This window comes from Dipodomys spectabilis, unplaced genomic scaffold (assembly GCF_019054845.1).
Source record: "Dipodomys spectabilis isolate Male_0828 unplaced genomic scaffold, ASM1905484v1 ptg000125l, whole genome shotgun sequence".
NCBI lineage: Eukaryota > Metazoa > Chordata > Mammalia > Rodentia > Heteromyidae > Dipodomys > Dipodomys spectabilis.
In genome coordinates, this window is record NW_024870802.1 from 20,424,209 (window position 1) to 20,485,156 (window position 60,948).

Consider the following 60,948-nt stretch of genomic DNA (forward strand, 5'->3'; position numbering starts at 1 on the left):
AAAGCAAATCCTCCTACAGACAAAAAGTGTGTGGTTTTTGATTTGGGGAGGTGGGGGAACTAACATCAGCCTGCAATGGAAGTCCATCTTTCCTTCCTTCTACCTCTACCTCCTTTCCCAGGGGCTGCCTTCTCTTCCTGCATTCACAGAACCAGATCCAATGTTCCCTCCAACCTCACCTTCTACCCTAGAAGATCAGCAAGAATTAGCCAGAGATGCAGAAGGCAAGGACAAGGGGTGTCCTTAGGAGCAGCCCCAAGTGCATGCAGGGGAGGCATCGGTCCTTTAAGTGGTACAGGAGAACAGAGGGGGAGCAAGAAGATCTGCAGGGCCACCCTGCCTCAGTTGCTCCACTCGGGATCTTCAAGGCCATGAACTGAACCTTGGAGGAAACTGCTGCCTAACTTCTTGGAATCCAGTATGTATTTCTTTTAGGACAGAGGGTATGCAAAGGGAGCATGTTCTATAGACCACCAGGAAGCACAGTTGTCCACCCAGAAAACAGCTCTGCTCCTGACAATTTCTATTCCCCAAACAATCCCCCCCCAAAGTCAGAGATTATAGGAAGAAGGAGAAAAACTCTGCCAAGTGAGTTAGCTTGTCTTCCTGTCTGACCTCCACACTGAATTAGACTTTCCTCGAGGAAAAGTTTATTCCAAGTCTCATTCCCCAGCCCATCATGGTAACCATACTCAATATCTTGCCCAGAATAAATTTTCAATCGATTATTAATAATGTGTTTGGCCAGGCGCTGGTGGCTCACGCCTGTACTCCTAGCTACTTAGGAGGCTGAGATCTGAGGATTGCAGTTCAAAGCCAGCCCAGGCAAAAAAGTCCATGAGACTCTTATCTCCAATAAAACCACTAGGAAACCAGAAGTGGTGCTGTGGCTCAAGTGGTAGAGCGCTAGCCTTGAGCCAAAGAGCTGAGGGACAGCGCCCAGCCCAGAGTTCAAGCCCCATGACCAACCAAAAAAAAAAAAAGACATAATTTCTTCTTTGGTGGTACTGGGGTTGAACTCAGAGCCTCTTAGGCAAACATTCTACCCATTTACCTAGATCTTTTGCTTTTAGTTTGTTTTTTAGGTAGGGTCTTACTAATTGTACTCATTTAACTACCCTCAAACCAGGATCTGCATGTTTCTGCCTCCCAAGTCACTGAGATTACAAGCATGTACCACCACCATGCCCTATCACGAACATTTCAGCACATTTCTCCTCAACCTAACACTGCACTCACAATGGTAGGACAAAATGGATAGGTGAGAAGCATTGCTTTTAAAGAGGTAAACTGGCAAAAGTGACAACTCACACAGACTTGAAAAGCAAACTAGCAATCAAGTCCTCTGAATGAGAAAAGTTCAGAGAGGTGAAGCTACCTAGGGAAGAGTACACAGCTCATGAACCAAGATGCCAGATCTCGTCCTCTTTCAAAACAGTCAACCTGGGAGACAGTAGGAAAGGGATTCTGTGCTTTTCACCAAATGGCTCCAAGAAAGAGCGTCAGGATAAATCATTAACAAAGCTTGAACTAGGATCTGGGTCTTCAAATTTTGGCACAAACAATTGTGAGATCTGGAATTCATAAAAAATAAAGTCAAAGATGTCTGAGTACGAGGGAAGGTTCGCTTCTTCTTGGTACAAAGCCAGCTCTCAGGACTGAATGTGGTCGGCTGAGTACTTATTCTTTCCAGCTGACCCTTTTGCATGCTTTGTTTAAGCCAATAGAACAAGTGTCTTCAGAAATAGGGTGAACAGGGACATAGGACCCTTCAAGCCTGGTTTGGAGCTTTCAGGACGTTGACACTTTTAGAATCAATTCCCTTCATTATCTAGTGCTTTGTGTGTGTGTGGGGGGGGGGGGGGGGGGGTTTCTGTTTTGTTTTGCTTGTTTTTATTTGTGATTTTTCAAAGAGCAGCAAATACCAAACTCCTTTAAAGCCAGAACCATTAGTGATTAACTCCCAAGACTCCAGGCTTGCCTGGGACATGTGTTTTGTTTTGTTTTTTTCTTCCATGTATCTGCCCAGCTCACAAGCCCTCATCGTGAGGGAAGTAGATATGTAGAGAGAGGCAGAGATAAGAGACCATGTGCTTGGGTGGTTGGCAGGAAGACTGTGTTGTTTCCTGGTGATTGGATTTAACCTCTGATGCCAACCCATCAGGCCTGCTGCCCTGTATGCCCTTGAGCTTTGGAGATCCCATGTGTCCTTCTCACAAGCCCACTTTGTCCTGGACAAAGATACCCTTGCTCATTACTCATTTGGCACCTGAGTCATGTATTGGATTTTTGTGAGCTGTAGTATCAACCTTTGCTAGCCTCTCTAGGTTTATGAGTTTACTTACTTATTTAAGGTACTCGGCTTTGCTCCTATTTAATCACAATAGAATAGATTTGACCTAATCCACAATAGAATGTAACATTAAGCCAGAAAGAAACTTGTGAGTGTTTGAAGAGAGAGCCAATCTTGGGTTATAAATCTGAGTTCTATCTCTAGTCATAGTTGTGATGGGGGATTTCCAAATAGCTAAAAAAAAAAAGTCTCCCTTGTTTCTTTTATTTATATTAGTATCACTACATTCTATTATCTTAACTCTAAAAATCTTGGAACTCAGAAGACGCTGCAGACTGTAATTCAATACCCATTGTACAGATCTGTGTCTATGTTAGGTAGTTGTTGTTGTTGTACTATGATTTCAATGCATGACCTCATGCTTGTTGGGCAGGCGCTCACCCACTGGAACCTGCTTCTAACCCTTCCTTGTGCAGATGTGGAAAATGGGTCACGGAGAGGTTAAGTGTACCATTAAGCTGTTTGGTCCTGGGAGGGTTATTTCAAGCCAGTGTCTCTATCCCTCACCTTGGCATCAATGGGAAATAGATATTTCTAAACCTCTTTTGTCCATAGGAATTCCCCTAATAGCTTGGGGCATTAGCCCTATCGCTGATGAAAATCCTTGGGGACAAATAAGGCTCTCTTCATTTTCAACAACTTATTTCTGATGTAGTTGAGATGCTTCCTGTTCCTGATTGCTTTATAATATAGAAACAACATAGAATTCCAACATCAATGGACTCTCTAAGCCTGTGGGCACTCAAAGAAAGCACCACACAGGCTATAAGACATGCCTCTTGTCTGCTACCATCCTCCACCATCAGTTCAAAAGAGGCACCCAGGGCCACAGCACAACTTTTACCCAGCTTTATTTTCCTTCATGGGACTTACCCACCATATACTCTGTAGTATTCACTTATTTGTATGTTTCTTGTTTGGCTCCTCCCGTCATAGAATTCTGTCTCTTCCGGGAGAGCAAAGACTTGGTTCCATTTACAGCTCAGTCCCAAGATCAATACTTGGCACATAGTTAGCCTTCAATATCTGAATGAAAGACCTGCTAAATATCATTAAACCTGCTGCATGTAGAGAAGATGTGTAAGGTAGTACCAGATGGAATCATGGCTCTCCTCCTCTTCATTCAGTGATTTTCCCTGGTATCTTGTGGGAACTTGGCTGTTGTGGTGGAAGCAGGTGCTTCAGATTAAGTGGGAAGGTTTGGTCCCAGGTCTTTCCAGTCCTCATGGGTGCTAGCTCTCATTGTCAGGCTTCACACGTCTGTGGTTAGTCAACATCTGAGTCTTCTGCACAGGAAGTCAGCTAACTGTACCACTGCTCAGAAAACAAACTGGGTTCATTTCAGAGCAGCTCAATTCTGCCACCAGTGTGTAAGGAATGGGTGAGCTAGTTGAGCTGATCTTGTCAAATTCTGAGGCTCCTAGCATAAAATTCAGGAAACTGGCATTTAAAATGAAGTTCAGTGTAAATCAAGGCATTCAACATGCTTACTGAAGAGTTTTGGCTCAACAAATAATGTTTTCTGTAAACTACAATTAAAAATAGTTACCTGAAAACTTGTAGCTATGCACACGAATAAAGGTTTACATTTGATCCTCAGATGCTCAGTGTCTTAGGAGTAGTTTCCGTTCCTTTTCTTTGTTATTAAACAGTCATATTTTGTGATGGAGGTATGACTCCAGTGGTAGAGCCCCCAGCAAAGAAAGCAAAAGCTGAGTGAGCGTGGAGTTCAAATCCAGGTACCAGCAAATAAAACAAGCAAACAAAAGATATGTCTTGTTTTGGTTCCATATTAAAAAGACTTTTCATTTAATTCAAAGTCAAGAAAATAAGGTATCTGAAAAAATGGTTAGCTATTAGTGCCTAGCAAACCATCTTTAAACTTAGCCATTTAAGACAGGATTTACTGATCTCAAAATCCATGGTGGCTGGACTATCTCCTATGTGTCCTTTCCTGTGGGTATCACATATGTACTCATGTTAAGCTGTTGTCTATGTCTAAGAGAGGCAGCAAAGAAACTTTTCTGTAAAGGACTGGATAGTAAATACAGTTCTTCACTACCTGAGGAGTTGTTTGCATCAGAGGACCCCATGTGGACTCCATAACCCACAGTGCTCATTATATTCACATAGAATCTAAATACATCTTCCCCCATAGCTCAAGCCATCTGTACATTACTTGTAATAGCTGATACAACGTAAATGCTATATAAAGTCATTTTACTGTAGCATTGTGGGATTAATGACAAGAAAAAAAATCTGTACATGTTTTGCACTAACACAATTTTTTTTTCTACATTTTCCACTTGAGGGAGTTTATCTTCAGATATGAAAGGGACATAGAAGGCCAGCTATATTTTAACTTTTGTCATATGGTCTCATAGCAAAAATTCAAGTCTGCTGTTAGGGCTCAAAAGTCACCAATGTTAATACCTACACAAAAGGGTATGTATTGCCTTAGAGCTTTATTTGTGGATTCTAAAATGTGAATTACGCATGATTCTCATGGGTCTCCCATGAGAATTCAAGAGACCAAGGTCTGGAGGATTATGGTTTGAAGCCAGCCCAGTCAGCGAAGGTTACTGGATTCCATCTCCAAAATAACCAGCAAATAGCAAAGTGAGAGGGATGGCTCAAGTGGTAGGGTTCTAGCCTAGCAAGCATGAGGCTTTGAGTTCAAACCTTGGTGCTATATAAATCTAAGATGACAGGCATGAGCCTATTGGTCAGGAAGAAGTCTTGTGAACATTTTGACTAGTTATAGACATGAGATACAGTACCTTTCTCTTTTGCTTGAGTGCTGTTGTATTTAGGTTAGATTTTTGCTTTAGTTATAAGCTTACATTTCTTATTTTATGGGACAAAGTTAGTTATATAACTAGGTTATTGAGGAGCCTCAACTTGGATGATAGCTGCGAAATACATTGATTTCCCTCAATAGCTGCTTCCAAATCCCAAATATTCCATATTTATTCTTTACCAACATCTTAAGTAAACTCTATAACCTTCTCTGTACTGTTTTAGGTGTTAAAATTCAGCCTAGCACAATATTTAATTTCAGTCTTCTAAGTGGTTCAAAGCGCTGCACACCTTTTCTCTCAACTCTCTTGTTCGTTCATGTCTTGGGATGGGGAAAGTGGATGGAAGAAAGGGAAGAGTTGTCTTTAACGGGTGCAGGCCATCTCTTGTGGTGCTAATTAGCAAGTGCAGGCTGGCCTGTATCCATGCCTTCAATGTAGCATTTAGCAGAAGTTCTTCAGAGAACCCCTGCTGTCCAATTCCCTGGCCACGGATCTCTCCTACCAGCTCCAACCCCTATGACCCTCCTCTCATTCCTGCCTCAGCTCCCATAGGGACTGGGCACTGACATCTTGTTGGTGGGTAACTTTACTAGGTAGACTATGACAGGTATGATGGCCTGTTGAGTAAGATAGGAAACTCAAACTTATTTCCAGGCCAAGTGTTGGGCATGCAGCCCATCAGACTGAAAGAAAACAAACAAACAAAAACCCCAGACTCAAAATTTATTCATTGTAAGATCCAAACAACCAACTGTTTCATTATCATTTTTTAGTATTGTGGTATCCTGGGAAATAGCTGTTTCTACTATTTTAATTATAACTGCCTCCCCTTTAAGTTACTTCTATAAAACTCGGGCATTATGCTAGTTTTGGGAGGGTAAATTATATGTATGCAAGTTATATTGTCTGTTTTTTATTTTAATGTTTATTATCTTTAAGTAAATACACAAAGGACTTGCCATTTGAGAAAGCAGTTTAAGAACACCAGGCATCTTGATCAATGTCACCTCTTTTACCATTTTCACCCATCTCTCCCAACTCACCCTTCCCTCACTTTTCTTAATTTTGTAGGATATACATTGAATTTGTTATTACATTCTCCTTTACTTCTCTTCATTGTTTATGCCCTGTTCCTTGACCTCACCCCCTTGTTTATATTGTCCATTAATGAGGCTTGGACCTCCCTTTAAAAAAAAAAAAAAAGAATTACAAAAAGCAATGTAGAAAAATGGAGCTGTAGCCTAACTTTCAGCCGCTGCTGTTTGTTGTGGTTAAAGTAAGTGTGGTCTATTTTGAAGATCTTCTATACATTCAAAAAGGATGCAATAAAAGTGAATTCCCTAAATTGCCATGGAGAAATGCTTGATTCATCAAAGATTTTTAATAAAAATATTAATTTCCCTAAAGGTTGGTTGAAAGTTGTTTTTTTTTTTTTTTTTTTTTGGCCAGGCTTTTATTTCAAGGAGACCCTGGAAAAATACTTTTCAGGGAGGTAAAATTCTCAGGCAAATAAATTAGTCTTTATCTTTTACTCTACGGAATATCCTTTACTTTATGGAATAAGAAATTGCAGTGTTCTAGAAAGTTCTTGGCTATAGTCACAGCAGGAAATAATAGGAATTCTTGACATTTTAGAACTTTGATGTAGCAATCTCTTTGAACATTCTTTTAAAAGTTTAAAAGGAAAGATTTTTCTGTACTTCCTTGTTGTACCTGATCTTCCCTTATCCAGTGGTTTTCTTCTAATTACCTAAATGATGCTAAAGAAGATGGTTTCCTCTTCAGTTAGGGCTTAGGAAAGGGATCATAACAGGGTCATGAATGTAAATTTCTGTGGAGTGGAAAATTGACTGTATTGTGACAAGTGACAGCTGTCAGCAGAAAGCTCCTGCTGCCTTTTATAAGCAGAGTTTTGGCTGCATCACTGTCTCTTCCTGCCCTTAGGTGTCCAGTTTTAAGGTGCACCAGTGTTTCTGACAACTCCATGTTTCCCTAGAACAGTGCAGGAAGCGCTGCCTGCCTGCCCAGATCTCAGCCCCAACTGAAACCCATTACCATATTTGGGCCTCCTGAATGCTCATTCCATCAACAGAAAATGAATCTGAGCAGCAGCAGCAGGCAGCAGTCCACAGCCAGAGCAGAATACAGGAGAAAGGAAGAGTGAGGCAGAGACAGGAAGAAAGAGAAGGCAGGCAGCCAGTGAGACAGAGAAATATACTGAGTCACAGGGAGAGAAATGCAGAAAGAGAAAACACCTCCTTCCTCCCAGAGACAAACAGCTAGACTCACCAGGCAAGGAGGAAAAGAAAGGAGAATGCAAGGCAGAAGGGGGTCTCAGGGAGAAGGGGTAGGCAAAGCCATATAAGGTTAATACCTAATTATATATACAGGTTATACAGGGGTGTGTGTGTGTGTGTGTGTGTGTGTGTGTGTGTGTGTGTGTGTGTGTGTGTGTGTGTGTGTGTGTGTGTGTGTAATCTCCACTCTGTTTCCAAGAAGTTTGGAGGTATTAATTTGGAAACAAAATATAAGATACTAAAGAGCTCAACTACATCAAATAATAGCTCTTCTCAAGTACAAGAATCCTACTGACAAAAGTCTCTCTTTGTAGCCCAGCACTGGTGGTTCAAGCTTGTAATCTAAGCCGCTCAGGAGGCTGAGATCTGAGGATTGCAATTTAAAGCTAGCCTTGCCAGGAAAGTCCATGAGACTCTTATCTCCAATTAATCACCAAAAAGCTAGAGGTAGAGATGTGGCTCAAGTAGTAGAGCATCAGCCTTGAGCAAAAAAGAACCTAATGGACAGCACCCAGTCCATGAGTTCAAGTTCCAGTACCAGCACACACACACACACACACACACACACATACCACAAACCCTTGGTAAACTTATCAGAATTCCCAATTCATTGTGTATGATAGACACTTTTCACAATAAGCAGATTCTTTGATTATCATTAACTACTTTGGGGATTTCCCTTTAATATTGACTCAAAGTCTGTCCCCAGGTTCCTGTTCACTGCTTTCCACTGATTCTCTGGTCCCTTCCCTCCAACTAACTTAATCTCTTTCAAGAAAGATGGGATTTTCTTAAGAACTGAGTACTTGGGCGCTTGTTTTGGCTGGAAATTGCATCTCAGCTGTGCAAGCTTCACCTAGTGTGGTGGGTTTCAGTTGAAATGAAGCACATACTACTTTCCTTTGGTCTTTTTTTTTTTTTTTTTGGCAGGCAAGAGTTCAATGTGCTGGCATAGATTCCTTTCCTGGATTCATGCCCATTGTTCTGGAACAGCTTAGCTATCAATCCCTTCAAGTTTGATTGATTTGTCATTTTCTGACTCTGGACTGAGTTTGTTAAAGGAAACTTATGAACGCATTATCCTAACTGCCAAGAGCCTGGAGTGCCTGAGGATTTCCTGAAGAGACACTCCAAGAACCTTCTGTGGCTTTTTTGTTTTTCCTTAGGATGTGGTATGATTTTCACGGTCTATTTGTTGTAATGCTTCCCTGACGTAAAATACCCATAAAGCATAAATAACCCCTCCCTGAAATACTCTGAATCTTTCCAATCTGGAGGTCTGAGCTTAAGCTCTCAGCTTTAAATAAACTGCAGCCAAATTATCCAGTGGGAGAGACAGCAAGTTCCTGTTGTGCCAAAACAATACTTTTTACTCTATTTACTTCTTCTGACTACACAGATTTGGTAGACGGATATTTTGATGTTATGTTATTTATTTTACAAAAGTTAATTATCAGCATGACCTTGGGAGATTATGGGTTTCTGGTCTCTTTAAACCATTTGGTGCTTTTGGTTGAGAACTGTAATAAAGACAATAATAATAAACTGGACATTGGTGACTTACACCTGTAATTCTAGCTATGTAGGAGGTTGAGATCTGAGGATTGAGGTTTAAGGCCAGTCCAGGCAGAAAAATCTGAGAGATTCTTATCTCCAAGGAACCAGCAAAAAGCTGAAAGTGGGGTATATCACAAGTGGTAGAGTGCTAGCCTGAGGCAAAGAAGCTAAGAAATAGCACACAGACCCTGAGTTCAAGCTCCAGTACCAGGAGAAAACACACACACACACACACACACACACACACACACACGTACTATATTGTCCCTCTGCATACTTGGAAGCATTCATATGCAATATTTGTCCATCTCTATTTTCAACTACCCATTTTGGTGTAAGCATAACTCAATCAATGAGAAACAGAGAAGCCACATTTTGAGAGGTCAAATTGGGAGTCTTTATTGGAGAGCCAGTGACTGCAGGTGGACTTTGGTCACAAGACCTGCATTTGCGTTGAATACACTTAACACTGTTAGAAAACTGAGCCATGAGAGTAGGAGAGGAAAGAAAGAGCAGAAAAACAATACCAACAAGCCAGAACAACTGCAATGGAGAAGTAAAGTGGGATGTCACGGTGACTGGAGGAGAGCCAGGAGACATGAGGCGTGGCACTTGAGCTGGTTTGGGCCTAAATAGGGGCAGGGGCAGGGGGCAGGGTCACAGGTAGCTTGAGAGTTCATGACCCAAATCTAGCAGGTCCAGTAATCTGTTGTCCAAGTCCCTTCCCCTGCCTCTAGATATTCAGACATGCCTATCATCCAGTGGGACTTGACCTTTCTCCACCATGAAGACAAGATGGTGCCAGTTAAACCCAATTCCCTGTCATCTACCAGGTGGCCAAGATGGCGCTGATTAGATCCAGTATTCTTATTTCAGCTGGGGGCTTCATTTCTTTTATTTCTTTTGCTGCTGTTTTTGTTTGCTTGTTTGTGTTTGTTTTTTAATACTAAGGTTTGAACCCCGGGCCTTGTGCTTACTAGGCTCACTCTACTCACTCTACTACTTGAGCTATGCCTCTAGACCTTTTGCTTTACTTATTTTTAGAAAGAGTCTCTAGTTTTGGCCTGGGGATAGGCCTCACACCAAAATCCCTCATATTTGTGCTTCCCAAGTAACTAGAATTATATGAATGTACCACCATGCTTAACTTGTTAAAAAAGGATCTCAAACTAATTTTTTCCTGGGCTGGCTTTGAACACTGGACATTCCACCTCTGCCTCCCAAATATCTGGGATTATAGGTGTGAATTATCATACCCCATCTTGTTTACAATTCCATTGATGTTATACCTAGGTATATCACCCTATTTTAAATGAGGCATTTAACTCATCCATATTAACTTATTTGGATATATTCCTTTCACTTTGTCTTATATTTTTAACCATTTATGCCCTAATGTATTCATCAAATATGTTCTTTACGTTCTTGTAGAATCTTTGCAATGAGATGTGGTTGTAACCATGGTAATACTGATGAACAACAGAAGCATATCATTAAAAACCTTGCCTTAAAGATTGTCTTCAAATAAGTGATGTGAGAACGTGGTTAAACTTCCTGCTTATCAACAGGGTCATGCTAGTTTATCACCCCATTAAGCTACTATAAAGGTGCATTGGTCTTGGAGCCAGTCTTGATTTTGAAATGTCCCCTCCTTCCTCCTCTCCCCTCCCCTCGCCCTCCACATAGACTTTTTATGTGACATTTTGTTAATCTCTATCTATACCTACTCATTGCTTCATTTGCGAAAAAATACCAGAATGACTGAAGAGATTAGCTGAAGCAACATCGGAAAGCACTTTACCGAAATGCTAAGCTTAGTGCAGAAGTCTGAACAATGTCTGTATAAAAATAAAGCATCTCTGTTGGTTTGTGGTTGCTTCCTTTTCAGTGCTGGGGTCTGGCTGGTATGCAGGGAAAGGAAAAAGGCATGTAAGCTATGTTATCTGCTTGTCTTCCACTGGGGAGCCAAGTGTCAAGCCCTGGAGTGAAGTACATCCGGAGCCCTGGGTGGGCCTGGCCTTGGAATTCCACAGTGGAGACTCTGAGATAAAGAAATGCTGGTAGCAGGGGCTGCTCCCTGGCCTCGCCTTCTGCTCTGAGGAGGGAGATGAGAAGGGATTCTGGCTTCCGAGACACCAAATAAGGAAAGACATCTTCCTCTACCTCACTCAAGTGTGGTTATCAGCAGAGTGGCTCATCCTCTATCATCTCAGCACCCCTGGAAATATGATTTTGAAAGGACCTGTGCCAGGAACTGAGCTAAGTGGTTTCGTCAAACATTTTTGTTTGGTTTGATATATTTTCGAAACCCCTCCCCTTTTCTCCCCCCTTTCCTTTTCCTTTTTAATTTGTGCAATATATAATTTACCTAGAAAAATCAACAACTGTCCTCTGGAGCTTTAAACATCCCCAAGCTCCAGTGACCAGCTTCCTCCTCCTGCCTCACCCAGTGCCATCTGTGCAGGTTGATAGTTCTGATCCTTTCCTAACCCAAAGCTACTCCTCAGGGAGTCATTTGCTTTTGCCTCCAGAGGCTAGTTCCTTGCCAAACATTCCTTCCCAGTGAGCCAGGGAGAGGCCAATCTCATCCCTGGGTAAACAATCTCCAGGCTTCTCGGGCCAGAGAAGGGTGCCTGTCCCTCTTCTTGCTCTCCACTCAGCCCAGCGCTGACTCCAACCTTAGAGGCATCAGTCTGATCTCCAAATTCCTTTATGAAATCTGAGAGCCTTGTCTCCTAAGGAGAGCAAAGATCTTGGAAGGCTTACCATTTCCCTCCTCCCTAAAAGACCTGCTTATGTTGGCAGCAGAACACTTAGATTTTCCAAACAAGCCCTGCTCTTTCTTATGTGAATTCTGTTCAGAAAGCACTGCTAGGCTTCTTCAATGGGAGAGGTAAGATCACTTCCTTCCCAGGTCTACACGGACAAGGTGACATGCTTAGGGAGTGGGGTGGAGGATTAAACAGCTCCAAGCCTCTTTCTCAACTATCTCTACTAGTCACTCTTAGTGGGAGCATGACTCCATGTACCAAGAAGTAGGGTAGGGGTGGGTGGTACTGGGTTCTCAGCCCTGAGATGGAAACTCTGGAGAAGAAGGGGTTGTGGAGTATGCCTGGGGACAGATTGAAAAAATGCAAGAGAAGAGGGGAGGAGGGAGGAGGAAGGGAAGGAAGGAAGGAAGGAAGGGAGGGAGGGAGGGAGGGACTATACTCTTCCATTGGCTTTCCTGGTAAAGCTTGTTTTACTCATATTTTAACCATTTCTTAATATATTTATTTCCTTAACTCTGGATTTCAGAAATTAGATAATGTCTACAATTGGTAGACTATCTGAAAACTCTTCATTTTAAAATGAGATGTCAGCCAGGTATTAATGGCCCATGTCTGTAATCCTAGCTATTCAGGGCAGAAAAGCCCAAAAGACTCTTTTTGCCAATTAACCAGCAAAAAGCCAGAAATGGAGCTGTGACTCAAGTGGAAGAGCACTAGACTTGAATGAAAAAGGTAAAGTAGAGTGCAAGAGCTCAAGTTCCAACTCCAGTACCAGCACAAAATAAAATAAGCAAATAAATGGGAAAAAAAAAAAAAGCAAAAACCAACAAGATATCACTTTGGTGGCCTGACAGGAGACAGAATGAAGAAAGCCATCGGCTCTTGCCTCGTGATGAGAGATTCAGTAATCATTAACCTATTAGCCATTTGCTTCTTATTGTCAAGTGGGGCCAATAATCTCAGGATCCCTGAGGCTCAATAGGTGCTGGAACTTTCTCTTGAATGTCAAGAGTGAAGGAACCAGTGAGTTCTGTGGGAAGCTATTCCATCAGAAAATGAGAGATTTCTTCAGCGATGTCCAGTCCTGTGAGATACTGAGAAGGCTGAGGTATTCTGGCCCCATGTGTCCCTTTCCCATAACCTCTGCCCAGCTGCCAGCACCAAACACATGCCTGGAAGAGTGCTTTCTGTAGGATCCTTGTTCCGGAGGACCCTCAGGACACTATACCCCCATACGGGCCCTCTCTGATTTCCACTGACCCTCTGACCTCCAGTTAGGCTGCCTTTCTTTCTTTCTTTCGTTCTTCCTTTCTTCCTTCCTTCCTTCCTTCCTTCCTTCCTTCCTTCCTTCCTTCCTTCCTTCCTTCCTTCCTTTCTTCCTTTCTTTCTTTCTTCCTTCCTTCCTTTCTTTCTTTCTTCCTTCCTTTCTTTCTTCCTTTCTATCTTTCTTTCTTTCTGCCAGTCCTAGGAGTTGAAACCAGGGCCTAGGCACTGTCCCTGAGCTGCTTTTGCTCAAGGCTTGTACTCTACTACTTGAGCCATAGTTCCACTTCTGGCCTTTTCTGTTTATGTGGTACTGAGGAATCGAACCCAGGGCTTCATGCATGCTAGGCAAGCACTCTACCACTAAGCCACATTCCCAGCCTGTTGCCTTCTTTTTTAAAAAAAAAAAAAACCACATTAATAAGGGTCTGCTTTGTGCCAAGGCTGCTCTAAGGTCTACATACAGCAGTAACAGGAACAGGAGTATATCTCTTACTTCAAGGAACTTAAGTTTTAGAGTTTCTAGTTCACTGAAATGTCTTATTTAAAGTTTTGGAAAGTGCAGAGACTTGAAGAAAGAATATATTGAACAGTTGTAGACTCTTTGCACACACTTGTTAGTATTTCCCAAACCATTTGAAAGCATGATACATTAATTCCTAAGTTCTTCAGAACACATGTCCTGAAGACAGGGATAGATGGCAAATGCCAGAAAGCCACCCTCAAGCACAAGAAAAGGATGATTAGGCCAATAGTGTTGTCTAAAATACCATCCCTATTTCTTTAGATACTTTAAAAATGTATTGTATGCATTTTGTATTTTAAATTATAAGATACAACCAAGGTTCATATTCACTACTTCTGTTTTTTTAGTTCTGTTCAGGCTGGCCTTGAACTCCTGATCTTCTTGCTTAGGATTACAGGTGTTCACCGCTACAACTTGTCCTTAGTCTTTTCCATCTGAAAGAATCCCTTGCTGCTTTTGTGTTCTGCCTTTTTGAAAAACCCAAGCAAGAATTTTACATAAAGAGTGGTACATATTTCCTGTGGCCACATATCTGAAATGTACAGTGGCAGGCTGTCTGATAGGAATAGTCTAGGTAAGTATAAGTTGCATGAGTAGAGAATATAGATGAGTGTAATTTTCTCAGGTGTTCCATGCTCTGATGTGTATAATTAGGAGAATGAACAGTATTAAAGCCCTCTCACCTAAAAAAAATAAAAGCTACACACACACACACACACACACACACACACACACACACACACACACACACAAGTAGAGCTTAGTTACTTGTGAAACGTGTTTTGAATTTGGGTGTGATGGCATATACCATCTGAAGCTGAGGCACCAGGATCAAGAGTTCAAGGCTAGTCTGGGTTTTATAGTAAGTTCCAGTAAGTCTGGACTATATAGTAAAACCCTATACCACAACACTCAAAATATTACTATTAACATATGGTAATTTTTTTTAATGTTAGAAGAGAAAGAAACAAAGAGAAGAGAAAAGGATTATGAGCCAGTAGAGGAAGATTGTTCAATGGTAGAAACTTCCATTTCAGCCTTTTTTCCCCTTCAACTAGTAGAAGTCATTGTTAAAACACAAAACACAAAACAACAACAAAAAAATCCTCCAGAAATGTTTTTGATGATGCTGCTCTTCCTGAAAGCTAAGCATGGCACAGACCAACTACAGAGATTTATGTAAGCCATAAGAGCATTGTGATAAACTGCCATTCTTCATGCCAGCCAGGAAGCATAGAAAGGGAAGGTTCCGCCCTTAAAGGGGCTCCTGCCTGTCTGCGCTCGCCTGGTCCTTCCAGATGGCCTGGGAATGGTATTAATGTCTGTTCAGTATCTTACTGCCCTAAATATCCCTCTCTTTGCCAAAGAACTTATCCTTAAGAAGTCTTACAGCATTTTCTTTCTTATTTTTCATTAGAAGACTTCAAACTACACTGAGAAAATATTTTTTCCAACAGTCCTTTCTGAATTCTGAAATTGCATTTTGAAAATAACTCTCCTCTGCTCTAATAAATGGCCAAAACTGTTAAGTGGATTTTTTCTTTCTATGTTTTCAGTCACAGAAGCATTTCTCTCTCATCCCAAGTGGATGTCCTATGTAATTGGGTGTGAAGTAATTCCAAAGTTGCATCAAAATCTTTTCTGAGTGTTGCTATGACAATTGGATTTTTTTCTTTTCTTTTTATTTTTTTTAAAGCTCTTCAGTGCCAATTCTCTATCACCCCCTCATCCATTCAGTGAAATTTCATCTCCTGAAGTAAATGTGGCTTTCAGAAAGTTGAGGCAGATCATTATGCATTCACATTTTAACCAATTCTCCCCACAGACCCATTCTTTCTTAAAGTTGTAACAGCCACCCTCACCACAACAGCCCCAGAATATTGATTGTTAAGCCTTCTTAAGACTGGAAGAATTAATGCAGGGGCCGAAACAATAACCTGTTGTTGGGGAAGTAAGAATTTTAATAGAAAGCTGCTGACTGTCCTTTGTGATCACAGAAAGGTGAGAGCAAGAGTCTAATCTTTGGGTTAATTATCAAACTTAGGATGTTTTGTAGGAAAAGTATATTACAAGTTGTCATGGCTTAGATTTTATTTTTATTCCCAAATTAGTCTTGAAATATCTATTTATGTAAATGGAGGGTGTGTGGTGACATGCCTTAAAGATGGTGGCTCATGCCTGTGATCCTAGCTACTCAGAAGGCTGAGATCTGAGGAGCGAGGTTCAAAGCCAGCCAGAACAGCAAAGTCTATGAAACTCTTATCTCCAATAAACCACCAGAAAAGTGGAAGTGCAACTGTTGCTCAAAGTGATTGAGTGCTAGACTTGAGCAAAAACAAATGAGTTCAAGCCCACAACTGATCCAAAACAAAAACAAACTGCAGTAGGTGGGGGAAAGCTTTATAGACCATTTTCTACTACTTGCTGCAGGTGTGAATGTTTATTTCTACTATTGGATTCAGTAATCTTCGAAGGCTTGATAAAATTTAAGGCTGTAAAAATCCTTTTCTTTAAAGTTCTTATTCTAGAACTTTGGAACTAGGAATTCTAAGAGCTACACAAGTGGACACTGGCAAAGCAAGAGGCTAGATTCCTTGAGAATACCACATTCTTTCTTTTTTTTGGGGGGGGGGGTCTGGTTGTGCGGCCTGAACTCTGGGCCTGGGCGCTGTCCCTTAGCTCTTCAGCTCAAGGCTAGCGCTCTACCACTTGAGCCACAGCGCCACTTCTGGCTTTTTTCTTTTTGCTTATGTAGTGCTGAGGAATTGAACCCAGGGCCTCATGCATGCAAATCAAGCGCTCTACCACTGAGCCACCTTCCCAGCCCCAAGAATACCACATTCTTCAGGCCACACAGCCACAGACCTTCTTTCCTCTATGGCTTTCCTTAAACATTTCATTGAAACCCCATAAACTCCATGGGCATAAGGCTGTTTGCCTTTTGTGATCATTGGGATAGCTCAGCTCCAGAAAAATGGCTGATATATAGTAGACTATAATATCGAATGTGTTTTTTCAATACTGGGGATAGAACTTAGGGACTGCAACATGCTAGACAGGTGCTTTATCTGGGAGCACCATTCCTGACCTTGCATGGGTAAATGTTATATGTGTGTTTCTCATAGTCTTAGTAAAGATAGGGTCTCCAACGATCAAACTTATGATACCAGGATATGGATAGTTTTACTGTCTACTACTCTTTCTAGAGTAGGCACATGAGTGGTGCATTTACATAGATATTCACCTAAACCTTTATCCTGGAGTGGAAATTAGAATCCTTTGGAAAACTTTTTAAGTCCCCATACCCAGTCTGTAGTACAAAGTTTTAGATCTCATCTCCTGGACATAAATGTGTATTTATTTATATGTTTCTAATAATACTGGGATTTGAACTTATGCCTGCTAGGTAGGTACTCTACTACTCGAGCCTGCATTTTAGAGTTCTGAGACAATACATAAGAAACAAGTAGCATCCAGCTATCCATTGGGATGAACTTTTCTTTAGGGCTAGCCTCAAACTGTCATTCTCCAAATGGTTAGCCCTCCAGAGTAGTTAAAATTCCAAATGAAAACAACTGCCCACCCACTCCCTCACCCCTAGAGGAGTGAGGAGCATGAGCACTGTGTGTGTGTGTGTGTGTGTGTGTGTGTGTGTGTGTGTGTGTGTGTGTGTGTGTGTGTGTGTGTGTGTGTGTGTGTGTGTGTGTGTGTGTGTGTGTGTGTGTGTGTGTGTGTGTGTGTGTGTGTGTGTGTGTGTGTGTGTGTGTGTGTGCATGCAAGCACCAGTCTGGGCTTGAGCTCAGGGCCTGGGCATTGTCCCGGAGCATTTTTCCCCCTCAAGGCTAGCATTCTACCACTTGAGCCACAATCCAACTTTTTTTTTTTTAAGGCTAATTGATGAGTCTCATAGATGACAGACTTACCTGCTTCGGCTGGCTTGGAACTGTGATCCTCAGATTTTAGCCTCCTGAGTAGGTAAGATTACAGGCCTAGACCACTCACACAGGTGCCAAAGGCATTTGAAAAACAAAGCTTCAACGTGTCTTTTAAGTGGCACCCATCCTTTAAAACCACTGCCCTCAGATGTTGGTAATTCTGTTCTCAGGAGCCCCAGCTGGATTTAGTGAGCATTTGAAAGATGTTAGTGAACTGAGAGCTCCAGCATCACCCTTGTAGGTAGAAGATCTTTGTTATTACCACTAGACCTGACACACTTTTTAATAAAAGAGGAATGGGAAAGAAAGTAAAATTCCTGCTGAGTCTCATTTAAATATTCCATTAGCTCCTTTTGCCTATGCCTTTCGAGTCCTAGAGTGGAGCCCGGTGCTGTTAGCTAGCATGCAGTTGCATTAGCTCTGAGTATACTTTTTGTGTCAGACTTTGTATTGTCCAGAGCAGAGGACCATGCTTCTCTGAGTTTATAGATCACTTGTGTTGCTCTTTCCATCTGTTTACATGTATGATGGAATTTATAGTGAAACTCATTACTTACTGTGTGTGACAAGGCAACTGCTAGAAGGGGAGGGAAGGGATGAGACCTCCAGCTTTTACCTCCAGTGTCAGAAGGCCTCCAGCATTGAGAAAAGGAAATCTCTGAGGTGAGCAGTCCAATTGGCTCTTACCCAGGGCTCTGGGTAGAGATATTTTAGTGTGTCCTCTGTCCTTCAGAAATGAAGTCACAATGATGCTATCATTTTGTTCAATAGGTTCCCAGTACATCTCTGTTTCTTAAAGTCAGGTGATTCCATTCCCGGCTTTCAACCTCAAGCTCTGCTTGCTTCACTTTACTGACCTCCCTTTGGCATTTTTGAATGTGTAACTGAGCTATGCTTGGCTCAAAGGAGGCTTGGGCTCCTAGGCAAGCTATGTCAGCACTTCTCCGAGCCAAGGAAGGTAGACAACAGCTGGGCCTGGGTAGCTCTTAAGAAGAATGACAAATGAGTGATTAGAAGTACAACAGTGGAACAAGGTGTCTTCCAAGTCAGAATCTGGCTACAGTCCTTGGACTTTTCCTTTTAGTGTTGACTTAGGTGTTTTAAGGACAAGAAGTATCAATAACAGTAAAATCTTATGCATTATAAAACTACAGCAAATAAAAACAATTCCTGAGAGTCTGGACAAGATGGTTCATACCTGTAATCCTAGCGCCAAGAAGGCTGAGACAGGAGGATTATGAGTTGAAGGCCAGCTGAGACCCTCTCCCAACCATGCCCTCAAATGACCTGCATGTTCATAAAAGGGAAGTAGAAAATAAGAAATGCTCTACCCACACATGAAAACCATTTAGTTGTCTAAAACAATGAGAATTGTTTGTGCTGATAGAAGATACTGTCGAAGAGATTATTGTGAAGAAAAATCAAAGATCAGATCAACAGTCAGTGAGATCTCAACCTAGCAACAATCTCTCTGTGCTATTTTAATCTTTAACAACCATACACTTATTAGCTATATAGTTAAACTATACCAGGTTGGGTGATGGTGGTAGCTAATGCCTATAAACTGAGATCTGAAGATTGAGATTCAAAGCCAGCCCAGGCAGATGAGACTCATCACCAGTTAACCATCAAAACACCAGAAATGGAAGTGTGGCTTAAATGGTAGGTGCACCAGCCTTGAGAGAAAAAAAAGCTAAGCAAGAGACCATGTGAAGCCCTGAATTAAAGTCCCAGTACTAGCACACAAATAAAAACAGAAAAGAAAAATAGAATATTCCCACCCTGTATGAAGAAAGACAAAAATTGTCCTTGTCACTAAGGTCTGGCACATGAACCTCAGGTGGTATCTAGGTACCTTTTTCATTCCTAGATGCCAGCAATAAGTGCTTCAGGATCTCCTTCACCTCTAGTTTTCTCTTTCCATAAGCAGGATTATAATTCTGCTTACTTCTCATTTCCCCCATTGAAATACATAAATCTGGAGAGGAGGGGGAAATGCATGTGCAGTAATACTAGCAGAGCTTAAGGATCATTCTCTACTCATTCTGGCCAAAGGTGTATAACAATGCGCTGTTAAATGATTTGAGATCCAATTAGGAGCTGTGTTGTTTTAATTCATCCTATGCCTAGTTTGAGGCTCTGATGAAATGAAATCAACAATTGTAAAAATGTATCTTCCAGGAGAATTTTTTTTAATCTCAGGGATGCTCCTTAAAATAAATCACAGAGAGCTTTTCTCTTATTGAGAAATTTTAATCTCAATGTTGATGGATAAGAATGGCTTGAAAATACAATTTTGCCTTATACAATGTCTAAAATATATTTTCAAAAAGCTCGTCTTTGGGGTTGGAGCTCAGTGCTAATACACTTGTCTAGCATGTGCTAGGCCTTGGGTTCATCTAACCACACATACAAAACCCTCAAAAAATGGATTCTCTCTTAATAATGATGAACTGGGTCAGCACTAGGAAAGATTGACCCAGCAGTGATTTTGCTAGCCTGGAATATATCCCAGCTCATTCCATCACTTGTTCCAGTGGAATTATTTGCAAACTTTCCTGGAAACTGTACGGAAGCAGCCAGGTATGACTGCAGGAGCAGAGAGCTGGGGAGCTGGGGAGCTGGGTTAGTCTTCCCAACCATTTTGTATTCTTTGAGTTGACTTGAGCACCAAAGAGACTTTTAATCAGTTTTGTTTGGGCACTGGGTCTTGGTAGGAACTGCTATAAGAAATCTGATCTGGGCTCATTGATTTCTGTTTCTGATGAGCAGAGTAATGGTATATCTATCTGGGAGATTTCCTTTAATCATCTCTCTTGTATGATAGGACATTAGAACAGAAAACCCACAGCACAAGTCATTCAGAAGATCCTCCTTCAGTACTCTTTCTGTTTGGAAGGCAATTTCTCACTCTGCAAGTTCAAGAAGTACCACACATCAGCTGATCATTTTGAGGGGCAAGACAAGAAAGGCAGTTACATTTGTTGAATGGTAAAGTTTGAGGAGAGATACACACAAAAGAGTAAAAAAAAAATGTAATTTATACAATCTTCCACTAATATGCCCTTTTTTTCATTCTTCTTTTATTTGAAAAATAAGATTTTAAATGGCTTTGGCAAGTAACCTCAGTTTCTCCCTGAACTGTAGGGAAAGCCTCAATATTTTTCACAACTTAACACCTCAGAGAAGAAAAACCAGAAAGGTCTTTTACACCTTTCTCCAAAACAAAGCTTATTGCCTCTCTGGCCCTTTGTTTTAGATCTTGTGTAGTATCATTTGGGTACTTTGGAAAAAAAATAGGTTCTAGGAGGACTCACCATAAATTCCTGAAGTGAGGCCGGGAAACCATCCTTCCTTCCTTCCTTCCTTCCTTCCTTCCTTCCTTCCTTCCTTCCTTCCTTCCTTCCTTCCTTCCTTCTTTCTTCCTTCCTTCCTCACTCCCTCCCTCTCCTTCACCTACCCTCCTTCCTTCCTTTTTCCCTCTCCTCTTCCTCTTCCTTTTCCTCATCACTGAGATAGAATCCAGGGCTTCACACATGTTAGGCAAGGATGTTACCAAAGACTAAAAACTGCATTTTTGACAAGCTTGCCCTAGAGACTGTTTCCCACAACATTCCTGAGTGCTCTCAATGACTGAATCAAGGTCACGTTTTTGGCTAATCACCATCTCATATAATCTATCTCTGGACTACTGTGATCCATTTTGAAAGAAAAATGCTCCAGTTCCTATTCTGTTTTAGAACACAGCATGTCATATGCTAATTCTGGCCAGTGACACCATAAAATAAAAGTGCATTACAGAATGCTTTCAATTTCTTAAAATGATGGTAAGGTGGCATGTCATGGGGCCATTTTAGCCCCAGACATCACTCCAGAGAATTCCAAACAGATATAGACAAGTGCCACTGAGACCCTGATCCTTTCCTCTAGGGCTGTTTACCCATGAGGATAGGATAGCTCATCCCCCAAGTGAAGTGCTGATAATTCCAGTTATCAGAAAGATATTAGTAGGAGGATGATACACAGGACATCACAGTTTCTTGATAGGTTAGTCATATGAAAGCTGACAAAGAAGGAAAAGGAGCAGTGATGTGTGGTGCAATATCAACGGACAGCTGTCCCCGCTTCCCGATAAATAGGATGACTTGCATTGCTGAGCGGTGTGGTCACTGCCAAAGGAATGGCCCTCTCACATTTCTTTCTGATTCACATATTCAGTGTGGCCAGCTTGTCACCTCCCTCCCTCTTGAGCTTCCCAGACACCAAGTCTGGAATGAAAATTCACCTGCCTCTGAGTTGGCCATCAGTGTGGTGGGGGGGGGGGGGAGGTTTAACTTGGGTTCCCAGGTTGGAAGATTATCTCACCCAGCACAAGCTATATAAGCTGAGTGGTGTTGGAGGCGCTGGACAGGGCCATTTCCAGGGCTTCATTCCACAGGAGCAAAACATACAGACACACTCACCGCCACCAGCATGATGATGCTGAAGGTAGAGGAGCTGGTATGTAAGACACATTCTTTCAAAACAGTGAAAACTGCTGCCTCTTGGGTTTTATTTGAGAGTGGAAATGCTCTTTTCTTTCAGGCATAGTGAAAGGGAAAGTCTGAAAATGTCATATGAGGAAAAAGGTTGCTTTGTGTAATGAGAAAAAAAAAATGAAGTTGCCAATAATGAACTATCTGCATAGGTCCTATTTATTATCTCCTTCATTTGTTTTATGACTAGACTGTGGAATTACATATAGTTATCAAAATGCCTTAGGATACTGCAAGGATAATGCATGGAAATTGTATAATTCAAAGGCAAGAGTTACCAAAATTACCTAAAAGAATGAAAAGGAAATTTAAGTGTGGGGGCATGCGAATTTCTTAGGAGAAATGTGATAATGTATATTAAAAGCAAATTAAAATATTTCAATCTGACCTAGGACTTTATTTAAGGACAAGCACCTGGAGCTATTCTGGGCTATCTATAGCTACTTGTTGCAGCTGAGATCTGAGACAGAATCTCTGTCTCATGGCCGTTAGCAAGGAGCAAGGACGCAAGGCCTCACATAGAATCCTGTGGGGAGCCCCACCGCTCCTGACCCCACCACCCTTTCCTTGTAGGTCACTGGGAAGAAAAACAGCAATGGGGAGGCAGGGGAATTCCTCCCTGAGGACTTCAGAGATGGAGAATATGAAGCTGCTGTCACTTTGGAGAAACAGGAGGATCTAAAGACACTCCCCACCCACCATGTGAGCCTGGGGGAGCAACAGTGGAAAAATGAGAAGCAGCGAGAGGCAGAGGTAAGAACCTTCCATAAGACCACTCCCACATGGGAGTTTGGGGCTGGGTGGGGTGGGTATAGCTAGAGAGAAGGAGAGAAAATAAAACCATTCTATCCAAAGATGTTTGTTTACCAAAGTCAATGTATGTGAGACAGCTTTGGGAAGTAATTCTCTCCCCTCCCTCTTTCTTCCCCCTCTCTCCCTCCCTCTCTACCTTTTTCCTCTCTCTCTTTTTTCTCTTTTCTCTTTTCTCCTCCCTCCCCCTCCCTCTCCCTCCCTCTCCCTCCCTCTCCCTCCCTCTCCCTCCCTCTCCTTCTCCCTCCTTCTCCTTCCCTCTCCCTCCCTCTCTCTCCCTTTCTCTCCCTCTCCCTCCCCTTCCTCTCCCTTCCTCTCCCTCCCTCTCCCTCCCTTTCCCTCTTCCTCCCTCCCTCCCTCCCTCCCTCCCTCTCTCTCTCTCTCTCTCTCTCTCTCTCTCTCTCATCCTTCCTGTTCCTGGGGTTTGAAGCTTGAACTCAGGGTCCGGGTGCTATCCATGAGCTTTTTTTTATTCCCCCTCTCAAGGTTAGCACTCTACCTCTTTAATTGGAGATAAATTTCCAATTGGCTTTCTTGCCAGGCTGGCTTCAAACCATGATCTTTACATCTCAGCCTTCTGAGTAGTTAGGATTACAGTCGTGAGCCACTGGTGTCTGGCTGGGAAATAATACTTAAGTAAGATCATCACCTCTGCATTCCACATCTATGATCTAATGTGCTAGGACCATGCTTTGATTGAAAGACAGGCTTGGAAAGACAGTTGTGTTCAGTGAATTTCCGGCGCCATAAATCATCTACTTAACCTCAAACAAAGGAGATCATTTTCTGAATAAATTGGTTTGTGGTCCATGGATCAATGTCACACCGTGTCTGCTATCTATTGACGCCACATGTTTGTTAAATTTTCTTTAGCTACTCATACAGATTAAAAAGTGCATTAGTTAGCTGGTGGTGGGGAACGGTCTCTGGATAAATCTTTTCCAGACATACACCCTCCCCCAACAAATAGACACCTGAAAGAGTGACAATGACATTTTAGAATTTGTTTATTGTTAGATTATTTGGGGTTAGAAAACAATTTCATCTTTGACCATGATTTTAAAAAAATTCTACAGAAATCTGGGGCTTGTTTGTAGTATTAATTCCAAAATTAATTCATTTAGAAGCTAGATTGAATTTCCAACAAACCAAAGGCTGACTCCGTAAGTAACGAAATCAAGAATAAGACAATCAAATAACTGGACATAACATATAGACTGAAATCAAATATTTACTTCATTTCTTTTGCCCAAACCATGCATCTAATTACCTGAGACCCTGCAGGTATTGTTTAGACACTACCAGAGAGTATGTCAGTAGGATTCTTTTTGTTTTTAAACTATGGATTTCTTTCTTAGCTGAAAAAGAAAAAACTAGAACAGAGATCCAAGCTTGAAAATTTAGAAGACCTTGAACTCATCATTCAACTGAAGAAAAGGAAAAAATACAGGAAAGCTAAAGTTCCAGTTGTGAAGGAACCAGAACCCGAAATCATTGTAAGAACTACGGGGTTTTGTGGGTGGCTGTGTTATGCTAAAGGGGGTGAGCATGGAGGTAAGGGGGTTGACTGGATATCTGGAAGCATCTTCCATACTCTTCGTTTGTGTGTTTACTTTAGACAGAACCTGTGGATGAACCTAGGTTTCTGAAGGCTGCCCTGGAGAATAAAGTGCCAGTAGTAGAAAAATTCTTGTCAGATAAGAACAACCCAGATGTTTGTGATGAGGTAAGGCTGATACTAAGCACTACAAAAATATAGCTTAATGCTTTTGTATTTCTTATCATTTTTTGTGTACTCACATAATTCTAGCTGGTTTAGATGAGAGCAGTTTATCTTTAACTTCTTTAGAATTTGGGGGTAGATTTTTAATAAGGCAGGGTCAGAAAGTAGTTTGAACATTATTAGCATCATCTTTGAACAAATATACATGGGCACTAGGCAGAGAATCTAGAAAATGGGATTCAGGTTCTGGCTCTACCACTACTTGTCTACTGTATTTGATTTTGAGCAGCTCATTTACTTTCTTCTTACCGCAATTTCTTTATATATAAGCATAGGCCACTGGAGTAAAATAAATGCTTAAAGTCGTACCAGCTCTATTAGTCTATTAATTCTTTCATATAGAATCAATTTACCAGAAATCATTAGCTCTTTCCCTATGAACTAAAATGGAGATCCTATAAAAATGGATACTTTCGTTTTCTTAAAAATGAATGAAGTTGGTTTTTTCCCATAGTTAATCTAGAAATAATTCTTAATGGGGGGAAAAACCTGTTTGAAATGCTCTACAAACAAGAGTTCACATGTCTCAATGTCGGTCTTTGACCACTTAGAAATTTATTATGGCAAGATACTCAACTTCCGGCTGCAAGATAATTGTTCTAAGTCTGAAATTCTAGTAAACTGTGTCTTTCTAATTCATAAAGAAGCACTGAAGTGTCTATCTGTTTGGGCATCAGAGCCCTTAGCTTCATGCCTCTTAAAGGATTATGTGTATTTATATACGCATTGCTATCTTTTTTAAACATCTCTGACAGTATAAACGGACTGCTCTTCATAGAGCATGCTTGGAAGGACATTTGGCAATTGTGGAAAAGTTAATACAAGCTGGAGCCCAGATCGAATTCCGTGATATGGTAAGTATATTTCTTTGCTTGGAAATGAGCCAAAGTAAGTAGATGGAAGAAAACTTACCAAAAATAAAAAAAAATAAAAAAGCTAGCCCAATTGGATTGAAAATTGATCTGAGAGAGCTAGGCAAAAACTCATTTCTTCATACAAAGGAAAGTTGGGAGATGGGACCAGGTCATGTGGAAGGTATTTTCATACATACTGAGAAGGTGAAGTGTTTCAGAAAAGGGGAGGAAGTGAAAGCTGCCGAACAGCATTCAACAACCTCACCAGGAACTTGGGTCATTATCACGTCAGTGGCATTACTGAGAAGTAATGCAGCTGACCCTTTCCTTTCAACACCCCTGTTCTTCCATTATGTATGGCAGCCTGCTCGTGGCCCCTTGCAATGTGTAAGGATTCTCTACATGCACCCTTTGTATGATAGATGCCAATTGCTGTCAGTGAGATTTGGAGCTAGACTGCATACTAAATGAGTTGCATTGAAGGGGAAGTAGTTGCTTTTCAGACCTTAATAATTCACCTACTGCAATTTCTACAAAGACCTGTGTGGACACAGCGTATTTGATGGAATGAAGAGTGAGATGGGAAACTGCTCCCTTTAATATCTTCATGGCAAGATGGAAAAGGAAAAGGAAAAGGGCTGGGAAGGTGGCTCAGTGGTAGAGTGCTTGCCTTGCACACATGTGGCCCTGGGTTCGATTCCTCAGCACCACATAAGCAGAAAAAGTCAGAAGTGGCGCTGTGGCTCAAGTAGTAGAGCACTAGCCTTGAACTGAAGAGCTGAGGGATAGTGCCCAGGCCCAGAGTCCAGGCCCCATAACTGACCAAAAAAAGGAAAAGGAAGAAAGAATCCAAAGGGATTGGTTCAAACTGGATCCAAAGACCAAACATATTTTAAAAAATTAAAGACACTAAAAAAAACAAAAATGATAATGAAATGTGAATGTGAAATCTGAATGGTCAGAGGTGCCAAATAGGGCAGAGAGAAGTCCATCTTCCTCAGGCCCACAATGTACCGGGACTACAGGGAAGAGACAAAGCCAAGGGGCAGGCAAAGAGCAACAGAGACATCCCTCCCCGCCCAGGGTGCTTCCGACCTAGACTAAAATATTTTGGAATGTTACTATAGTTATGAATGACACACATGCGCACTCATGAGTGCACACGCACACACGCATTTAGCAAGAACCTTCAACCACAAGTTACAAGTGGCCGGGTAGTTGAGAGCCACCGGGGCTAGTCGCAGTCACCATAGCAAACCTGTGCTCTCCTGAGCCTTGCAGCCCAAGTATGAATCTTCAGATCTGCTTCTCCTTTACCCAGTCCTGTCCTTTTACCTTCCTGGATAGCTTGAATCTACAGCCATCCACTGGGCATGCCGTGGAGGAAACCTGGATGTCTTAAAGTTGTTGCTGAACAAAGGTGCCAGAATTAGTGCCAGAGATAAGGTATGTCTCCTCCCTGGCTCCCCTCCCTACTCTCTGCCACCGCCCCCCTCCCCGCCCCGTGCATACTTCCTAACCCCCTGTGCACTGAGATAGTCTGGAAGCAGGTGACGGGCAGACACACCTGCCTGGTGTATGGGGCAGTGTCTGTCCTCACTCCCCAGGAATCAGCCCTGTTTCCCATCTCCCAGCTGCTCAGCACTGCGCTGCACGTGGCGGTGAGGACTGGCCACTACGAGTGCGCGGAGCACCTCATCGCCTGTGAGGCAGACCTCAACGCCAAGGACCGGGTGAGTAGCCTGCACAACGCCACCTCCAATGGCTTCAGCACAGCTTTGGAATCACCTGGCCAAGCTGGAATGCCCTGGAGGGGTGGGGGGCATGTCCTGGCTTCAGACCATCCGCCAAGCCTTTGATGGGGCTTTTTCTAGGAAGGAGACACGCCCCTGCATGACGCCGTGAGACTGAATCGTTACAAGATGATCAGGCTGTTGATCATGTATGGCGCTGACCTCAACATCAAGAACTGTGTAAGTAGCCAGAACAAGGACGTCCTTGGCAGGCTTGCTTCATTTCCAGAATTTCTTAAACATAGTCCATCACAGTAGTATTTGGGGGTGGAGCCTGGTGGACATCTTCTTGTTCAAATGTTCCTGGTCATTTGCATAAGGGGCACACTTGGAGGAGGATTTGGGTCACGTGGTCAAGAGATGAGGGAAGTGAGTCATATGATTAGAAATGCAGGAGGGGAGAGTTACTACTGAATACCATGTCTCTTTGAAAAATTCAGTCCTGAAAAATAAAAGGTCAGAATATGCTTCTTGGGGAAGTCCAGTCTGCCTTGTTCATTCCTAGCTGAGAACCTAGGGTAGGTAGGGATTTGGCCCTCCACCATTTCTGAAGAGGGCTAAAATATCACAGTGGTTAGTAATGGTGAACTTAAATTAATCTATATCGATTTGAATAACTCAGGCTAGTCCTTCTCTCCTTAGAACAATGTACAATGCTACCATTCTGTCTCAGCGGTGATTTAGCTGGTATTTATCAGATGACTTCTACCCATTCTCCACTGTGGTTTAAAACATGCACATCTCCAAATAGTTTCTTTTCTTTTCTTTTTTTGTCGGTCATGGAGCTTGAACTCTGGGCCTGGGTGCTGTCCCTCACCTCTTCAGCTCAAGGCCAGCACTCTACCACTTGAGCCACAGTGCCACTTCTGGCACTCCTACTGGAGCTGGCTTTGAACCACAATCCTCAGATCTCAGCCTCCTGAGTAGCTACTCAGAATTACAGGCGTGAGCCACCAGCACCTGGCTCAAAATAGTTTCTTGTATTTAGGTCCTAAAAAAATTGTACATAAGTGCCTATTAATTTCATCTGAAAGAAGGGAATGTAAGCAACTTTCCCTCGTGGTTTTCATTCTTAGACACTATTATTTACCATGAGTTTAAAAAATACTAGCAGGAAGAATAAGTATAAATTAGTAAAGAGTTGTTCAGTGCCTTCAGGAGCAGCTCAGGAGTATTTAACCTAGGGTGCTGCAGCAGCACCATTGATTTATAACTCTTATTAATTCAAAACCTTTCTTTCCTCCCAAATCAATATGATTGAGAGGTATGTAGCCACCTCCCAGAGCCCATGCTACAGCATATGGAGATGTCTATAGGCATTGGACTGTTCTTGCCACTTACAGTCTAGAGGGATTTTTACCAATACCTGGGATTATTCCATGGTGAGGGGAGGGGAAGCCAATGTAAAGCACTAAAAGCACTCCATGAAGCCCAGTGAGGGTTGTTTGGATCAATTGCAGATTACTCATAGTGGAAACCCTATCACAACTACACTATACCTCAGTAGGATACACAGAGAGAAAGTATGAACAGGAACATGTTGAGTTTCCTCTTCTCTTTTGACTAGGCTGGGAAGACCCCAATGGATCTGGTGCTGCACTGGCAGAATGGAACCAAAGCAATATTCGACAGTCTCAAGGACAGCGCCTACAAAACCTCTCGCATAGTGACTTTCTAAGAGACCCACACTCTCACACTGGGAGCTCTTCATTGGCATTTTGAAAGCATGGCCCAAAAGCCACTAGCTAGAAAAATCCAGCTTTTATTCATCAACTTGTTATGAAGATGTCCCAGAAAGTGCACTGATAGGCATTTAAATTTCCTTTAGTGAAACTCATAGTCTGTGTTTATTTATTCCTCCTTATTTGTTCAATGGCCTTGAGATGCATAATTGCACAAACATCCATTAGGTGAGCAAAACTTCATTTGTATTTAACACTTTCAAGCCTTCTCATAGATAAAACTGTAGAGTGAGCAACGTGCCAAGTGCCTACTTATGTGTCCTCACTCACATACAATGTTTCAAGGTATTTCCGAAAGACAAGGATGGTTATTGCCTCCGTCTGTTCTTCTGAGTTTTTAATGGTGATATTTGAATGAAGCAATGGAAGGCAGGTAGAGACAGGGAAGGAGAATGACAAGAAGACAAAAGCAGTTCTGTGGATGGGACAGTAAAGCCATTCCACCTCTGAAGGGGACATGGAAGCTAGCCATTTGACCCTGAGGCCTGGTGGGATTTTTTTTTTTTAACTGAGTCACACTATACACCAAGGTGAAGAGAATGTCACGAGGGTGCAGTGGAGGGAGTGGTCAATGGGGCCATTGAGTTTAATGAAAAAAGATGACAGGAAATGTAAAGTATAAATGTATAAATGTACATTGTGTTATATGTATATTTTGTATTCATAATAAAAGCAAACTTAAAACCTCTTTCTAAGTTCCTTTGTCAGTACGATGGAAATGTCCCATGTAAGAAAGTCCACTTAGGAAGGTTTTTTAAAAAATATTTTTTTATTGTGAAAATTCTATTCAGAGGGGTTACAGTTACATGAGCAAGATAATGAGTACATTTCTTATCAAGCATTGTTGCCTCTTCTTTGTTTTTCCCCTACCATCTCTTCCCTCCCACCTCCACAACTACACACCCCTCCCCCCCCTAAATTGTAAAGTTCGTTTTTTAGCATAACTTCTTATACATCTCATGTTACAATGGGTCAGCCTATATCCCTATTTAAACAATTTGTTTTTTCCTTTCCCCTCCCCCAAATTATACCAACATCAAATACATTGAAAACAGGGGTTATACCATGGGGGAGGGACATACAAAGTAACAAAAAAAATCACATGGCACCTTATAAATACATTAGAAACAATAGCAAGAAAGAAAAAAAACCACTTGTGTCCTTATCTTGGGGTTCACTTTGCTTAACATCATCTTATCTGAACTGTCCTGTATAAACAGCATAATCAGTATATAATCAGATCACCTGGTGATCTTGTTAAATGTGGGTTTGGATTCAACTGGTCTCAGGTGGGGACCTGGGAGTCTTTCTAGGCCTCTGCACTAGAAGCAGCAAAGCCTAAGGCAGTAACTATTCAGAGTTCTTTCCCTTCAATGGTGTGGCAAAAGCGTCCCCTTTTGGCCACAGTGGTTTCTGCAAGTTAAAAAAGTTTACATTCCATTATTGTTTGAGTCTACTCAGGTGTTTATCAATCAGTCACTATGCTGTGAACCTGGGCTGGTAGGTCAAAGGCCTTCCAGGAGACGTCAATAATTTCTGAATGCCAATAGGAGCTGTTTTGTTGTCAGATTATAAGCCAGGTGCTAAGACCGCTGGTGAGAAAAATTGCTCCTCTCAGCCTTCCTGGAATAGATGAATATTAAAATATGTTCAATATGACCAGCAAGTGTTTTGGATTCCCCGCCCCCCACACAAAACCTAGTAAATTCAAGTGTTTATGTTTATTGGATATTTTGGGGAGGGGGGGTTAACTTGCTCCAATTTTCTTCTAAGTCAGGTACTCTTGAAATGAGGATTCTTGTGCAAGTGATTTACTTAATGAGGAGGGAACAGGACAGGGCAGAAATGAAGCAAAGTTGGCTTCAAGAGAAAGCAATCTTTAGCCTAATCCCCTCGAGGTACTTGGGATCAAAATTTGTGCCCTAGAGGTCAGAGGCTGGGCTATGAAGGTTCAGCACCACTCACTGGTATGGGCCAGATTCACAGAGCAAAATTCTGGACACGGTGACTCCTTTCAGCTCAGGAAAGGCTCTGGGGAAAGGTGAAGCTGCATTGGAAGCATCCAGAGGATAGGCTTGCCAACTGGGAAGGAGATCTGGGCAGACACTAAAAAGTATCTGTCATGCGTGAGTCTCATACACTTTCCTGTCTCAGCTGGCTTCGAACCATGATCCTCAGATCTCAACCTCCTGAGTAGCTAGTTTCAGGCCACCAGTGCTTAGATAGTTTTAGGTTGTACTGGAGTTTGAATGCAGAGCCTTGCACTTGCTAGGCCCCAGCCATTTTACTCTGGCTATTATGAGATAGGGTCTTTTTGTCTGGGCCAGTGTAGCAGCCCCAGTGGATAGAAGGGTGTTCTGGAAAGTCTGAAAACTGTCATACCAGCTTCCAAAGGGGGCTGTCCATGATCTTCTCAGTGGCATGATGCTCTGTAATTCCCTCTGTAATGTGGAAGTTGTGACAGGCCACCTTGGCCAGGAAGGCTAAGCAGCTGGGAGGCGGGGGCAGATGTACTGATACTATTACATGAGTTGTGGTAGTTTTCATAGTTCTTGCCCATCACAAACATAAGCACAGCAGAAGGGAACAGAAAACCTCTTCTGGATGGTAAGACACCAGAGGACTCTACAGCATCACCCCATTTAGTGTTCGTAGGATTTCTTTTGAAGGAGGGCTTCTTATTGTTGACAGCTTCCTGTTCTAGCCTCAACAGTGCCACTGAACTTGTGATAGGTGGAGACCAGCAGACTATGAAGCTGAGGTCAATGAAGGGTCACTGATGGCAACAATATCCACTTTCCCAGAGGGTAACGCAGAGTGCTGGCCACCCACCTGACCCACAGCTGTAACCCTGATGTCACCAGCAGGATGTGGCCGGCACTGCATGAAAGCTGCAATCTGCTGAAGGCGAGAGGCAGAGCTGACGGTCATTCTTTTTAATAACTGGCCTTTCTTGTTGCAACTCCAGGCTGATGCTCTCACTTGACTTTGTTACTCAAGACTGGTGCTCTACCACTTGGGCCACAAATCTACCCCCTATGACCTTTTCCTAAGTCTTTCCAAAGCATCAACTCAGATAAAGGTGAAAGATTTCTATGATCGGAAGAGAAACCAGAATATCAAAGCATCAACTTAGCTGGGAGTTCTCTGACCCTAAAGCATCAACTTAGCTGGGAGTTCTCTGACCCTCTTAACTTAGTCTTTAAATTAGCTTGCCAAATTTATAGTATTAAAATGCATTTGGTACAGACTTGTAAATACTCACTCATGAATTCCAATGGAGTCAATGTTTTTAGAACCAAACTTCTTAATACATATATGAACACATACACATACCCTTATACAAGTGTGTGTGTACAATTTCCCTCTATTTGCATTTCTGACAAGTTTTATTTTGCTTTTGTTCTTATGTACCCTACGTTGGCCTTGAACTCACAATCCTCCCATCTTAGCTTCCCAAGTGCTACTGTGTGCAACTAGGCCTTGTACTTGCTAACAGTTTTGCTATTCATAAAATCAGGAGTGAAGCTATATCTTAGAAATCATCTTTTGATATCTATTAAAATATTCTGATTTTTCTCATTTATTACATATATTATTATATATTTCTCATTTAAGTACATTAGAAAGAATTAAAATATTGAACTATTGTATATTCATGGAAAAAAAATCTCATCCATTTTAATGGTTATTCTTTGCTCATAGTTTATTTAGGCACCTTCATTCATAAGTGAGGTTATAATAAAATTTTCCTAGACCTATCTATCTTATTTTTGTCTTGGGGATTGAACTTATGGCCTCATACATTGTAGACAAATGCTCCTCCACTGAGCTACACTGTGAGTCTCCTCAAACTCCCCCTGCCACATACTTTTTAAAAATGCAAACCCTACAATTCTTCTTTTGAGGTAAGAGCTTTCTAAGTTTTCCTGCTATCCTAAAACTAGTGCTATTCCTGCCTCAGCCCCTGAACACCAGAGCTGCTAAGATTATAGTATGCACCACCATTCCACCATGTCTTGTAGGACTTGCTGTGCTAGGTTTTGTTTGCTGTTTTGATGGCTTGAGTCTAACATTTTGGTTTCTAGCTTTAAATGAAAACAATCTATCTTGCAAAAGTTTTATTTCCATTGAGGATGAAGTGTGAAGGGGAAGAAGGCAGGGTTACAGACTGAGTCATCCCCTTCAGCCCTCACATTTAGCTTTCTTGCAGACTGGAAAAGAATCATCCTCCCCTTCTGAGGATCGAGGCTTCTTCACTGTAGAAATAATTCCAAAAGCAGTTTTTCTAGTTTCTGTAAAACAAAAGAAGCACAAGAATCACAATGTTCCAAGGTAAGACATAAAGAGGTTGATTAATGAGTGACATCACATTTTGTTGGCTTGGAGCACTAGTTAATGATAAAACCCCTGTGAACTTCTGCAGATGCTGACACCATTATCTTTTCCCCCAACACAGACAGCCTGCAGTCTATCATCAACTTCAAATTCATCCCTAAGGACCACCTCCTGGGTAGAACTGCAGGGCAGCTTTATGTCTAATGGTCTGTCCAGGCATAATATACAGTCAGCACTGGGTCTAAGGATTGCTTTATGAATGGTAATTACAGCAGTCAACAATACTGTTCCCAGTGTCTGAATTCACTTCATTTTATAGCATGTACCACATCTTCTTCTGCACTGTCAATAGGCCTCTCAACAATCTACTGTATTGCCTATACCTAACAATAGCCTGGTTATAAATCAACATTCAAAAAATGCTTGTTGAGTGACTGAATGACATTTTATATACTGGTGACAAGGAGCAAAACAATGGCGATTATTTTGTATGCTCAGATCAGGATGGGACAATATTCAACTGAAACTTAGTTAACTTCTGAAAACCCAGAAATGAACCCACAGACCTCTAGCCACCTAATCTTCGATAAGGGTGCTAGAAAATAGACCGGAAGATAGCCTCTTCAGTAAATGGTGCTGGCAAAATTGGTTAATCATCTGTAGATCCTTATATATCACACGCACCAGAATCAACTCCAAATGGATCAAAGACCTTGGAGTCAAAGCAGACACCCTGAAAACATTACAGGAAGGTATAGGAGAAACTCTAGGGATCCTTGACACAGGCTGAAATTTTCTTTCTTTTTTGGGGGGCGGGGGGGTCCGGTCATGGGGTCTGAACTCTGGGCCTGGGCACTGTCCCTCAGCTCTTCAGTTCAAGGCTAGTGCTCTACCACTTGAGCCACAGCGCCACTTCCGGCTTTTTTCTTTTTGCTTATGTGGTGCTGAGGAATCGAACCCAGGGCCTTGAGCATGCAAGGCAAGCGCTCTACCACTGAGCCACCTTCCCAGCCCTGAAATTTTCTTAATAGACACCCACATACAACAATGAAAGAAAGGTTGGATAAATGGGATTACATGAAGCTGCAGAGCTTCTGCATGACAAAGGACATAGCTACCAAGATCAATAGAAAGCCCACGGATTGGGAGAAGATCTTCACTAGCCATACAAGGGATAGGGGTCTCATATCTAAAATATACTTGGACTCAAAAAAATTAAATCCCCCAAACAACAAACCCTCAAAGAAACAACTGCCTGGTAATAAGTGGGCTAATGACTTACAGAGAAACTTCTCTGAAGAGGAAAGAAGGATGGCCAATAGACACATGAAGAAATGCTCAACCTCTCTAGTCATAAAAGAAATGCAAATCAAAACAACATGAGATTCCACCTCACCCCAGTTAGAATGGCTATAAATCAAGAACTCTAATAACAACAGATGCTGGAGGGGATGTGGCCAAAAGGGAACCCTACTGCATTGTTGGTGGGAATGTAAACTTGTTCAACCACTTTGGAAAGCATTATGGAGGTTCCTCAAAAGACTAAACATAGAGCTCCCCTATGACCCAGCAATCCCACTTTTGGGCATTTACCCAAATGATCACAAACAAGACCATATTAAAGCTACCAGCACAACTATGTTTATTGCAGCATTATTTACCATAGCTAAGATATAGAACCAACCCAGATGCCCCTCAGTAGATGAATGGATCAAGAAAATGTGGTATATATACTCAATGGAATTCTATGCCTCCATCAGAAAGAATGACATCACCCCATTTATTAGGAAATGGAAAGACTTGGAAAAAAATTATATTAAGTGAAGTAAGGCAGGCCCAAAGAAACATAGGCCCCATGGTTTCCCTCAATTTGCAATAACTAGTATATGTCTGGGACAAGCAGAAAATGTCAAAAGCTATGTACATATGATGTTAAGCAAAATGAACTCCAAAATAGGGACACAAATGGTTTTTTCTTTCTTGTTATTGTTTCTAATGTACTTATAATGTACCATATGATTTTTTTTGTTGCTTTGTATGTTCCTCCCCCACGGTATAACCCCTGTATTTGATGTTGGTGCCCTGCATCTTGTATATACACTTCTCTAATTTTAGGCAGTGGGGGGCAGGGGGAGGGAGTGGAGTGTAACTGTGGAGGTGAGAGGGAAGGGATGGTAGGGGAAAAACAAAGGAGGAAGTAACGATGCTTATAGGAAATGTACTCATTACCTTGCTCATGTAACTGTAACCCCTCTGTACTGTGTTTTTACAATAAAAACATATTAAAAATGCACCTGCTGTTTTTGCTTCCCTAACAAATGGGTTAATATATTATTTCTAACATCTCAGTTCTCTAAAACAGTGGTTTTCATCATGGAAAGCATACCCCGCAAGAGAGGAGGGGGGGTCAGGGAGATAAGCCTGTGCAGTTTGAAAGAACTCATTCATTGGTTGTCTTATGATACACACTATATTCATTTGATAAACTACAGAAAGGAAAACCTGAAGTAAGGGTGAGACAGCGCTGATGGGTCTTAAAACAGGTTGAGAAACGATGGCTGTAAAGGCACTGTGCAAAGCAGATATGGCTCAGTTCAGTTTTTACAGGAAGATCTTGCTCACCTCCATGGAGAAGCGCCACTCGGCAATTTGTGGATACGGCAGCCTTGGCATCATTCTCAGAGAGTCCAAACAGCAAACCTCTGGTGGCACCATTAAAGATCTCAACTGGAATCAGAGAATGAGACTAACAAAAACAACTGAAAACGCTAGCTCACTTAGTTGCTTTGAGAGAAAGCCTAATTAATTCTATAGCAGTCTGTGTAGATTGGAAACCAGCGTTGGAACTAGTAGCTGAGTAAAGAGAGATTCGCTGAACTCTGATTTTATCATAGACGCTCACTCTCCTTCTCTACCTCTCACTTAATCTAAAAGGTAAGAAGATAACATTTTCTACAACCTGAAGTAATCTGATTTGGAAGCTGCTAATCAGTAAACTTACAATTAGAGATTGATACAAATTTAAGAACACTTCAAATTCCCTAAAAGAAAGTTTCAGCTTCCTACAAAGGAAAGGATACAAGTTTGCCACATCGTAAGGCCCTCTTATTTCCAAAGGCTAAAAGAAATGAAAAAAAAAAAGTATGAGAGAAGTTATTTATAACACTCAAACAGCTTTATGTGGCCATACCTGAGAATTCAAATAAAGCCAACTACACAAACTTAGTTCCTCATAACTTTAATGGGTGATGGAGGTTGTTGAAAATATGAACAAACCTTGAAAAGTATTTTGTAGAGTCAGGTTACTTTGAAGGACTAGGTAGGAGGATTATAGCTAGTCTCAGGTAAAAACTTGAGACCCTATCCAGAAAAATAACAAAAGCAAAAAAGAGCTAGAGGTATTAATCGACTGGCAGAACATTTGTCTAGCAAGTATAAGGCCCAATTCAAACTTCTGGACCATCCCAGGGAAAAAAATTACAGATAAAGTTTGAAGCTTTGAATGAAGATACATCTCATTATTTAGCAATTACTATATGAAAATGCAGTTAAAATAGAAAACAGGTAATTCTTAACATTACTATTTTAGTTTTTATCCTATAAACATGGGGTTTTTTTTTTAGAACTGTAAATTATTCTATGCTATGCTTACCCTTTCTGCTGCACTGGATATAATTACATTCTATAAAACAAAAAGTGATCAATATTAATCTTGAGTAAAGATAGTAAAAATTGAAGAATCTTATACAAATAACTAGTAATCCCATTGTAACATTAAAGGCACAGATAACTTCTATTAAAGATAATATAAATGAAAAGCTTCATGACCAACTAATGGTTGCTTATCAAAAGAAATAGAATAGGCTCTCCAAATACATCTTAGTAAAGATGAATTAACTTGTAAAAATCGAGTTGGAAAAGTCATAAAATCTTAATTTCACCAATAAGCAGTTGCTATCTTGATGGTTCTTTTCAAGTGGGTAAAGAGCATATATATATATATATATATATTTTTTTTTTTTTTTTTGGGGGGGGGGTCCAGTCATGGGCCTGAACTCTGGGCCTAGGTGCTGTCTCTTAGTTCTTCACCTCAAGGCTAGCGCTTTACCACTTGAGCCACAGTGCCAGTTCTGGCTTTTTTTTTTCTGCTTATGTGGTGCTGAGGAATGGAACCCAGGGCCTCAGGCATGCAAGGCAAGCGCTCTACCACTGAGCCACCTTCCCAGCCCCAAAGAGCACATTTTTTATCAAAAGATAAATGCTTTCATCCTTCCCCTTCCTTAAAGTTATTCTTCCCTTGAGATTTTTTTTTTAAAACTTAACTTTGTAGAGATCATTGGACTAGGGAAGAGGAATTTATTGTGCTGCTTTGAGAATTTTTTTAGCTTTAAGGAAAAAGTATCAACTTGCCAATTCTAGTGATTGAAGAAGAGAAAAACCTCCAGAAACTCTGGGAGTATACCTTTCCTTTGCAGATCTGCATCAAATTGAGGGCATTGGCTATGGTGTACCTCCTCATGGTGGAGTCTCTGATAGCTGGGCTATAGACAAGTTCAAAGCTCAAGCCTCGGTCAATTGCCTTCAGAGGAAATAAAGGAAATAAATTGCCAAGGATAAATACACAATATCCTATTTAAGTCCCCCTCACCTTCCTTCCTACCCTCTATCTACCCTACACATCTCCCACAAGCCTTGCTTTAAGCAAAGGCATATTTATACACAAAAGGCACCACCACAAGAAGAAAACAGACAAGGCTGTTCTTGACACATAAAGTTTATGCTAGCTGTGAGGAAGCTAACTTGATCAAATTGGGAATTACAAAGAAGATAAGGATAGGGAAGTACCAGGGGGGCAAATAGGCTATGTGTAGGGAAGGGAAAACAGATGAGCTTGTTACCCAGAGGGTTAACTGTAATTCTGATAGGAGTGGGTAAGTAGAGAATAACACCACAAAGAACCCAGGAAACAGGTGCAGCACCACAGATGGGAAAACTTTGCCAAATACCCTGCTTTGCCATTGTCCCAGAGCAGTGGCTGACTGTAGTTACTGCTGTTTTTTGGTATATCAGCCAACCAATGGTCTTCAGTAATGACTTCAACAGAGACTTCTTCAAGTCTGAGTTTAGCCAGAGGCCTCATTTACACTTCATTTAGTTAGAGCTTCAGGCACACATCTCCCCTCAAATCATCATTTTGGCTCTTAGGATACCTCCACTCCCCACACCCTGGTTCCTGGACATGCCCTCTCATTTCCTGGAAAACTCTATTGTTACATAAATATTTGTAGCATAATCCCTACATTCTGTCCACAGTAGGGCTGAAGACTGGGAACACATGTCTGCTTGGTCTGGTGGCCTGTCCTCAGTCTCCCTTAAATGTGTGCTACTGCCTTATGATCACTTGCACTTCAATAAAATCTAGTTTTTGACTAAATAAATCTGCTCTGTGAAAGTGTGTCTGCCTCTGAATTCCTTCTTCAGTGAATGCAAGGACTTGCCAATTTGACCCAAGAATGAAGAAAGAGACAAAGAAAGGTTTGAAAAAAGGCCCAAGGAGTGGATGGGAAGGACTCTCAGGCAAGTCATTTATTTACCTTTCTCCATTAGACAGGAAATACAGGGCATGAATGATACAGAATTGTATGATCAGATCCCGAAATATTCCTAATTAACTAAAGCTAAATTTTTAACTATTTACTATTTGAAGGGACGGGGGGAGGGAGGGAGAGGGGCTTTCTGGGGGCGGGAGTGGGGAGCAAAGACATAATTATCAGCTTAATTTTTTTAAACACAAATTTGATCCTGCTACATCAATCAGGTTCACTTTAAAATTGCCAGGAAAACTCTTGAGAAACTGAAAGATAATGTGCTATGGAAGGTTGTGAATATTTCTTTCATAACACCTTATTTTACATTTTTAGATGGATAGAATACACTCATTACCTGGGCTCCTGCTTCTAAGGCCATTTGAATGTAAATTGCTATTAGCTCATCAGATGATTGCTCATAATAGCCTCTTCATAAAGAATGACAGTCTGCCTGATTGCCTTTTGTTTGAAAGTCTGACCAAAGGTTCAGAAATAGGCAGATGATCAGGTTTTTTTACTAATGAGAAATAATAGTCATAAAGATGCTAACCAAGGGCAGGTGTGTGACATTTCAATACTGGCAATACAATTCTAAGTACTCCAATCATAAGCAAAGCTGCAGAGAAAGAAGAGAGGACAAAAAAACCCAACAAAACAAGGAGCTGATTAGGAGGAGAATGTGCTGATTCCCTGTTAATTTAAATAATTCAAAAGGATAACAATCTTTCAGTGTATCATTTTTTAAAACAGGCAATTTCATGGCTCACAGCCAAAGTAACATAAGAAAACAGAATAAAGTCTTACTTGCTTCTCTGCTTTTACCTGTCCCATCCAAAATCACTTTCAGTAATTTCTTGTGTGTTCTCCAGAATTACTCCATAAAAATATAAGTATTTTTGACTATGCATTTTTTTTCCCTGTTCTTTACCTAACAGGGAGGCTGCTACAATCTTGACCCGCCTAGTATGAGAGCTTTTCCACATTAGCAAAGAATTTCCTCATTCTCTCCTCTAGCTGAATGCTACTGGATACAGACAGGGCATATATAGTACTTAAGATGCATCTACTAGCTAGACTTGGGTTGTTTCAAGATATCTGTGGAGGGCTGGGGCATGGCTCAAGTGTGTTCAAACCTTAGTACTACCAAAAAGAAAAAGAAAGAGGGGTTGCCAGTTAGTAAGAGATGAACTGTGTCCCTATCCATAAAAGATATAGTGCATTATTAACCCTTAAGATTCTTGTTAACTTTTTTAGAAACAGAGTCATTACTCAAGTAGTTAATACTGAAAGTGGGAAGGGTCCTAATCTAATCTTAGTGTGCTTTAAGAAAATGGCCATGTGAAGGCAGAGACACACAAAGAACTGAATAAACTGTGGACACAGGGGCAGAGGTTGGAGTTAGTATGGCTGCAAGCTGGGCATTGCTAAAGGTTGCTGGCAAATCATGAGAAGGAAGGAAGGAAGGGACAAGGAAAGACTCCTACAGATTGGAGGGAGATACACCCTGCTAACAACTTACCTTCAGAACCAAGAGGCAACCAATTGTGTTGTTTTAACCACTTGGCTTATCGTACTTTGTTATGAAATCGAATTTAGCAGGCTGAGAGAGGAAGGATTGCAACTGGAGGCCAGCCTGGGTAAAACGTTTTCTAGCCTCTATCTCCCCCAAAAAGCAACAGAAAGTACTGAGATGTATCTCAAGTGGTAGAACACCTGCCGAAGCAAGTGTAAGGTCACAAATTCAAACACCAGTAACACACGCACACACACACACACACACACACACACACACACACACACAATAACTCAGTAAAATTGAAGCCATTGCTGCAGGACAATAAGATTGAAAAGAATTCACCAGTGGGGAATGTTTGTAGACTTGGAATCAAACCTTGAGTATAAATCTAGCCAACTCTTCAAGAGACATTTAATTAAAAGATGAGAAGGTGAATTCAACTTTGGATGATTTAGGATTACTATACAAGTTCCTTAAGACTGCACAGAGCTTTTGTAGAAGATTTTAGAGGGAACTGTAAAACTGAAGTTATGGTGGCCTTATCATGCAGCTGAAGATGACAAAAGTGCTAGTGCTGTCAAGTATACAAATGCAATGTTTTGGTGTAAACAGTGTTTTCTCTAGCTCTTGAGCCCTCCAAAATCCCAATTTCTAAGGTGCTAATTGTCACAAGCCTTCTGGCTTGTCAATAAAAGACTAATGAATTACCTATCTTAACACTCCTGCTTTTCACAGTAACAAAAGAATAGAGCACAAAATCCAACCAATTAAGATTGGTGCAAGGGCTAGAGGTTCCGTGTTAGAGCACGTCTTGTGACTTCAAACTTCAATGCTGAAAAAAATAAATCTGTGCTGTTTCCTCAAGTGCTCAATCAAGTGATTCCTATAACACTAATTGATAACTTCTCATGGCTGAAATTCTCCTTCGAGACTAGCTGATACCTACCTGTACTACACATGTTATGTTTTCAAAGGGAGAATACTTCTGTTTTGTTTTTTTTTTGGGGGGGGCGGGGAGTCTGGTCATGGGGCATGCACTCTGGGCCTGGGCGCTGTCCCTCAGCTTTTCAGCTCAAGGCTAGCATTCTACCACTTGAGCCACAGCGCCACTTCTGGCTTTTTTCTTTTTGCTTATGTGATGCTGGGGAATCAAACCCAGGGCCTCATGCATGCAAGGCAAGCACTCTACCACTGAGCCAACTTCCCAGCCCAATACTTCTGTATTTTAAATGCACATGAACATCTGGATGTAGATGAACAGTTTCCTTATCAAAATTAGACTTGGTTACTTTTATAGTTTGAATTCTGATGTCTCTTTTTTTTTTAGCGGGGGGGTGGGGGGAGTGATGGAAGAAGGTTGATGGAAGAGGTGGGCCCTTGTGAGGTAAGAAGGCTGAGTCTAAGTAACGTCTTGCAACCATCCTGGTTGCCTCTTGCTGGGTGGAGGGAATTCTCTACCCAGTGCTGACAAGCCAGGAGGTGAGAGAAGCCATACATTGAATGCAGAGGCCTAGCTCTAAATGAGCTAGGAGGGCTCTGTTTCTGAGAAATTCAGATGCCATAGCTTTGGTAAAGCTTTGCATATAGAGAATGTTTTGATTCTGCATTGATTAACTCCCTAAATGGCTTTAATTGCCAGCCTCTGAGTAGCCTCTGAGCATACCCTATAAGGAAGGTTGAGGCTTATCTTCCCATAAGGGAAAAAGTTCTGCTGGTACCCGAGTATGTCTGGTTAAGGTCTGGCATTCTGTCTTTATGGTGGGGGAAAGTGACATCATCCCCCCCTTCCCCACCTCAGGTGGAGGCGTACCTGAGTTCCTAGTGACAGGGGTAGGTACTTGGCTGATAGGTTACTGAACCTGTCAGTCCAGTGCCTGGGACTGGGAGTTTTCCTGTGACATTGCCCCCTGAGCTGACCTATTTAGGCCTGGACCAGCTCAGGTGCAAGTACGCCATGCCACATGTCTCCATGTTCCTGTCCTGTCTCTGGTCTCCTGGCTGTTCTCTGGTCATCATGGTATTCCAATTCAGCTCTCCATTGGCGCTGAACTGGTTTGTTAGTACTGTTTTTGTTCTTCTCTGGCCTGTTTAACTAACTGTGCTGTGTATTTGTGGGCTGCAGGCCTTTATAACAATTGGTTGCCTGCAGACCACTAGTGCTCCAATAAAGACTCTAAGATTCGAGCTCTCAAAATGTGGCTTCTCCTATTTTCTCATCTTACAACACTTGAAAGGGACCTTGGTGCATGCACAGACATACAAACACACACACACACACACACGCTCCTTCTTCTCTCCATCCTTTCTTTCTCCTTTCTTCCTGGCAGTTTCCAGTACCATACACTTCTCCCATGCTGCACCATCTTGCCATTCACACATATAGAATGACTATTATGATCCAAACTACAAGTTGGACACCTGCATGTTTCTCGCTTTCTCTCTTAAATGAAAAATAAGTGAACAAGTGAATAGGGTTAATTCTGCTTCCAGACCAAACCACATAAGCAGTCTACTTCTATACCAGATGATGGCTAAAAATAAATCTTGTGCAGCCTTCCCTTATACTCCGTCATCCAGTTTTTATTTAACATATTGTAAAAAGTTCACACTAGATTTTCTTTCTCAAAACTAGACTCTGTTAAATATTGCTTCTCCCTCTCACTTTTCAAAATTTTTACTTTTCAGAATTTTTTAAATTGAAAAATGTGGGAATTCTGCGCAAAATGCCCATCACACAGCAGCAGCTTTCTTGTACTTCCAGATGGAAATAGGTTGCGGGGGCGGGGGGGGGTGCCTTTGACGGGGGTGAGCTGTCCTGGTGCCTCTGCCTTGAGTGCCGTGTCCTCCTTCTGCTGCCCCAGTGCCCTGCCTGCCTCCCTTACTGTGTGTGCTTTCTGCCTAACCATGACAACCACACAATAACCAATGATAAACACCCCGGCCAGGTGCTCCAGGCTATACCCTGACATGCAGAATTAGACATATCCTGCTTCAAAGAAGAATAATTACAGGAAAGACTCATCACAGGCAAGATACTGAGGCAATCAAAAAAAGGTCTGGTTAACATTAAGGCACGTTTGTAAGAAACCCAATGAAGAGCTCTCACCATATAGTCACTGGGAATCTTACCATTGTGGTGGGACACAAGGGATTAATTATATGCTGTGCATTGCTGTCCTTTCCACACTTTTGGCCTTAGTATCACGCACTGTCTCCTTTCAACCAAGGACACAGAAAATGGACTTCCCAGTTCATTAAAGGTGAAAAGATGAAAAAGTTGTTAAGGTTTGGTAACAACTTTTAGAAGATGTTTATACAAGACTGGGTTGGCAGCCTGGAGCTGGCAAAAAGGTGAAGCCAACTTCCAAAGGCAGAGATTGCTATATGTGAAGAGACACAGTATGTGACAGGCACCTGTGCATGCTTGTGCTTTTATAATACACACCAGGGGCATATCAGATGTCTTCTCTGACAGGAACCAATCAGAACTGTTCTAATTGTCCTGTGAAGGAAGGGTTGAATGACTTCTTGCTAGTCCACATCTGACATGCTACTGAATAACACAGGTCTCCAAGTCTAAAATGTGATGATTCTGGGTTATCTTTAATGCTCAGTTAGAAGTACTGGCACCAACATGGCAAACCAAAGATGGTGCTATATGCTCAGCAGTAATTTCAGGATTATCAGAAAAGAGCTGTTTTAATTTTCCCTTCAAGTACATGACTAGACATGTTTTAGTACTTTTCAGGTACAAGTATAGTAATATAGTTTCCAGAAGTAGGACATAAGTCAAGTTAAAAATTTGTTATACCAAATGGATCCATTTTCTCCTTTGGTCTCCCTCAATACTGAGGATTCCTTGGCAAAAAAAAATCAGACAAATATTGAGGAAAAGAAAAAGGGAATTATCCACTTCAGAAAAATTGATGGTCTAATTCTGACTAAAATAGATATATAAATCCGAACTATATCTGTCAAATTTCTTTCTTGGACAGTAGTTTTTGAGAATACACCCAGGTTTTGGTAGCTATGATTCTACATCAGCATTTCCAGTTTCCCAAACAAGTAGTTAACAACTGCTGACTTCATAGCTACTAAACAGTCACTGATGTGAAACAGCGTCACCTTTATAATGGAAATGGATTGTGGCTTACAAGGCAGTGTGACCCATGGAAGATGAAAGGTATGGGGAAACATGAGAAATTATGTAGAAGGGGAATGAGAAAAATTCTATAGCAAGAGGGAGGAAGTAAAAGTTAAGCACACGAGTTATTAGAAAAGTAACCCTGGGAGTTTGTTTTGTCCTTTTCCGTACGTTTTCATTGCTCTATACCTTTAATGTTCAATTTTCAGACTGCAAGTGCCCATCATTATTAGCTACCATCTTAGGAAATATCCTTCATAGAGCCATGTATATTGATGCACGCCTATAACCCCTGCACTAGGGGTGCAGAGTCAGGACACTGATGCAGAGCCAGCGTGGGCTATCTAAGGAGGTAGTGAGACTCTATGTCAGACAAACAAACGAAAATACTTCATAAGCTTCAACTTCTAAGGCCTTCCAAAAACACCTTGACAATAAGTGTATTATGTATTACTGTTTATTTTGGAGATCGTGTCTCACTGTGTAACTCCTGGGCTCAAGTGATCCTTCTGCCCCAACCTGCTGAGCGTCTGGGACAACATGACCAGCTTGGATTCTTAAGAAAAACAATATCTTCTTTTCTAAAACTCCCTCCTATTACGTCTCCTTTTTTCCCCCTGTAGAAACATGGTTTCTTCACTTCCAATTTGCTAATGTAAATTCCTACAAAGTTATAAAATTCAAGAGATAACACTTACCACATTAATAGGGGGTCTTTTGAAGTAAAATGGTAGTTTCTCTGTTAAAGTTATGCAGACTAAATCCACGTCTAAATGTGTGCAAGCAACCTGTGAGGAAGAAAAAAATAGGTAAGGGCTAAACCGTAACCTGGCGCAAGTAAGAGTAAGGATAGGGTCACACCAGATAGAAAAACCTCCGTGGGCATGCCTCACTTCATAGGCTCTGTGATGGTCTGTGTTGAAATATATCTGATCTATTATGAAGCTAATTACTTAATCATTCCTTAGTTTGGATGGTTTAACTGAGACTCAGCTGAAATAGAGGGGCATAGCCATGAACCTTCTCAAAAGATAAGACCTGAACTCCTTTGACTCACATGGTTTTCTACAAAGATCTGGGCTGCTAGGGAGGCTCAACACTTAGAAGGCTGCCTCAGAGTATCCCAGAAACAAGACACTGTTCCCAAAATACAGGGAAGCAATTTGCAAAATGGAATTCATGTATGGTCCAGCTGTCCTACAGTCAATTTACTGGACATCTTTACCATGAATTGTCCTAGGTCTGAAGGTTTAGTAAGTCTATTAAGTGGCAAAAAACACATTAATTTGGTATTATGTGTCCTAAGGCTATGTTTCCCTACCAGTATACTGTCATCAGTAAATACCTGATTTTATAATAATAATGAAGAAGAAAAGCATGGCATTACTGATATTGGGGTGAAAACACCATGGACATGAGGAAAGAAGAATCAGACAGAATGAAAGGAAGAAGGGCTAGATAAATGGTAATTCTGAGAAGAAAACAGGAATGGTAGTAGTAGCTGCCACTGGAGGAAACGAGAGGGAGTTTTAAGTGGATGGAAGGTGTACCTTTTTTTTCTCTTGGTTGGTCGTAGGGCTTGAACTCAGGGCCTTGGTACTGTCCCTCAGCCTCTTTGTGCTCAAGACTAACACTCTCCCACTTGAGCCACAGGAAGGCATACTTTTTATGCACGCCCTTTTACTAATTGTGTTTATTATCATAGACAAAATTTTTAAAAAAATAAAAGTGGTTTATTTTAAAAAATTCTGTGAAAGGCTCTCCCCCAGATGGAGGTAAATTAGGACACATCTTAGTTATATATTTCTCCATTATGTTTCTACTGAAGATGTAGACAATTAAACAAGGATCTGTGTTGGTTTAAATTTGTGAACTATAATAAACTTTTAGCTATAAAGCACCACTCCAGTTGGCTCTCTCAGACACCTGGAATTTAAAATGCTCTAAACAAAAATATTTGATTTTACTTTCTGTGAATCCAAATGTTTAACTGGCACATTTAAAAAACCATAAAAGCTAGGCATAGTCATGCCTGTAATCCAGAATTTCTGAAGACAAGGCAGGGAAATGTTGAGGGAAAGGACTGGTAGGCCAGGACATAAATGTAATGGCAGCTATTCAGGGGGCTAAGGCAAGAAGATACCAAGTTCGAGGCCAGCTGGACCAACTTATGAGTTTCTGTCTCTGTAAAAAAGTCTGGGGACTGGTAAGTGGATATTTAACATGTGCTGGGTTAAAGCCCCCATACTCCAAAGAAATAAAGTTTTTATTTACATATATAAATAAAGATTTTATTTACATATACAAATAAAAAATATATACAAAGATTTTATTTACATCATATATTTTCCAGTGTTTTGTTTCCATAATCACCACTAAAGTGCCGGGGGAAAAACATGTGCATAACCCAATGTTTTTATTGAATCACAAAACTAAGTTGTCATTGTTTCACATATTTGGGAATGCCCATGGTCCTCCTTGTACGGTACACCAATGGTTTCAACACTGAATCACTTTTTGTAATGGAACTTGAGGAAACATACATAGCTTCAACTTCTATACAGAATGTGCGTTGACTTACTACTTGCATTTTACTTTCACTTATCCCTTTAACCAAAATAAAATTCCTGAGAATCATTACACTTTTGTATTTTATAAAGCAATCCATAAAAAAAAAAGAGATAGGTACCCATGGATAATCTGCAGTGTTTCCCTATAGCTATGTTCACATAATCATATAAAATGTCTATCAAAATGAACTCCAAGAATGGAAACGAGAGGTTTTATGTTAGTTTGCTTCTTTTTTTTTTAAGTCATTTCTCACTGTTTTTTATTTCTGTTCCTTCTGACCTATATGAAAGTTTATCTGGTTGGGGGAGGGTAAGAGAAAGCACAGAAATGGTGGGACAAGGTGAACAAATGCAGCAGTGACACTCACGAGACACTATGCTGAAAATGAACTTGGAACAAGTGACACTATTCAAAAAGAAATGTACTCATTTCCTGACTTATGTAACAGTAATCCTTACTTACCTCACCTTTACAATAACAAAAACAAAGTTTTAAAAAGATTGGATAGGGTATCTAGTTATCAGTAGCCTCTAGCCAACAGCTCCATCTACTGGATAAACTCAGGGAAAAAAAATCTTTCTACAATTTTCGAACAGATTTTGCTTTAACAGATTTTGAGATACACTTCTGCCAAAGGGATCTTTTTTTTTTTTTTTTCTTTCTTTTTTTTTTTTTTAAATTTTATTTTATTTTATTTGAGAACATACTGTACAGAGGGGTTACAATTACATGGTCAGGATAATGCATACATTTCTTACCAAGCATTGCAGCCTCCTCCTTTGTTTACCCTTCACCTCCCTTCCCAGCCTCCCCCCTCCCCCCCACCCAATCATACCCTCCCCCCCCCCTCCCCCCCCCCCCCCCCCGACATTGTAAAGCTGGTTTTGACATGACATTTTGTACTTCTCATTGTTGCAACAGGTCCACCTGAATCCAAAGGGATCTTTTTTTTAAAACTTAGATAAGTACAACTTTCTGAAATTTCTATAAGTAGCTATACTTAATTTTTTCACAGTAACATATTCCTTAAAAGAAATAATATATGTACATATATGTATATATATTGTTTATATCTATCTGTATTTTTTCCTTTACTATAACAAGTGATACATGCATGTTAAACTCTGCTCTTCTCAAAAGTGGGCAATTTAAAAATAAAAGCTAACTTTGAAAGTATAAAAGGAAGGCAATACATAATGTTTTTTAGAACAGGAAAGGGAATCCTATTAGTACAATATAACTATAAAAATTTCTAAAAGAATTTCTGGAGCAGGGATAGAGAAACAAGAGGAAACTTGGTGACCTCTTTCTACCTGGTCTACTGATGTCTAACGGGATGAATAAAAACAAAATAAAACCACATGCCAGTTAAATATATCCCCATGAAATCCCAGGACTCCAGGTGTAGTCTTGTAAGTATCTTGACAATGTAAAAAAGGTCATGTACAAAGATACAATATCAGATTTAACATAAAATATAACTTTACTTACATGAAAAAGCTTTTCTGTCTTTGGAAAAACCGCGACAATATCATATAGCCGGACCCTGGAAGAAGTTGCTCTCTAGTAATACAAAACACATGTCACTACACAGTAGTAAGAAATATAAACATGGAATTCTGTCTAGAGATCTAGTTACACTTAACATTTCAACCATGACTTCTTATATGTTATTGACATTTCTGTTTTGCTTTGTGTGTTGGCAGAAAGCTCCAGGAGTTTAGATACCAACACCTACACCTAATCCATCAACCATCCTTCCTTTCTACAGTATATATGTTTTAACAGTGTACCAAAGAGTGAAAGCCCTTGATTTTTCTTGTATGTTCCCTTGATCCAGGATTTTCCATTGTAGTCCTCCTGGCCTTGAACTTGGAAGCTCTCACGTGCTTTAGTCTCCTGAATACTGAGATTACAGATATGCACCCACAATGCCTGGATGCCCTTCATCTTATATCTTACAAACTAGTGGGAGGGCTTACCAGATACTTACTGAGCACTTGCTCATGAAGGGATGTCTGACTTCAATGGAATTCACTTTTTTTTTTGTGGTCATGGGGCTTAACCTCTGGGCTTAGATGCTGTCCCTCAGCTCTTCAGCTCAAGGCTACTGCTTTACCACTTGAGCCACAGCACCACTTCTGATTTTCTGAGTGGTTTATTGGAGATAAGAGTCTCACAGCCTTTCCTGCTGGCTTTGAGCAGCAATCCTCAGATCTCAGCCTCCTGAGTAGCTAGGATTACAGGTGTGAGCCACTGGCACCTGACTCACATTTTCTTTTTTTTTGTAAGACCAAAAATATAGAGGACTTAGTGCTATGTGTTCTGTGCAATGAGTACGTGTGATGCAATTAAGCTCACAGTGAGAGTAGTGTTAAATGCAAATTAAGATGTCAGGTGTACAAGAAAATACCTGAAAGTCCTAGAACAGGAGAAAAACACACTGGTTAAAGAGAAAGACTTACTGTTTAAAAAAGAAAATCTCAAACGATATCCTGAGTTTGTATGTGAAAACTAGAAAGAAAAGACATGTCCCAGTGTCCAATCTCTGAATACAAGGATAATGCTATGATACCTTCATTGATACTATACATTTTTACTTCTTATTTTATGAAAAGATGTAGTGTAATAATAATTGGAGGCAGGTTTAAGGGAAGTAGCAGGTGCCTTGATTAAGCAAGAGGGCATGCTGGGTAAACATGACATAGGGCTTGTTTCACGTCTTTTCAGCTCATTTATATTTATCTGACTCTAGATAACCAGAATGTTGGCTTATAACTGTATAAAACATTAGTTGGTCTTTTCACGAGTTCTTTACCCATGCCAATTATTTTGAAGTGAGACAGTTCTTTGAGTTTACTTCTGTTCTATGACAGAGGCGTCCATTCCAGATTAGTATGGGTCAGAGACCTCACTTTCTCTCTCACCACTTGGTCTTTCCTATGAGAAGACACACTCAAAAGCTCTCCCAGTTCTCTGTACACAGAATTTTTTTTTTTTAAATTTTATTTTATTTGAGAACATACTGTACAGAGGGGTTACAATTACATGGGCAGGATAATGCATACATTTCTTACCAAGCATTGCAGCCTCCTCCTTTGTTTACCCTTCACCTCCCTTCCCAGCCTCCCCCCTCCCCCCCACCCAATCATACCCCCCCCCCCCCGACATTGTAAAGCTGGTTTTGACATGACATTTTTGTACACAGAAGTTTTTATCCACTGACTATCTTATGGTTTTTGTTCTCTAATAGGGTCAGATTTCTCAAGCAAAGCCTTCAGTGACCATATCTGTTATTATCTATAATATGATTTTTGCCCAGGCAGCTAGTGATTTTCTCTTCTCCTGCTTGAGACCTTGGGTATAGGGATGCCACTGACCTTTCCTTCTTCCTTCCCATTTTCTTTCTTGTCTTTCTAGAGCTGTGCTTCCTCAGCCTCCAATCTGTTCATTTTCTACTCCATCATTATATGGAGAACTTCCTCAGGACTGTCTCCTTTTTTGAAATAGCACCACAACCCTCATCTATGCTCATAGTTTTAATTACTTTTCACAGATGACCAAAACAACACCTTTAACTTTCACTCTTCTGAAGGGCCGAATCTTTATTTCCATCTGCCCATTTGATAGGTTCCATTGACTTCTCACCATAACCTGTGATGTCTCCAACATGACACAAAAGCCAGTTTCTCATTTCACATCCTATTTCAACAAATGGTAGTCTACCCGGCTTCTCAGACAATCCAGGGAGTCATTATTCTACATCCAGTCAATCACCAAATCCATTCAATCCTCCTTTGAGATATCTCTCAAATCCTCTCCTGCTAATACATTCTCTATAAGGCAAATCTCACAATTTTATTCTCTTGGTTGGAAGCTTCAAGGTCTTCCCCTTCCATCTTGAACTAAGCCTTCTTCTCTAAACTCATTCCAGATAGCCAGCTCACTAGGCTTTGCTTGAACTATCTTGTTTCATTTCTGAGTTCTTATTATGTTCTTGACTTTGGGGTCTTTGTGTTATTCATTTTGTTTGAAGGGAACTCTCTTTCCTATTTGTCAGCTATTTGACAATTACCATCTCTTCTGGTCCCAGCTTGAACATCAACTTACTAAGGTTATATACCCCTGGAACACGCAATCTGCTACTCCCTCCCTCTCCCTTGCACCTTTTAAACATTCCTCACATTTGTAATTAGTAGTTGTTTAGTTCTACAAGCTTTGTGGTTCAAGGATCATATCTACTTTATACACAGCAATTTGCCAAGCACCTATGTATGGTTTAAAAAATTCAGTGAATAACAGTTGAGAAGAAATGCTTTAATTGTGGTATGAGCAGAAGACATAGTTATACAGAGCAAGTGGACTGTGAGGGTGAGAAGAAATAAAAGAATGGGGTGAGGTGAAGTACAACAATGTTTAACACTAGTCAATTCAACTTAACAAGGCCAAAAGTAAAGAGGAAAAATAGTTAACTTACCAAAACATTGCAGTGAGATGGATCTGTAACTATAATTGTCAATCTAGTTAAAATTTTAATTGGTCTTGATTTCCCCTGTAAACAAAAAAAAGCTTAAATAAAAAAGCATAAATTCCTGTTTAAGTGGAAAGCACTCATTAAAAGGCACTGGCAGGGGAAAATGGGGAAGAACACTGGAAGGGGTGACCACAGTGATCAAGATGCATTGTACTCATGACCTGACTTATGGAATTGTAACCTCTTTGTAGCCTAGCTTCTATTCTCAAGGAGTTTTCAATACAACCAGAGGAAACATAAAATAGGTCTATTAAACTACATATAATAAGATCAGTTAAAAGTTGTAGGGCAAGTGGGTGTTGAGCTCAAGCCTGTAATACTAAATAATTGGGAGATAGAGATCATGATTTAAGCCCAGCAAAGAATAAACAAGTTTCCTGAGATGCCTATGCCCAGCTCAATCAATAGCTGGGTGCTGGGTGTAGTGGCATGCACCTATCATTCCCAGTGACACAAGGAAGCACAAGCAGGACTGAAGAACAAGCTAATCCAGCCTAAAAGAAAACCAGTGAAGAAAAAGGTTAGGGGCATGGCTCCAGTGATATAGTGACTGCCGGAGAAGTTGAAGTCCTTGAGTTCAATCCCCATAGGGAAGGCTGGGAAGGGGGAAGGAGTTGTAGGGATTTCAGGAGGATACTGAGTGGATAAAGAATATTTCATGAAGAGCTGAGCCTTGATAGAAAGGCAAAACTGGTAAGCAGAGGGTGGTATATTCAGGTGATGCTACTGTACTCATGCAGACTACCTTCAAAGTGAATGCTTCTTCGATATCAAAACGCCTACCTGTACAATTGGCAAAGTGGTGAAGAGCTCAGAAACAGCTACTGGTTTTTCAATTTCCTATAACAAATAAGAAGAAAAGTCACCCCAAATTGTATGTGTTTAAGGCATGAGTCTAAGAAGGACTTAAGGAAAAAAAAATAAAGTTAATTTCTGGCATTCTGGCATTCAAAATAGACTAAGATTTTCCTTTTATTTCTACTTTAAAGAAAGGAAACTAATAATACCAGTGGATAAAAGGATTAAAAGCAATTTTTTAGACAGAAAATATAAGGCAGAGTTCTTGGTAGGCCTATTGAGAAATACGTGTGTGTATTTACTAGCCAAGAGGAAAATTAATGTGTCTATAAGAAAAAAAAATTAATGAGCACAAAATACTGTGGTTACAGTTCAGTTAGTAACAATGCTTAATATTTGTAAACATGACTGAACAAAATTTAACACCAATTCAACTTGGAGAATCCTAATATCATGCCAGAATGAACCACAAAAATATTAATCATTTGCATAAGTACATACTAGCTGACTTGCTAACATAAAATAATCATGTAAGAGTGCACAAAGAGTGAATTTAAGAAATACACTCATTGTAGCTTCCATATTCCCAATATAAACACAGTAATTATAAATACTTCATACATATTAACTTCAAATTTTTTTTACCTGTTTCTTTTCCTTAAAGTCAACAATATGATTGATGGCAACAACTGAATATCCAACTGCAAAAAAAAAAAAAAAAAAAAAGAGAATATTCTTGTGAAACAGTCTCCATTTTGCACATACTAATCATTCGAATTCTAGATATAAAGACTAGAGGATAAGGCTGGGGATTTAACTCATGTCCAATGAATGTTTGCCTAGTATACACCAGGCCCTGAGTTTGATCCCCAGTATTGGAAAGAAAAAACTAGGAAGCAGTTTGGCAGAGAAGTTATGGGTGAGAACTCTGATTGCTTCCAAATCTAAATATAACTAAGTTACGTAAACGTTAGATTTTAGGTTCTCCATCTGTATCATTCCTATGTTACACTTTATTATACCCATTTAAGATGCCATTTTGGCCAGTAAAAATTTAGTACAGAAATTATTCCTAAAGTCTTCATCTGTTGTCTTAGGAGAAACTCCCCAAGTAGTTTTTGGTGTACTTTTCACTTATATAGCATATATGTGAAGCTTATCATTATTGTTTTTCTTTTGCCTAATTTTTAATGTCACATCATAAACAGAGCATTGGATCTTGGTCTTCCTTGTTTTTTAAAATCAGTCTCCTGGGCTGGGAAGGTGGCTCAGTGATAGAGCGCTTGCCTTGCATGCATGAGGCCCTGGATTCGATTCCTCAGCACCACATAAACCAGAAAAAGGTAGAAGTGGCACTGTGGCTCAAGTGGTAGAACGCTAGCCTTGAGCTGAAGAGCTAAGGGACAGCGCCTAGGCCCAGAGTTCAGGCCCCATGACTGGACCCCTCCTTTCCCCACAAAAAATCAGTCTCCTTTCCTCGTGTGTGTGTGTGTGTGTGTGTGTGTGTGTGTGTGTGTGTGTGTGTGTGTGCGCGCACGCGCGCGCGCGTGCACGCGCTTGAATTTAGGGCTTCCTATCCTTGCTCTTGCTTTTCGCTCAAAGCTGGTACTCTACCACTTGAGCCATACCTTCAATCAGTTGTTGTTATTGTTTTTGTTTTGCTGGTTAATTGGACATAAGAGTCTCTGAGACTTTCCTGACTGGCCTGGCTTTAAACTTCTATCCTCAGGTTGGATTGCAAGTGTGAGCCACTGGCTCCCAACTAGTCTCTTACCTTTTGCCTAATAAGTTGAAGTGATTTCCTGTCACCTGTCATGAATTTCATTTTAAAGAACTACAGACTGGCTAAGAATGTACATGCTTTTACACATTTCTTTCAAGCCTATTTAAATTATGGCAATTCTCTAAAAAAATACAACTTGTAAAATTTATTTTTTAAAGGTATTTCATTTATTTCACAAGTATTAATTGAGTAACTATCATGAGAGGTGCTTGCTGAGTGACTTTACAGAGTATTGCAAAGAAGTAGAATGACTAACACATAGACCCTTTCTAAGGATGCTTATGTATTCATTGAGAGGACAGCTGAGAAGGTAATACTTGCAACAAGCAGCGTCCAAGTACATTCATTTTGTAGGAACTGCTAGGAATACTAGCACTTTACAGTTCTGGTCATTGAATCTATCTTTTTCAATTGATAAAAGAAGTATACTGCAAAGAACAATGCTAATTAGTGGCTATTACAGATAGCCCTTCTGCTGACACAGTTGGCTTTGCATAGGTGCACAGGGACAGAAAATATGAGGAGGGCTGAGGGTCCGACTGTGCCTGTATTGATCTTATACAACCTTTTCCCCCTTGTCCATATTACCTAAACACTACATTATAACAATTATTTATTTATGTAGCATTTTCATCCTATTCTATATCATAAGGAATCTAGAGATGGTTTACAGGAGGTGTGCAGATTATATGCAAATACTATATAGAACCCTTTAGTATCTGTAAATTTTGGTGTGTGTGTGTGTGTTGGCTCTTGGCTCAATCCTCTTGCAGACAGAGAGGCAATGGGAGCAGAAAAAGTGCCTGGCTGGGCAATCAGGGCAAGGCCCCTTCTTATAGTGCTTCTTCATCCCTCACCAAGGCCTTGAGCAATCCTGTATGCAAGTCTCTAGATACTACAGATCACCATGGGCTTGAGCAGTTGCACATGAGGCCCTTGGTCATTGAGTCATGGCCCATTACCCCTGGAAAACCTGAAAGTGAACCAAGTGGTACACCTTAAAGGGGCATCCAGTCAAAGAGACTGAACAATGCTTGAGACATTTGTGCAAGATGCATGGAGACTCTGGGGACTGATAGGACTTGCAGGCTGCCCAATGATCTTGAGAGTCAAATAGCTTTTTCCTGGAGACACCTTGATATTAACCTCTGAATGACATAACCCAGACAGTGCATTTCCACCTCTGCCCTTGTAACCCCTCCTATCTAGAAGGGGCTCTGCTCATCTTTTTCTTTAATAAATTTTGCAAGTTTACTTCTCCCTCTGGGTCCTGAACTCATTTTTAGAGACCATAGAGACAAAGGACCTGATCCAGGTGTTGCCGCTTTTCAGGACGCCTGTACTTCATAACGGTGACAAGAAGAAACGGTGATGCACTTGGCAGAAAGTGGTTGTTTTCTAGCTTCGCCTCTGCAAAGTGCCAGCACTCCCACAAGGAGTTGTGGTCCTTTCCTGTCCTCCGCCCCTCACCACCCTCCTCTTCCTCTGTCACTCTCTGACCCTCCACACCACACTCGGCCGGTGTCCCGACTCCCTGCACGAGCCCAGATACTGTCGCCAGGGTCAGGAAGCGGTGGTGAAACGCAAAGCACTGGTTGATGACTGAACCTCGGGGAGCCCGGCCCGGCCTGACATCTCCCGCTCACAGCTGTGGGGTCTCCTTCGGGCCTGCTCCCTCACTGCGCGGGGGCAGGCAAACGAGAAGGGACAGGAACCCGTCTACCAGAACTTTCCCACGAGGGCTCCACAGCGGCCCGAGCCTGGCGTCAGCCTCCCTCCCTGACATCTCAGACACCCCAGGAGAAACCTGAACAAGAAGCCTGGAAGATCTGCAGAGCAGAGCCCGACGTGAGCGGCGAGGGGCCAGCGCTGCGACCTCCGAAGCCGGCCACACTCACGGTGAGCAGCGGTCTCGACTAGTCCGCGAAGGGCTTTCACATCAGCACCCGCTCTCAGGTCCAAATCTGCAAACACCGCCATGCTGACGTCCCAAGAACTCCCGCGTGTCCCGGTCTGTGCAGCCTCCGTACCTCCCCTGGGCATGCTGGGAGTTGTAGTTTACTTACAGCGTTACCCGTAACGCCGACCCGGAGCATGCTGGGAGTTGTGGTTTACTCGTGCATCCTCCTCCCCATTCCCAATCCAATTGTTTTAAAAATCTCAAACTGCCTTGGAAAACTCAAGAGTAAAGATAAGCATTAGGGTGGAACCCTAGAATTTGGGATTAAGGGATCTCGAGTTCGGGGCCAACGTGGGTTATATGCTGAGAGGGAGACCCGGTCTCAAACAGTCCCACCCTAAAAAAAATGGGGTTCACAAGAAGGTGTATGTGATCCACTTTAAGACCTCAACCCAACTGCCAGGTAAAAGTTGTGTCTCCTCTCTTCTCCTTTCTCCCTCTCCCCTCCTCTTTGTTTCTTTTTCTTTTTCTTTTTTTTTGCCCCGTGAATTCCTATGATCTTAGATTCCTGAATAGGATTACAAGTGTGAACCACCAGTGTCTGGGTAGACATCACTTTTTAGACTCACATCTAATTAAAAATTAATCGAGTCAAATTAATTCAGGTAGTCAGCATAGACTACTTAAAAATGTTCGCATGTTTCAATCCAGAGATCTGTAACATTATCCCATTTCAAACTATTTATATTAGCATTTGCAATCAAAGTAGCTCTGAGCCAAGTATATGAATCATGGTGCAATAATACTTGTCATGAACACAAAGACATTGGGTTTGAGTTTAATGCTTATTGCACTTACTTATTTTGATTTTTTTACAGTAGTTAACAGTACCCTATATATATATATATATATATATATATCTCATATCTATCTATCTATCTATCTATCTATCTATCTATCTATCTATCTATCTATCTATCTATCTAAATTGTAAACAAGAGGTAACAGAGGCTTCTAGAAACTGGTTTTCTTTAAGGTTTCCCATGTGATAGGCATCTGAAATACTGTAGAAAAGTGTGTGTGGTGTCCTCATCTCCCTGCTGCTAGTTGGGTTGTTTTGTTACTTATTTTGATTTTTGTAAGACTTTCCTGATGTAATTAATGTGTAAGTTGTTAATTTTGAAACATATTATGAACAAATTCAAAACATTTGTGGATATACACAAGATGCATTTTGGTTTGCAATAAATTTACCCAATAAATCTTTATGGATCACTTACAATTTTTCAGACTATAGTTACAGTATGTGTAAAATGTTAATTCTCTTGTGGCTAATAGTTTGAAAGGCAATATAATAAGCAAAATAAACTCAGACTGTGAAAAGTGTTGTAATACAGTAAATCATAGCAACATGAGTGAAAAAAATAATTAGGGTGGTTTTATGTAAGCTATAATGTATAAAAACATCTGAATATACCTTTTAGCCGTCATTTCAATGCATTGAAATATATACTGATGTCTAAAAGGTAATCTATAATGGCAGGAAATTTAGGGGAAATAGAAATCAAAGCAGTGGCTAGAGTTTTAGGGAGCTACTGAGTTTGGAATGAGATTGACAGTGAAAGAGGGAGAGGGAAGCAAAAAATGGGGCTAAGGGCTTTAGTTCTGATATTTCCTCTGGAGAATGTATTTAACTCTATCATTGCAATAAATCGATTTCTTTTCCCTCCTTTCCTTTCTCTGTCTTTCATTTTCTTTCTTTCCCTTTCTCTTTCTCTCCTCTTTCTTTCCTTTCTCTCTCTCTTTTCAAGTGGTTAATATATCTTTTTAGTAATTTTTAAATTTTATTTTATTGTAAAGATGATGTACAGAAGGTTTACAGTTACATAAATAAGGTAATGAGTACATTTCTTTTTGAAGTGTTACCCCCCCATTCCCCTCCCACCTCGTTTTCCTCCCCCACTCCCCTCCCCCACAAGATGTAAAGTTCATTTCCATTATGGTGTCTAGTGACTATCGCTGTTGCATTGGTTCACCCTTTGTCCCACCGTTTCTATGATTCCCCCTTTCTTTCTTTCTTTTTCTTCCTTTCTTTCTTTCTTTCTTTCTTTCTTTCTCTCTCTCTCTCTCTTTCTTTCTTTCTTTCTTTCTTTCTTTCTTTCTTTCTTTCTTTCTTTCTTTCTTTCTTTCTCTTTTCTTTCTTTCTCTCTCTTTCTTTCTTTCCTTCCTTCCCTCCCTCCCTCTCTCTCGCTTTCTCGCTTTTTCTCTTTCTCCCTCCCTCCCTTTCTTTTTCTCTCTCTCTTTCTTGCTTTCTCTTTCCTTTCTCTTTTTGTTCTTTCTTTTTTTCTCCTCCTCCCCTTCTTTCCCCTCCTCTCTTCTATTCTCTCCTGTCTTCTCTTCCCCTCTCCTCTCTTCTTTTCCTTTTCTTTCCACAGTAGGAACTGGCAAACTGCTACATTCACTTGCTCTTCTCTGTGGGTCTTTCCCCATTAAGATCGGGTGCGGTATCTGTTGCAGGTAACATCGCCAACCACAAGGTGGCAGGGCTCTCTCGAAGATGAGCGGTTAGCGCACACCTTGGTTTAGGAAAGGGATTTGACAAAGAGCAACATTCAAGTGTTTTAGTCTTCTGAGAAATATGCAAGTGGTGTACATTCCACTCATTTGATGTTTCCACTTTTTGAACATTATATAAATGGACTCTTGAATTATGTGATAACATAAAATTGTAGGATTACTGTAGAGTGGAGGAAGCACCCCAGTGTTTCTCAAACTGCGCACTAAGAAAGGGTAGTTCCCTTTCCTCACTACCAGCAGTTCTTAGCTGACATGTCCCCTAGCATTACCCAATAAGCAGCTCCAGCCCCATGCAATTCACCAACACGCTGTCATCACATGGTAAGGAAAAAAATGCATCTTTACAAAAGTAAATAGAAAAGTCCTCACATCAGAGATCATAGATGAAGATAATGCCAATGTGCTAAAAATCCTTCTACATGCTTTCAGTTTCTGTACAGCAGATCCTTGCTATCTGACTATTTGGTTCAAAGGAGATTGCAGTTGAGATAAAACCAAGAATGCTCAAGATGCACAGGACTCAAGAGCTACTGGGGATGCTTGGTTCATTTTCCTCATACCATCACCCAACTTCTGCTAAAGACTTACAGCCTTTTCAGTGTACTATTTAAGTTAAACACAGTAACTCTGTGTGTGTGTGTGTGTGTGTGTGTGTGTGTGTGTGTGTGTGTTCTGGGGCTTGACGTTTGGACCTGGGCACTGATCATAGCTGCTTTACTCAAGGCTAACACTCTACTACTTGCGCCACACCTCTCATGGTCTTTCCTGCCCATGCTGGCATTGAGCTGTGATTCTCCGATCTCAGCCTTCTGAATAGCTAGGGTGACTGCAGTAAACCTCTGGTACCCAGCACATTAACTTTTATCTTGCTTTATGAGCATTTTCTTTTTTTTGGAGGCATATTTTCACAATATTAAAGGCGAGGAAATAACAGGTCACACAACTTAAATACAGGACTGACTTGAGAGCTTCTCTGCTTTTATCTTTCATTCCATGCTGAAATGACCAGAAAAAAACCACCTACCTTATGGAGCAGTCTGTTCTCTTCAGTCTATTTATTAGAATATTAATCTCATCCTGAAATGCACTCACAGTCACCTAGAAAAATATTTGACCAAATATATGCTCCTGTCCATGCCTGTCAAGTTGACAAATAAAATTAGCCAACCAGTGATGCTGTTGCATGCTGATAAACAAAAAAATCACTCACACAACAAAACTTAATATCACAGTCAAGCTTACAAACATTGTTTGTTGAAGACAAACAAAAAAGCAGTGTCTCAGCAGAAACTAGCACTTATAAATGTAGCACTTATAAGTTCTATTACTCAGCATGTTGCAGTATGGTTTGGAATCTGCAGATCGAATTACATAAAAATGAATTTATTTCTGACATTTTTTCATTACAATTGACAAGTGAGTAGATACCCAAAAGCTATTTGTGTTGTTGAGAATTTTGACACAACTAGAAATCTTTTGGAAATGGTACTCAAAAAAAGGGCACAAGATTAGAAATGGCTTATTTTTGTGTAGGGAGAAGATGTTTTTGAGAATTTAAAAGTAGCTTCCTCAGAGTCGGTAACCATGACTACAGATGGAATTCCTACAGGGGTCAGTGTGCACATCAGACTTAGAAAACATAAGCACAATGTGACAGGATTTTATTGAGACACAGAATTTAGGCCAATTTATTATACTATTGACCAGAAGAATCCACCTTGGGCTTTAAATTGAACACACACACACACACACACACACACACACACACACACACACACACACACAGAGCTAAGGTCTCGACAATGGTTCCCACACAATTCATGCTCTGTGTATCTGTAGTAAATTGTGAGGGATTCTGAGCAATAAAGTGAGACTCACTCACAAATGTCATCAAGCTGAAATATCGATCTCAGATCATCAGTGAAGACCAGATTTGCTTCTTTAGTTGATAACAAATAACCCCTTTAAATACTTTGAATACTTCTTTCAGAAGAAAAACATAGAAACTGATTGGTTCATAAATAGCAAAAAGTGTTTCATTGGAAAACTCATCTGGCTAGAAATGATCTCATCTATTTTTTGTACTGCAACTGGTTTCCAGATATGAAAATTATGAATGGACTTCATATGGCACCTCCAAATTATGCAATAGAAGATTATGGTCCCCAAAGACTTCTCA

The 60,948-nt window shown here is 40.9% G+C and overlaps 2 protein-coding genes across 2 annotated transcripts; one reads left to right on the plus strand and one right to left on the minus strand.

Annotated features, from left to right (window-relative positions):
- The first annotated feature begins 21,885 nt into the window (after window positions 1-21,885).
- Window positions 21,886-29,692, plus strand: Ankrd1 (ankyrin repeat domain 1). The gene is made up of 9 exons (XM_042689592.1): window positions 21,886-22,003; window positions 22,612-22,791; window positions 24,207-24,344; window positions 24,467-24,574; window positions 25,387-25,485; window positions 26,833-26,931; window positions 27,120-27,218; window positions 27,360-27,458; window positions 28,846-29,692. The coding sequence occupies exons 1-9, from the start codon at window positions 21,977-21,979 to the stop codon at window positions 28,954-28,956; spliced, it is 960 nt and encodes a 319-aa protein (XP_042545526.1). The 5' UTR covers window positions 21,886-21,976; the 3' UTR covers window positions 28,957-29,692.
- Window positions 29,693-33,126: 3,434 nt separating this feature from the next.
- On the minus strand, window positions 33,127-56,300 carry Rpp30 (ribonuclease P/MRP subunit p30). Its single transcript, XM_042689593.1, has 11 exons — window positions 56,191-56,300; window positions 53,155-53,210; window positions 52,495-52,551; window positions 51,655-51,729; window positions 48,669-48,740; window positions 45,305-45,394; window positions 37,821-37,937; window positions 37,011-37,040; window positions 36,439-36,476; window positions 35,981-36,060; window positions 33,127-33,315 (listed from the first exon to the last, which is right to left on the minus strand). Exons 1-11 carry the CDS (start codon window positions 56,270-56,272, stop codon window positions 33,206-33,208), a joined length of 807 nt encoding a protein of 268 aa, XP_042545527.1. The 5' UTR covers window positions 56,273-56,300; the 3' UTR covers window positions 33,127-33,205.
- Between the last annotated feature and the right edge of the window lie 4,648 nt (window positions 56,301-60,948).

Coding starts and splice junctions, on each gene's coding strand:
- Ankrd1 (XM_042689592.1), top strand. CDS start 21,977: ATGATGATGCTGAAGGTAGAGGAGCTG. Junction 26,932..27,119: donor GAATTAGTGCCAGAGATAAG/GTATGTCTCCTC, acceptor CCCATCTCCCAG/CTGCTCAGCACTGCGCTGCA. Junction 27,219..27,359: donor ACCTCAACGCCAAGGACCGG/GTGAGTAGCCTG, acceptor GGCTTTTTCTAG/GAAGGAGACACGCCCCTGCA.
- Rpp30 (XM_042689593.1), bottom strand. CDS start 56,272: ATGGCGGTGTTTGCAGATTTGGACCTGAGAGCGGGTGCTGATGTGAAA. Junction 53,211..56,190: donor AGTCGAGACCGCTGCTCACC/GTGAGTGTGGCC, acceptor TTTTTTTTGCAG/TTGGATATTCAGTTGTTGCC. Junction 37,938..45,304: donor AAAGACCCCCTATTAATGTG/GTAAGTGTTATC, acceptor TTTCCTCTGAAG/GCAATTGACCGAGGCTTGAG.